Here is a 72,089-nt window from a genome sequence, read left to right as displayed (position 1 = left end):
TTTGGTTGGGATATTGTTAATTTTCTTCATAGTAGCTAGTATGGGGCTATGCTTTGGATTTGTACTGGAAGCATGTCAAGCTTCCTGCCTCTTATCACAGTCCAGGTGTCGCAAAGGAGTAATTTAAGGGTTCTGCTTACTGTAGAACAATGTTTAGATTTCTCAAAGAGAAGTGCAACTTAAAAGAGTTCGGTGGCAGATTCACTCTATTATTTACTGCATGGGGGAAATATGCCAAGCCAAATGCTGCTTACCTTCTCTCCAGGTGCCTGTACTTGTTCACAAAGCAAACTTTCAGGTATCTTCCCTCCCTGATAACCGTTCACTCCAGAGCCTGTGTCTTGGAGCTCTGGAGGCAAACTTTCAAGCAAGACCTGTATCTGTCATGGTGCAAACTTTCAGGATTCTTCCCTCCCTGATAACCGTTCACTCCAGAGCCTGTGTCTTGGAGCTCCGGAGGCAAACTTTCAAGCAAGACCTGTATCTGTCACGGTGCAAACTTTCAGGATTCTTCTCTCCCTGATAACCATTCGCTCTGGAGTCTATATTTTAGAACTCCAGAGGCAAACTTTCAGTGAAACCTGATAATCGTATGCAGATCAGACTTTCAGGAAACAAAATTCTCAGAAAAAAAAAATAATAATGGAGTAGAATAGCAGGAGGGCTGGTTCAATCTGGATACCTGCGCAGAGGTCCAACCCGACCATAGAAAACCAGACCTTTATATCTCTCCAGACCATTCATACCATGATTCAGTCCAATAGCAATATTTTACTTTGGGGTCTTCTTGCTTCTCATTGGACCCTTTTCACTGATCTCACATGTGCCTTTGTCTTGTTTAGCTGTAGATATTGTTTATAATCCATAGCCTTGTAGGTGCTGTTAGGTACCATAGCCTGTTCAAATGTTCTAAATTTCACCAGTATCCCTGTAGTCACTCAGGGCATATCTCTGAGGACTCTAAAGAATGCAAAAAAAAAGCCAATAGGAAATACAAAGCACTAGGTTTATGCTGAATTTAAGTTGTCTGTTGTCAAGGAGGTACCCCGAGGTTAGTTTAAGGGACAAGAGGGTCCAAAACAACTTTTATTAAACCAGTGAGAAATACGGTTTAAGCACTCCAAAAGTGACTTAAATACAGGTTCGGATATCAGTTGAGGAAAATTATTAAGGGGCAGCAACTAATACAACAGGAGGTCCACAGTTTCCATAGACATGGCTTCACCAAAAACAATGCCGGAGCCACCCCTGAGTCCGAGAAGAGTACACACTTGCCTGAACACGGTGTGGGATTATTTTAAAGGGATACACATACTCGTATTGAGTACAGGAAGCGTACACTCGCGATTCTGCAAGGAGAAATTTTTAGTACACTCGCAATCCTGCGAGGAGAAATACACGTGCAAATGTGCACAGAATATTACACGTGCTTATGTGGAAGCACAAGAGGAAAATACACTCACGATTCTGCGAGGATTAATTTATACACGTGCTCATATTGAGCACGGAAAGTATGCGTGCAAATGTGCATGGAAAGTATAAATACACATGCAAATGTGCACGGAAAGTAGATACACTCGCAATCCTGCGAGGGTTAATTTTACTCACACATGTGGGGACAAGGCAAGCAGAGTTACCGATCCTGGGGGGGGGGGGGCGTGGCTCCTGGAGGCAGTGGCTAAGCTTGTAACTCAGAGAGATCCTGCGCAAAAACCGCATGTCTCGACGAGAGCCCCGTTTTTTATAGTCTGATCAGATCTGACTGTGGGCATTCCAGAAGCTTCTCTTCACCGCCATCCTGGCTGTGGGGTGCCCCTGAAGCCTCCAAACATCCCCCACACTGGCCATGGGCGCCCAGTGGCTCCCCGGTGCCTTGGCACTCCCTTCTCCTAATGGCCCTGGCCAGGGTGCTCTGGGGCCAAACAAAAGAAGCCGTTAGCCTCAAACAGCAGAGAGGGAGGGAGATGTGTCTACTCCTTCCATACTGAAGGAGGGAGGGGGAGAGAGGGGGGTTTGCATTCTGCCACATCTGTAGATGGCTTGGTGTGACTCGAGTGCTGCTGCAGGACTTTGTCTTGTCCAGTTACAAGTGCCAGGGCTTGGAGTCCATAATGCAATCCTGAATATGATTCACTGGCCTGGAGTTGTATTTGGTGAGTAATAACATAAATTCCAGAACCTTACTATGTTTTATTAGCATGTGAGGTGATTCACATTGCCACAGAAAACCCTTGCTTGCATATGAATGTTATTATGCTATCAACTACTTCTGTACCTCACAGATTTTTTTCTGTTTTCTCTCTCCTAATCTATTTTTTTTCAGGCCAACAATCCTGCTTCAATGCCAGCATCTGCCTTTTTAATAATGTAACTATTTACTGCATCAATGTGCTCTACTCTCATGTTGTCACTTTCTTCACAACAATTTTCAAATAAGAAAATTGTCAAAACCCTCAGCGAGCAATGTTTACCAGAGGGAAAATGAGAAACACAAATGGTGCAGACTGGTTACTATGAAAAGGCATGGAGACTGAAGTCACACTGTGCCTCTTTAGTGTCATCTCCTTCTGGACTCAGGCTGAGACACTCAGACCGCATATGCTAGAAAAGCTGATGCTTATTTTATCTCACTATGTGTTTTTTCCATATAGATACTGAAGTTTGCTCCAAATCCCTCTGGACAACTCTGCACTGTTTCCATCATCTTTTGTTTCTTTCAGTCTACAGAGTTCACTACTTTCTTCAGCCACAAATGTCCTAGACTGGGTGAGTTAAGACTGGAGTTAATTTCCACACTGCCAGGACATTCAGGTATTCGATACCATGTAAGGTCATGCTCAAATATAAAGGCAAGTAGCCAGGGGAGTGGTCTCTCTCACTGGCAGCCTGTGTCGATTCACTCTTGATCACGTGGTTTGGTGTTTTTGAGTCGCGGCTTGGGGCGGGGGGGGGAGTGGTTTCAGTGCAAGCTGTGGTTGGGGCGACAGGAGCCCGCTTACCGCTCTGGGGTGGGGAATTTCACGACGGGGCTGCCACATGGTGGGACTGCCACATGGTGGGACTCCCATGTGTATCGGGTTGCACTGTGTGCTCATCGCTTGTTGGTAGTTAGGGTCTGGCGGTCGGAAGATCTCGCGCTGTACGGAAAGATAGTAGCCCCTCCCTTGATAGGTGTAGTGTTTCATGTGTTATCTAAGCAGACGGAAGTGACGTTGTAAAACTCAAGGTATATATTGCTTTGTTACCTATCAATAAATGCCATTTGCTGTCCACCACATTGGTGTCTGCGAGCTGATGGACTGAGCGGCCTGGGGGTGGTCGCCGTGCCGTTCCTGAACCTTGTGGCTGCAACAATTTGGTGCCGAAACCCGGGAAGGTCTCCTGGATTCAGGTGAAGCGGCGGTCGAGGTGGCTGGACCAGCCCAGTGGGGGAGGACGCTCCTGGAGCCACTAGGAGGATGGAAGCCCTAGTGAAGGTCGTATCTCAATTACATAAGCAGTGGGGAATTGATTGTAGGCCTAAAGATTTTACTCTTGCAGTTGCGAGGCTTTTGGAAATTGGGGTAATTGAACAGCCGGTGGATATCCTCCACCCGGAGGGGTGGGACAAATGTACTAAAGCACTGACCTAGGTGACAATGTCCTCGGGTTGTGGGAAAAACCTTAAGTCATGGGCGAAAGTCGTACAGGCCCTGCAAAAGGCTATGCAAGCACAGGAGACTTGGAAAGCGGCTAAGGCTTGTTTAATGGCCACCCCACAACTGGGAGTCAGGGCTACCACGCAGACCCTGCACCCCTCAGATAGTGACGATCCTATTGAGTCCAAAGATTTGCGAGAGGGAGACCCCTCTCCTCCATCCCTGAACCCTGACCCGCTCCCGGAGGTGCAGGAGCGAGCTGAGTCCAAAGATCTGCGGGAGGGCGACCCCTCCCCTTACTCCTCGAACCCTGATTCATTCGCGGAAGCGCAGGAATGAGCTAAAGCTTTTTGGGGCGGGTTAGCAGAGGCGACCCAGGGCGCCACTGGGAAACCAGGGTCCAAGGGAGTCTGGGCGTGACCCCCCCCATATGCGCTCCAAGATGGCCCCCAGGGTGAAGGCGAGGGGCGGGGGGAAGATGCCTTTGGCGGGAACGGGGAGATAGTGATGGATCAGGAGAACAATAGAGCGGGGGACTGGGGGGGTGGTGGAGGCGTGGGCAAGGGGCGGAGAGCTGATGTGGGCATCCATCTGGGGAGGTGCTGTTGTGGGGGAGACTCCTCCCCCAGCAGGAGGCAGGGCGAACCAAGACGGAGGGAACGGCCCGTCTGCAAGGGTAGTGGGCGGGGCCGGAACTCACAGTATCACAGTATCACAGTATCACAGTATGTTTGGGATTGGAAGGGACCTCAAAAGATCATCTAGTCCAATCCCTCTGCTGGAGCAGGAACGCCTAGGTGAGGTCGCACAGGAATGTGTCCAGGCGGGCTTTGAATGTCTCCAGGGAAGGAGACTCCACAACCTCCCTGGGTAGCCTGTTCCAGTGCTCTGTTACCCTCACTGAGAAGAAGTTCTTTCTCAAATTTAAGTGGAACCTCTTGTGTTCCAGCTTGATCCCATTGCCCCTTGTCCTATCATTGTTTGCCACTGAGAAGAGCCTGACTCCATCCTCGTGGCACTCACCCTTTATATATTTATAAACATTAATAAGGTCACCCCTCAGTCTCCTCTTCTCCAAACTAAAGAGCCCCAGCTCCCTCAGCCTTTCTTCATGAGGGAGGTGCTCCACTCCCTTAATCATCTTTGTTGCCCTACGCTGGACCCTCTCCAGCAGTTCCCTGTCCTTCTTGAACTGAGGGGCCCAGAACTGGACACAATATTCCAGATGGGGTCTCACCAGGGCGGAGTAGAGGGGAAGGAGGACCTCTCTCGATCTACTGACCACCCCCCTTGTAATACACCCAAGGATGCCATTAGCCTTCCTGGCCACAAGGGCACAGTGCTGGCTCATGATCATCCTGTTGTCCACCAGGACCCCCAGGTCCCTTTCCCCTACACTGCTCTCTAATAGGTCATGCCCCAACTATACTGGAACTTGGGATTGTTCCTGCCCAGATGCAGGACTCTACACTTTCCCTTGTTAAATTCCATCAGGTTATCCCCCGCCCAACTCTCCAGCCTGTCCAGGTCCCGCTGGATGGCAGCACAGCCTTCTGGCGTGTCAGCCACTCCTCCCAGCTTAGTGTCATCAGCAAACTTGCCGATAGTACACTCAATTCCCTCGTCTAAATCATTAATGAATATATTGAATAATATTGGCCCCAGTACTGACCCCTGAGGCACTCCACTAGATACTGGTCTCCAACTGGACTCCGCACCATTGACCACCACTCTCTGGCTTCTCTCTTTAAGCCAGTTTATGCTAATGCCAGTTTATGCTAATGCACAAAAAAAAAGGTATTGTGTCTTCTTTGTTTTAAAAGTGGTTATTAACTTCTATTAATTAGTCAGTGCCATAATTCCAAAGTCACCTTTACCTTCTCTCCTTTGTTCCTCTCCCCATCTCCAAATTAAAGGTACAATAGTCATGTATGGGAGGGTCATGATTTATAAATCACCATAATTAATTCTCTGCATTTAGTAATTTCTGTATTCCATCTCTTCTCTAAGCAGGATAAATTACTGGAGAACAAGGTAAACAAGACAATTCAACCAATGGGTCCTGTTCAGACGTTGTTGCCTATGAACTCTATGATACCGGAAGGGCAACCTTGCGCCGTCCTTGATATTAAAGACTGTTTTTTCTCGATACCTCTACATGATGAAGACAAGGAGCAGTTTGCTTTTTCCGTTGTATTTCCAAATAGCCAACGTCCCAACTTACGCTTCCAGTGGAAAGTGCTGCCTCAAGGAATGATCAACTTGCCTATCATCTGCCAGATCACGGTGGATCGGGCGCTGGCACCAGTTCGGCGCAGTGACCCAACCGCGACTATCATTCAATACATGGACGACATCCTGATCGCCTCACCGTCAGGTAGTCAGGTGGACCAGCTAGCGTCAACGGTCTCGGAAACTCTGAGAACAAATGGATTCGAAATCGCGAGTGCTAAAGTTAAAAAAGGACCCTGTGTAAGTTTCTTGGGAGTGGGGATCACAGGTTCTTACATAACCCCCCCTCAGATAAAGATCCATCGGGACATCAAAACACTCCATGATGTGCAACAACTAGTGGGATCCTTACAACGGCTCCGCAATATCGTCCTCATTCCTCCCGAGATCATGACTCCCCTGCACGACCTTTTAAAAGGAAAAAACCCATGGGAGCAGAAGACTCTGTCGACAGAAGCAATGAACTTTCTCGATTTTATCGAGCAACAAGTGTCATCAAACACACTAGCCAGGTAGAACTCAAAAGAACCACTTGATCTGTACGTATACTTCACTGAAGGAGGGGGAGTAGGGGCACTAGCCCAGGGCCCCCAAGATAAAGCTCAGCCAATACAGTGGATAGTCCTGGGGAAACCGTCACGTGCATTCTCTCCAGGAGTTGAGTGCCTTGGTAACCTCACCATGAAAGGCCGAAAACTTGCTTTAAGATACCTAGGTATGGAACCCGCTACGATATACCTACCCTTTCGCAAACAGCTGCTAACGCAATCAGTAGCGATGTCAGAATCTCTGGCTATAGCCCTTGCCGGATTTCGCGGAAAAGTCCAGTACGCTATTAAGCCCCCTTGGGCTCAAATGCTGAAAATTGTCAACATTGACCTCCCACGGAAGATTTTGGACCAACCCCAGCAGGGAACAACGGTCTTCACAAACACATCCTCAACGACCTTGACCGCAGCAGCGGTGTGGCAATCGGGAGGAGAGTGGCACTGCGTTAAAATGACCGATTGTGCGCTTTCAGTCCAGCAATTAGAAGCAACGGCCGTGGTACTGGCGTGTGGACTGTTCCCAATGGAACACCTCAATATAGTGACCGATTCATTGTTTGTAGCTAAACTTTGCTTGGCGATGACGGGGCCCGGCGTGTCAACAACCACGGCTGCCCTAATGCTAGAAGAAGCACTTTTCTCCCAGAAAGGCACCATATCGGTCATCCACGTCAACAGCCACGACTCAGTCAAAGGGTTTTACCAAATCAGTAACGATAAAGCAGATGCCGCTGCAAAAGGGATATGGACACTGAGAGATGCCCGTCAGCTACACGAATCCCTCCACATTGGAGCTAAAGCGCTAGTTAAGAGATGTGGGGTTTCAACCGCCAACGCAAAACACATAGTAGCTACGTGTCCCCATTGTCAAAAAGCACCGCTGTGGTCCAGTGGAGTCAACCCCAGAGGTCTTAAAGCTTCCGAGGTGTGGCAGACGGACTTTACGCTCTGTCAGTTGCTGAGACCTCGAGCGTGGCTAGTGATAACCGTAGACATATATAGCGGGGTAATTGTAGCCACACAAGACTCTAAGACCGACTCCAAAGCAACCATCCAACACTGGCTGACAGCCATGGCATGGCTTGGCGTCCCTAATCAGATCAAAACGGATAATGGTCCGAGTTTTGTGTCCAAATCAACCCAGGCATTCGTTCGGAAATGGGGTATTACTCTAATACATGGTATCCCATATAATAGTACAGGTCAAGCTATAGTCGAGCGAGCAAATCAAACTCTGAAATCCAAGCTAGAAGTCCTAGCGAAAACAGAAGGTTTTACCTCCACCATTCCCTCAGGAGACCAGGCACGCTTGCTAGCGAATGCCTTGCTAGCACTGAATCAGTTCCCCAGGGGAGAGGAGGTGAATAGTTCTGTCCAAAAACATTGGGCCACTCGACCACTAGAAGAGGGCCCGCCAGGTGTAGTTAGAAATGAGCTGGGAGACTGGGAACAAGGGTGGAAACTGGTTCTGACAGGACGAGGGTATGCGGCGGTCAAAAAAGATGGCAGGGTCAAATGGTGTCCTCTTAAGTCCATTAAACCAGAGCTTCAGAATAAAACTAATGAAAACTGTGAGTTTTTGTTTGCAGGAACGGATCATTGGTCGCTCTTGTAGCCCCTATGCCCCGGTGACGGACGACGTCAACAAGTCGGCAAGCGTCCTGTCTAAGCCTGAGAATTCTGCACTGGAAGAGTCCAGACAACAGCAAAACGGCCTCCGTGGTGGGAAGCTGTGATACTTTTGTTTGATCTTGATTCTGGGGTTTGTTACTACAGGTAAAACAGAATCAGATTACAGCCACCATCAGCCATTCAAGTGGATCCTACGGAACGTTGCGAGCAATCGAGTGATAAGGGAAATCACAACAATGGGTGCTCCGACTTTTTCAATTAAAATGAGTGACTTATTTCCCACAACTCATTCATTATGGGGAACATATTGGTGCCCTAGTTTGAACCCAGGAAAAAGCTACTGTCACTATCCAGGATATTTGTTTTCTGGATATTGGGGGTGTGAAACCATTGTTACAAGCAATAGGTGGAGTCCAGAAAAAGAGGATGAATTTTTGCGAGTAGATTGGGGACCAAGAGGGTGTATCCCTCCAATATTTGCGTTCAATGAAATGCTGGATCGGAGAGGTGATTGTGTCGGTCTAGACGTAGAGATCCGAAACCCGACCAATGCGGGTTGGTTTTTAGGGAAAACGTGGTCAATATTTCTTCGTAAGATCTTAAAGGACCCAGGAACATTAATACAAATCACCAAGGTCAGGCTACAAACACCCCAGACACTTGGGTCTAACCGGGTTCTTAGCCCACAGACATCTAAACCTGTGGTAGATAATACCAAGAACAATGCCAGGGTTGCAGCTCCCAATAACGCCAAGACACTTGATACTTTCAAAATTGAAATACCTCCCCTATGGAGGTTGTTGAACTCGTCATACCAGCTATTGAATTCTATCAATCCAAATATCACAGCAGACTGCTGGCTTTGCTTCGATGTAAGGCCACCCTTTTATGAAGCAGTAGGTGTACCCTCTAAACCAGAACTAATAGATGGGCCTAACCCATTGCAATGCCTTTGGAACACCACAAACATCCCAGGAATTACAATGCAATACATATCAGGGCAAGGCTCTTGTGTCGGTAAGGTACCCCCTGGGGAAAAGGTGTTATGCACAAATGAGATCAGGCTAGAAAAAGAATTGAAAGCCAAATGGTTAGTTCCTGCTAGCAATACCAAATGGATATGTTCAAAAACTGGAGTCACACCGTGCGTATCCCTTAACGTATTTGATCAGAACAATGAATTTTGTATACAAGCAATGGTTGTTCCTAGGATTATATACCATCCAGAAGAATACATATATGAACATCTATCCCCTTCAACTTTTAATCACATACAAAAACGAGAACCCATTACCGCTCTGACCATAGCTACCCTGCTAACCGTAGGTGCTGCGGGGGCTGGAACAGGAATAGCCTCGTTAGTTGGACAAAACCAAAGATTTCATTCCCTCAGAGTAGCAGTAGATGAAGATTTGGTTCGAATTGAACAATCGATCACCGCCTTAGAAAAGTCATTGAGATCATTGTCCGAAGTTGTTTTACAGAATCGTAGAGGACTAGATCTCTTGTTCTTACAACGAGGCGGACTTTGTGCGGCTTTAGGAGAAGAATGTTGTGTATATGCAGATAACACAGGGGTTGTCAGAGACACAATGGCCAAACTTAGGGAAGGTCTAGAAAAGAGAAGAAGAGATAGAGAAGCCCAACAAGGATGGTTTGATTCATGACTTAACCACTCACCATGGTTAACCGCCCGGATATCCACCCTAGCAGGGCCGATCATAATGATCATTCTAACACTGATTTTCGGACCCTACATACTAAATAGGTTGATGTAGTTTGTTAGAAGCTGGCTAGAGCAAGTTAATATCCTTTTGCTTGAACGCCAGCAACTACTTTAAGAAAAGCATTTACTAATTTTATCCCTAGTTATCCCTACTAACACCCCATTATTAATAACTATCTCATAGTTGTCACCTGTTCACTGTGCCTTATCTTTTATGTTATGAAGTCTACCTCTAAAGATTTTTTACAAAGTTATTACACTAAGCAGCATATATCTTTTTTAAGACTTTTATATTTTAGCTAATTTAGTTGTGCATAGGGAGGGGGAAATGTTGGTAGTTAGGGTCTGGCAACCGGAAGATCTCGCCCTGTACGGAAAGATAGTAGCCCCTCGCTTGATAGGTGTAGTGTTTCATGTGTTATCTAAACAGACGGAAGTGATGTTGTAAAACTCAAGGTATATATTGTTTTGTTACCTATCAATAAACGCCATTTGCCGTCCACCACATTGGTGTCTGCGAGCTGATGGACCGAGCGGTCTGGGGGTGGTCGCCGTGCCGTTCCTGAACCAGGTCGCTGCTGCCACCTTGTGGTTGCAACATCGCTTTTGTAGGTTCTTTCATTATTGTTGTTGTTACTGCTTGTTAATTTTTTTTTTCGCTGTTCCATTAAACTTCTTATCCCAACCCATGAGTTTTGCCTTTGTTTTCTGATTCTCCTCACCATCTGCTGGCTTTGGGGGGACTGGAGCTAAACTACTACATGTCCATGCAGTGATGATCAGTTAATGATTTTTAACACAGGAATCACTTGCATCGAGTTATATCTCCATGACTGAGATAGCCTGACTTAGGCTAAATGGCTTTAACTGGATCAAATGCACTAGATAAAGGAAAAGCAAAAATAACTATGTAATTGGGGTGCTTGTTAGCAGCAAGAGCCAAATGTTTCCCTGAGCTCAGTCCCCAAACAACTCTACCTACAGCTGCTCACAGTTGCTTAGTTATTGTTAAGGTGGTCCTGTGGAATAAAGAGGTTAAATTTGCAGTGCCTTCAGAGCTCTCCTGCTGTGTGGCCTCTGCAGGCTGTGGCAACCCAGGACATGCTACAGCCATCACACTCAGGGAAGGGAAGAAAAGGAGTTTTAGGAAGATTGGTATGTTTAGGTAATCAAGTGTTTGGTGCAGCCTGGCTATAAGAGAGCTGACCTCTAGGTCATACTCTTTCCCAATTTCCATCCCACATGCCTCAGAACTTCACCAAAATTATCCCTGAATCAGGCAGTGGCTGCCCAGCTGCTCAGCCACCCTGGAACAGAGAGGCACACCTGGCACTGACATGTTCCTGCCTCCCCCAGCAGCAGCATGTAGCTCAATTTCCATGAGCTGACTCCAGTTGAAATGGATGCATTTGGTGTTAGCCTGGTCCATTCGCACCCAAGAGGTCATAAACACTCCTCTTTGGGTGTTACACCAGGGTTGTTCACTGCACAGATGGAGATTAACAAACTGCTGCAGAAGATGCCACCACAGAAGGGAGCAGCTCAACCATTGCTGGTTGACACTAGCATCTGCTCCTCCATGTGCCAGTAGTACACAGACCATGTCTTCTGCAATCTGGGGAACAAGAAATCTCCAAAATAAAATCCACAAGTCTGCTTTTGTTGAGGGTTAAGATTGCAGGGTGACAATCAAACCCTGGCAGATGTATTGTTAACCTCCTCTCCCCCCCACTTCCCCTTTTTGCCCCTCCCTCTCCCCCCTTCCCACTCAGGACAGGCGATCGGGAGGGAAAGAAGGACAGAGAGAAGAGAGTTGGAAAAATTAAAGATGTTTTACTAATGCTACCAGTAAGAATAGAGAAAATAATACAAAATATACAAAACCAATCTTGAAAGTCTCAGCAACTGCAGAGCCAGCACCCAAAGTCCTGGATTAGACTCTGTAGCCAATCGGAGCTGGATTCAGTCTCTCCCTAGGCCTCAGTTCACAGGGACAGCCAGCAAGGTCCTCTCCTAATGTCAGTCATGAGGAAAAAGGAAAAGGGAAAGAGGAACGAGATCCTCGTGATCTCCCACTTTTATATGAAGTATTCACGTGAATGGAATGTTATACACCGTTGGTCAGTCTCTTGGTCACCAGTTTCTCCTTGCCCCTCTCGCGAGATGTCCATCTGTACTTATCAATAAGTTTGCATTCCATTGCTAGGTTTACCAAAACATGTGTCTGGTTCTCCAGGAAAATGCAGCTAATATGAAGGCTTTAGCTGACAGGCAAAATTCGCTAAAAGAGAAACTTGTTTTTTTTAACCAAACCAGGACAGCTTTGTAACAAAACAATTTAAGAGCGACCCAGACAAAATATCTAGTGGAAAGTAAACCCAACAGAGCCAATTGCTTTCTGCATTCTGAGAAATAACTGCCACATCAGGCCCCAGACACTTGCTGAACCCATGCAGAGTTGGCAGTCAGACTCCAGGAACATTTGTTTTACAAAATTTATCATTTCATCAGGAAGACGCAAATCTACTTGAAGAAAAAAATAAAGAATGAACCCGCGAGGTTCCCTAACACTGTTGTGCTTTTTCATGTGCGAATGACATGAGCCTAACTCCAGCAAAAATTATCAGGGTCTATCTCAACGGGCTGGATGATGAGGAAAAAAAAAATCACTTTTGTTGTTCCTTATACAGGAGATTTTGTAATTCTGAACACCTCACCTCCAGTGTGAGTACCACACTGTTTCAAAAGGCAGTTCAACCCCCACAAAGTACTGCAAATTAATAATATGCTCTCCAAATATCTTGTGGTTTTAAAAATATATATCTAATAAATCTGAAAATTATCTGTTTAAAGGGATGTAAAATGTCTGTCTCTCAAAAGTTGGGCTGTTAACCTAAGGACACCATTGGAGGGAAGAAAAAAATATTACTAGCATTAGTGATGTGAAATTACATTAGATAAATATAATCATTAGTTTCAGTCTCACCCTAGTTAATTTATATGTGGAAATGTGTAACCCATTATTCATTAGGTAATTTTTTCACACATTGACTAGAAAACCATGTCAAATTGTAATCCAGCATGTTGGGGTTTGCTTATCTCACAGTGAACTATATCGCTTACAACAGTGGAAATGGGGGACAAATTCTTTATCTTGGGCTGATTTTTGCCAATAAAGTAAATCAATAGCCAGTGAAGCGTGAATGACATTTCTCTGCTGTATAATATGGTTTTGGGGGCAATTTGACATGCTACAATGGGAAGCAAGGGTCTTGAAATGAAAGGTAATAAAAGCAAATAATGCTGGTAACTGTTACTGAAGTACTGCATTTTTCTCTACATGGGTAACTTTAAGATGAGAAAAATAATGCACATAACATAAAAACAGAGACACTCCCCAGCTTTGTAAACATCAGGGATAAAATCCAGATGTGATCAAGGGAGGGACAGGTCTCAGGGAAATCGATGTGCCCACAAATGCTGGCTCTGCATTTAGACAGGACCCTGAACTGAGCTGGAAGTGCCAGTGCTTCACCGACAGCACTCACCTCTGGTGATTTCTTCCCTCTGGTACCTTCCTTTCTAGGGTGTTAAATTCTGAGGCTATAAATAGTTTTGCATCAAATTGCAGAAGCACTATTCCTATATCCCCATTGTCACAAAAGCAGGGTTCTTTACCTGGTATGCAATTGAGCCAAATTTAACACATAGAGATGAGACATTGTTTATTACAGAGTTTACTGCAGGGCAACAATAAACTGTGTCAGATGCTCCCTGTTAACCCCCCGCCCTCCCCACTAAGGAAAGAGAATAGGAGGAAAAGGAAGAGAGACTTGCCAGTTAGAAAAAAGTTAAAAATACTTTACTAATGCTGCTAATAAATAGAGAAAATAGTACAAAATATACAAAAACACTCTTAAATTTCCCAGGGTAGCGCAGTGCTGTTGCACCGAACTGGCGTGGCTCCAGCATCTGCAGGTCAGGCACCCTGAAGTCCTGGGCTGGACTCCGCTGTGGGAGATTTGAGGGATTTTCTTCAAGTTAATGTGTGGATGGGTTTCTATCAGATGGAGATTTGTTACTGAACTAACCAGGCCCAAAGGAATTTCAAGGCCACCTCAGAAAGCTGAAAACAGGACCTGCTGTGGGAGTGAGGCAGTTCTACAATAACAGGGCCTCAACAAGACGTAAATCAACAGACCTATTAGCAGTGAGACTCCAGTACGTAGACAGCTTGTGAACATAGACAATATCCAATCAGCTAATGCATGCTTGGAGCGTGGACATGTGATCAGGAAATAACTGCATATATAAGGAGGTTTGTTTCTGTAATAAATGGCTTCGCTTGAATTCATATTGGATTGTGTGGAGTCCATGAGTTTTCGCCCTCGCACTCCACAGCAAACCGGAACTGGATTCAGGGATGCAGAATCTGGAACCAGGCCTCAGGTCACAGGCATGACAGGCAGGGTCCTCTTCAGATGCCAATCATGGTCGAAGAGAGCAAGACTCTCATGATCTCCCACTTTTATAGTGTGTATGATGGATATGAGACGGAATAGTCAGTTGGTCAGTTTTAATCCCTTGTTCTGTCTGTCCCTCCTTGCAAATATGCCCCTCTCACTTACAGGATACGCAAAATTTATCAGTAACCTTGCTACCGTAGCAATAAGTCTAAACCTGGGCCTCTTCGGCATACCATTGCTAGCATTATCAGCTCCAGAGCAGACAGTATCTGAAAAACATGCAGTCAAATTCAGAGAAGTGCAGTTACTTAGAAGAACTTAGCTGAAAGGGAAATTCACTAAAAGAGAACTGGTCTTGTTTTTAACCAAGCCAGGACATTCCACCCCTTATTACATACCATTTAAGTCATACCCAAATCCCTATTGCTTTTTGCCTGTCTTCAAATGCATATATACACACATAAATACATATATAACTAGTTCATGACTGCGAGTCTCTGTCTATCACAGCAGTCTCTCTCTAGGCAGGAGAGATGATGTGTAATCTCGTGCAGTTCGTGCATCCAAACTGCAGGTCAGAGATGTCAGTCTCAGGGAAGTTACTGGACACCACTCGATGAGACTAGTTCAGGGTTCATCACCACTACTGCATCGATTGATTGATCCCCTGGTGTTAACTAACCAGGTGGTTTGTGCCAGATGCTTATCCCAGTTTTTAAAAGTTCCACCTCACATTGTCTTCAGGGTAGTTTTTAACAAGCCATTGTATCACTCAATTTTCCCAGAGGGTGGCACATGTTAGGAAATATGATATACTCATTCAATGTCATGTTCTTTGGCCCAGTTGGTTATGAGACTGTTTTTAAAATGAGTGTCATTGTCTGACTTAATTCTTTCTGGAGTGCCGTGTTGCCACAGGACTTGCTTTTCAAGGCCCATAATAGTGTTCTGGGCAGTGGTATGAGACCCAGGATATGTTTCTAGCCATCTGGTGGTTGCTTCCACCATTGTAAGCACATAGCCCTTGCCTTGGCGTGTTCTAGGGAGTATAATATAGTCAATCTACCAGGCCTCCCCATATTTATGTTTCAACCACCACCCCCCATACAACACAGACTTTAACCTTTTGACCTGCTTGATTGCAGCATATGTATCACAATCATGGATAACCTGCGAAATAATGTACATGGTTAAGTCCACCCCTCGGTCACAAGCCCATCTATATGTTGCATCCTTAATGGCCCGAAGCATCATGGGCCCACCGAGCTAGGAAAAGTTCACCTTTATGTTGCCAGTCCAAATCCACCTCAGTTACTTTAATCTTAGCAGCCTGATCTGCTTGCTGATTGTCTTGATGTTCCTCAATGGCTTGACTTTTAGGCACGTGGGCATCTACATGACGTAATTTTACAGTCAGGTTCTCTAGCCAAGCAGCAATGTCCTGCCACAATGGGGCAGCCCAAATAGGTTTGCCTCTGCACTGCCAGTTATTTTGCTTCCACTGCTTTAACCACTGCCACAAGGGATTTGCCACCATCCATGAGTCAGTATAGAGAGAAAGTACTGACCACTTGGTTGCAATTAATGTTGTTTTTAAAGCAAGAAAAGCAGGACAAAAATAAATCCCTACAAGAGATCATTAAATCATTTCAGACAGTTTTACAGGTGGAATAGTTTGAACTTCAACAAGCTGAAGGAGAATTAACTGATAACACACAGGTCACAGAAAACTTGCAGAAGTCTGCAAGATGCTTTCCTTATTAATCTGTTTTCTTTGTAGATATCTCTTTAAGCATATTACAGTTTAATAAGTCTTTGCCTGTTATATGGTACAGTAAGTTCACAGACTGTTAAATCATGAGAATCCATGGACTCAAAATGTACATTTTGTGATAATAGAGAAGACCATGAGTAATTTAGTTCTTTACTGTGTGAATTTGATAAGATTTTGTGTGTGACAGTTGTCACTTTTCTTTCTAGCATGCTAGCTTTATTCCAGCATTCAGACTTGCACAACTCTGTGATAGGCTGTGTCTCATCTCGGTGTACTAAATCTGGCTCTTTTGTATGTACACCAGGTAAGGAATCCTGGTTTTGGGATAATAGCTGTAGCACCCTAGATGAGACACTAATAAAAGCCTTGCCCAGTCCAGCTTGCTAGAACAGCAGGGGGGCAGGTGCCAATTGGGCTCCAGCGCGCACTGACCTATTTTGTCGGGGAGACTCAGCAGTACCTCTACCTGGCTAAACAGTAAGCGGTTCAAAGGTGCAATGCTAAAATCGAGATTTGTCTTGAATAAGTGTAATTGTGATCCATTTGCATATTTAAATTTGGTATTTGGTTTGCATATCTGAGCTTAGTATTTTAATTTGCATATTTATATTTGGTACCAAAAGAATTTTGTTTGGGGAACTGGTTCCACTACTAAAGCACCACTTTGCTCCCCCTTAGGATGCATCCTTACACATTAGAGTAACTTTGTGGGGAAATATTCTGATAAAACTTGAAATGATATTGTACTCAAATGCGGCTTGAATATGGAATTCTGGGTTTTAGTGCAGTATTGCAATTAATGTTGTTCTGCAGAAATTTGGAAAAAATGGGATGAAGTACAGTACTGTAAATAATTTGCTCTTATCGTTATCTAATAATTTTGAGACCAAAAATCATTTAAGTTGTTAAACTCTGATTTGCATTGAATTTATGTGCTAGTTGGACGTATGGGAAAGAAAACTAAATGCTATGATGGATGTGAACTTGGGAGAGGTTGTATTTAAAAGTTGCTAGAATAGGAACTGATTTGGATCTAAGAAAATTAATGGATTGATGATTAATATGCTTTTTATTGACATATGTAAGAAATTGCAACAGGTAAATGGGGCTGAAGAATGTAATTATTGCTCAGCTAATTGGAATTGCATATAAAATGTATTATTGCCAGAATGAAATGGGAAAATAAAACAGTGAAATATCCCAAGCCTGTGCTGTACAGCTTGAACATATATTTCAGGCCTGTGTCAAGCTACAAGATAAATTCTGCTGGCAGCTCCCACTTAGCACCAGCAATTACACCACCTGCGTGGTCTTTCCTGTATTTAAACTGGAGCAAGAAAAGCCTAAGGGGCGAAAGAGGGGTTTTCTCTCCCCCCCCACTGCAGCAATCTTGCCCCGGAGAACTGTAACACTGAATGGAGTAGAAAGGTGAAATTTAAAGGCAAGTCCAGTGGATCCATAGTCCTAATGAAGCTGGGAAATTAAACCACAAACTTCTTGTAATAGACTTATTCTGTGGTAACTAGTTGTAAGAGACTTCTTAGTAAATTCACTTTGCTAGTTTTTGAGGTCATGGGAAATAAAGAAAGGCCATTTTTTGAAACCAATGGAATGTCAAATTTGGAACAAAGTTTTAACAGATGAATTATTGTATTTACCTCTCTTGGGTCAAGATTTGTTAAATAAATTATAAGCTCAAATACCGCTTCCTGAGAATTCTATTTAGTTACATGTCCCATAAGAAGGTGCAGATCTGCTTGCTGCAAGCAGGAAATATCCAAGGAAATTTTGGATGCTGTACTTCCACTAGTATGGGCAGCCAAAGTATTGGTAAAGCCAACACTACACTGATAGAATTGAAACAGGACTTCAATCTGGTAAGGAAAAGCAATATCCAATGAATATGAAAGCCAAAATGGGGTTAGAGACTTTGATGAACTAATTTATGACAACCTTACAGGCTGACTGCATCTGATTGGACTTGCAGATGTGTCTGTTTATAGTTACAACACAAAAACAACCTGCGGCTATTGTAGGACAATATGATGCGAAAGCTAACAGTTCTTTCCATAAAGCTATTACTCAGCTTATAGAATTGATTGTTACTCTGATGAAAAAACATAGAGAGTGGATTCAGGTCTTAATAGACCATGACCCATCTGTCATACATGTACCATCTGTGAAATTTGATTTTTTTTTTTATTTGCCATCCTTTTCAGGAAAGACAGGCCAGCCAGGCGTGGTGGTGGAGTTGCTCTCTATGTGAGCCTCAGCTCTCTATGTGAGAGAGCAACTACAATGTACTAAATTCTGCCCAGGAGCAGACGAGGAGCGAGTTGAAAGTGTACGGGTTAGGATCAAGGGGCAGGCTGGCAGGGGTGATACTGTTGTAGATGTCTATTACAGGCCACCAGATCAGGCTGAGGAAGTTGATGAGGCCTTCTATGCGCAGCTGAGAGTGGCCTCACAGTCACAGGCCCTGGTTGTTGTGGGTGATTTTAACTTCCCTGATGTTTGCTGGAAGGACCATTCAGCCAGCCAGCCACAGTCCAGGAGATTCCTCCAGTGCATTGATGATAACTTCCTCATGCAGATGGTGGAGGAGGCGACTAGGAGAGGTGCACTGCTGGATTTCATCCTCACTAACAAGGAGGGTCTGGTCGAAGCAGTAAAGGTTGAGGGCTGCCTGGGTTGCAGTGACCACGAGATGGTGGAGTTCAGCATCTCGTGTGGCAGGAACAGAATAGCAAACCCGGATTTTAGCAGGGCTAACTTCGACCTTTTCAAGCAATTGCTAGGGGAAATCCCATGGGCAAGACTACTTGAAGGAAAAGGAGCCCAAGACAGCTGGATTGCATTCAGAGATGGCTTCTTCCATGCTCAGGATCAGAGAATCCCCACACGTAGGAAGTCGAGGAAGGGAGCCAGGAGGCCTGTGTGGTTGAATAGGGATCTGTTGGGTATGCTCAAGCAGAAGAGGAGAGTTTACAGGTCATGGAAGCAGGGGCTGGCCACTTGGGAGGAATATAAGGCTGCTGTTCGAGGATGTAGGAAGGCAGCTAGGATAGCCAAGGCCTCCTTAGAATTACAGCTGGCGAGAGGGGTTAAGGACAGCAAAAAGAACTTTTTCAAATACATAGCAGATAAAACTAATACCAGAGGCAATGTAGGCCCACTGATGAATGGGGTGGGTGCCCCGGTGGCAGAAGATACAGAGAAGGCAGAATTACTGAATGCCTTCTCTGTCTACTCTGCTGGAAGCTGTCCTGGGGAGCCCTGTACCCCTGAGACCCCAGATGAAGCCAGGTCAATGGAGGAGTTTGCTTTAGTCGATGAGGACTGGGTTAGGGAGCAATTAAATAGTCTGGACATCCATAAATCCATGGGTCCAGATGGGATGCACCCGCGGGTGCTGAGGGAGCTGGCTGAAGTCATTGCTAGACTGCTCTCCATCATATTTGCCAAGCTGTGGGAAGCAGGAGAGGTGCCTGAGGACTGGAGGAAAGCAAATGTCACTCCAGTCTTCAAAAAGGGCAAGAAGGAGAACCTGGGTAACTATAGACCGGTCAGCCTCAGCTCTGTCCCTGGGAAAGTAATGGAACAGCTTCTCCTTGGTGCCATCTCAAGGCATATCAAGGATAAGAGGGTTATTAGGGACAGTCAGCATGGCTTTACTAAGGGTAAGTCATGCTTGACCAACCTCATAGCCTTTTATGAGAATGTAACAAGGTGAATGGATGATGGCAGAGCAGTGGATGTGGTCTACCTTGACTTCAGTAAAGCCTTTGACACAGTCTCCCACAGCATCCTCACAGCTAAGTTGAGGAGGTGTGGTCTAGACAATAGAGTAGTGAGGTGGGTTGCAAACTGGCTTAAGGAGAGAAGCCAAAGAGTGGCAGTCAATGGTGCGGAGTCTAGTTGGAGGCCAGTATCTAGTGGAGTGCCTCAGGGGTCAGTACTGGGGCCAATATTATTCAATATATTCTTTAACGATTTGGACGAGGGAATTGAGCGTACTATCAGCAAGTTTGCTGATGACACTAAGCTGGGAGGAGTGGCTGACATGCGAGAAGGCTGTGCTGCCATCTAGCGGGATCTGGACAGGCTGGAGAGTTGGGCAGGAAATAACCTGATGAAATTTAACAAGGGAAAGTGCAGAGTCCTGCATCTGGGCAGGGACAACCCCAGGTTCCAGTATAGGTTGGGAAATTACATATTAGAGAGCAGTGTAGGGGAAAGGGACCTGGGGGTCCTGGTGGACAACAGGATGACCATGAGCCAGCACTGTGCCCTTGTGGCCAGGAAGGTCAATGGCATCCTCGGGTGTATTACAAGGGGGGTGGTTAGTAGATCGAGAGAGGTCCTCCTTCCCCTCTACTCCGCCCTGGTGAGACCCCATCTAGAATATTGTGTCCAGTTCTGGGCCCCTCAGTTCAAGGACAGGGAACTGCTGGAGAGGGTCCAGCGTAGGGCAACAAAGATGATTAAGGGAGTGGAGCACCTCCCTCATGAAGAAAGGCTGAGGGAGCTGGGTCTCTTTAGTTTGGAGAAGAGAAGACTGAGGGGTGACATTATTAATGTTTATAAATATATAAAGGATGAGTGTCACGAGGATGGCGCCAGGCTCTTCTCAGTGGCAAACAATGATAGGACAAGGGGTAATGGGATCAAGCTGGAACACAAGAGGTTCCACTTAAATTTGAGAAGAAACTTCTTCTCAGTGAGGGTGACAGAACACTGGAACAGGCTGCCCAGGGAGGTTGTGGAGTCTCCTTCCCTGGAGACATTCAAAACCCGCCTGGACATGTTCCTGTGCGACCTCACCTAGGCGTTCCTGCTCCAGCAGGGGGATTGGACTAGATAATCTTTTGAGGTCCCTTCCAACCCCAAACATTCTGTGATACTGTGATCTGTGTCCCTGCAAATTGCACTAGCTGATTTTCTTAACAGCATAGCTTTTGGCATGCCTAAATGTAAATTGATGCAGAATCTGCATGTCTTTTATATCAGGCTACAGACCATATTTGTATTTGGTCCGATCCCTCCTGCTCGCACAATTTTGTTGATGGTTCTGGGAAGTCTCATAAAGCTGAAGTGGTCTGGCGTGAAGATAATGATTGGCATCATTCTGTAAAAATTACTGAAGGTTCAACCCAATTAGCAGAACTTGGCGCAGCTTTACATTACTTAGAGCTTTTTAAGGAGGAACTTCTACATTTGACTTGTGATTCTGAGTACGTAGTCAAGGTCGTACAGCACATACCCTACAGCTTTCTTGACGAAATCTCACAACAGCAGCTCTTTGAATGTTCCCATCATTGCAAACTGTATTACAGCATTGCAGACACCCACTTTTTGTTACTCATATATGCTCTCATACCGCTTTACCAAGTCCCATAACAGAAGGAAATGCAGTTGCGGACTCTTATACTGTAGCTACAGCCCACGACCAGTCTGCCAGGGCTTCACATGCTTTCTTCCATCAAAATGCTGCTGCTTTAAAAAAAGATGTTTTATCTGACACTCAAACAAGCGAAAGACATAGTTCACTCTTTCCTGGAATGTCAATGCCTTATTACAAATTTATGCTCCCTTGGAGTTAACCCTCACAGGCTCACAACTAATGCCATTTAGCAGACAGATGTTACATCTATCTCATCTTTTGGTCATTTGAAATATATACACATTTCTATAGATACTTTTTCAGATATGCTTTGTTCATCTGCTTATGCTAGTGAGAAAAGCAAGGATGTTCAGTGCCACCAGACCCACTGCTTTGCTATGCTGCGTGTGCCACAACAGATTAAAACTGACAACGGTCCTGGCTAAACTGCTAGATCCATGCAATATTTTTTATAGCAATGGTGTGTGTCACATGTCACAGGTATTCCACATTCTCCCACTGGATAGGCTATTATTGAACAGGCACATTCCACACTGAAAGAAACATATTAAAACAAAAAAGGGGGAATAGGATGCCTCAAAAACAAATAGACAATGTAATATATACTTCAAACTTCTTGAATCATGCTATGCCTCCCTCCTCTGTCACAGCAGTGGAAAAACACTTTTGTGTTCCACATTAACTGTCTCAGAGACCAAAGGTTTTTTTATCAGGATCCCCTGCACAACAGTCAATAGCAAGGGCCTGTAATCACCTGGGGAAGGGGATATGTGTGTGTTCTTCTTTCAACAGGACTGAAGTGGCTTCCCATCGAAGACAGCCTTTGAGTGGTCTTCTCAGAGCTGTGGATCTGTGAACTGGAGCCCTTTCCTTAGACAGGAACACTGTCTAAGGAGACTTCCTGGGATTGAGAGCACCTCACCTCCTCATTTGAGTGGTTATTTACCAGATATATCCTTGAATGAGTCTTTGCCTAGCCCAGGCGAGTGATTATTTATTGTGAGTACCCTGAAGCGAGAGGCCTCTAGTTTTGCTTCTTGTGAGTGACTACATGCACGTTGTGGATCTGCATTGTTCTTATGTTGTTGTAACCCAATAATCTCCTCAAATGATACCTGAACCTGTATTTTCTGTTGCTGGAGTGCTAAATTACTGTATAAACACTGCTTCTAGTCAGTTTACTGGCTACACATTTCCAGATAGAATTAAGTCTATTTTGGAACTTGCCGTCCACCTAAAACTGACTTTCAAGTGCCACAGATAAAGGAGTCAAACTTCTTTCTGTAAAGACAGTTTCTGCTGAGACTGGATAGCAGTCATCTAAGAGGAAGAATAAAACTCAACAACTCTTCAAATCTCTGCAATAAATATATGTGAAGCAGCCCTGTTGTGGATAGGAGACCAAAAGAACACTTTGGTTACCAGAATAAAACTACATTGTGATTGGGAATATACTCAAAAGGATATATGTGTAACACCATTAAAATGGAATCATAGCATTCATGAGTGGACTCAAGTGAAACAATATCTCCAGAGAACATTTCCAGCTAATGTGCAAGGCCCGGTTCAGAATTTAGCTAGTGCCCTGCAAAAACAATTGCATGATTTGCAAGAATTAACACTGCAAGACAATAGCTAACATGATCTAACAACATAAAGTGATTAGACCCAAAAATCATGGTTTTTAGGCCCCAATCTGCATATACAGGTTTTTGTACAAATTGGATGTGCTCATGTAATACTTCTCCTTGTAGTTCTCCTAATCATCTGAAGAATGATATTGAATATAAATAAGAATGAAGCCAGGGTCTTTACTGTTCTCACTGTGAACCAGATGTTCAAAAACAAAAAAGAGGAGACGTATAAATTGGTCCTCATCACTACAGCATACTGCTTTTCAGTCTCTGGTAATTCATTATATGGTGGGGCTTCTTCAGCATGCATCACTTGCTCTTCTGAAGAAGACACTCCAAAATCTATACCTTCCAGCCAGTCTGTGATCATCTCTAAGATCCCTGGGTGATTAGGTTTCCCCATTCAAGCCCGTTGTGATTACTGCAATCCACTTACTCCACGTAGCATCAGTTGCATGATGAGTGGAAGAAACCTTACCCTTGAACATCCAGCCTAGTACTGGTAATCAGAGCGCCAGGAGGAGCTGCACTTCAGTAACAATTGCTTCTGAAGCAGTTCGAACTCCTTCCTATGCTGCCAATATATCTTCTTCAGTTGGAGTATAGTTGGCCTCTGAGCCTTTATATCCTCTACTCAAAAACCCTAGAGGTCAATCTCAAGTCTCACCTGGTGCCTTTTGCCAAAGGCTCCAGGTAGGACCATTGTCCCCAGCTGCAGTATAGAGCACATTCTTAATACCTTGTCCTGTTCAGACCGGTCCAAGAGCTACTGCATGTACAGTCTCTTGTTTAATTTGTTCAAAGGCTTGTCGTTGCTCAGGACCCCATTGAAAATCATATTTCTTTCAAGTCACTTGATAAAGAGGGTGCATAATCTGGCTGTAATCTGGAATATGCATTTTAGGGAAACCCACAGCACCTAAGAAGGCTTGTGTTTCCTTTTTGCTAGTTGATGGGGACATAGCTGTTATTTAGTTAATCACCTCTACTGGGATCTGGCGACACCCATCTTGCCATTTAATTCCCAGAAACTGGATCTCTCTTGGGCAGGTCCCTTGACCTTACCTCTCTTTATGGCAAAACCAGCTTACAAAAGAATTTGAATTATTCTCTCACCTTTCTTGAAGACTTCTGCTGCTGTATCACCCCATATGATGATGTCATCAATGTATTGCAGGTGTTGTGGAGCTTTATCTTGTTCCAGTGTGATCTGGTTCAGTCCATGGCAGATGGTAGGGCTGTGTTTCCACCCCTGGGGCAGTCAGTTCCAGGTGTACTGGATACCCCTCCAGGTAAAAGCAAACTGTGGCCTGCATCCTGCTGCCAACAGAATAGAGAAAAAAGCATTAGCAATGTCAATTGTGGCATACCACTTGGCTGCCTTTGACTCCAGTTCAAATTGCAGTTCTAACATGTCCGGAACAGCAGCACTTAATGGTGGTGTAACTTCATTTAGGCCACAATAATCTACAGTCAGTCTCCATTCTCCATTAGGCTTTGGCACAGGCCATATAGGACTACTGAAAGGTGAGCATGTCTTACTGATCACTCCTTGACTCTCTAGCTGTCGGACCAGTTTATGAATGTGGACCAGGGAATCTCGATTGTTGCGATATTGTTGTCTGTGCACCATCGTGGCAGCAATTGGCACCTGTTGCTCTTCGACCTTAAGCAGTCCTAAAACAGCAGAGTCATCTGAGAGACCAGGCGAAGTAGACAGCTGTTTAATGTCCTCAGTCTCTACAGCTGCTATGCCAACAGCCCACTGATAACCTATTGAGTCCTTAGAGAATCACAGAATCAACCGGGTTGGGAAAGACCTCAGAGATCATCAAGTCCAACCCTTGGTCCAACTCCAGTTCGTTTACTAGATCATGGCACTAAGTGCCATGTCCAATCTCAGTTTAAAAACCTCCAGGGATGGCAAGTTCACCTCCCTGGGCAGGCCATTCCAATGCCTGACCACTCTCTCTGTAAATAATTTCTAATATCCAGCCTAAATTCCCCCTGGCAGAGTTTAAGCCCATGCCCCCTTGTCCTATTGCTAACTGCCTGGGAGAAGAGACCAATCCCCACCTGGCTATAACTTCCCTTCAGGTAGTTCTAGAGAGTGATGAGGTCACCTCTAAGCCTCCTCTTCTCCAGACTAAACAACCCCAGCTCCCTCAGCCTCTCCCCATAGGTCTTGTGTTCAAGTCCATTCACCAGTCTTGTTGCTCTTCTCTGGACCCATTCCAGCACTTCAATCTCTTTCCTGAACTGAGGGGCCCAGAACTGAACACAATACTCCAGGTGTGGCCTCACCAATGCAGAGTACAGGGGAAGGATCACTTCCCTTGTCCTGCTGCCCATGTTATTTTTGATACAGGATGGGATACCATTGGCCTTCTTGGCCACCTGGGCACACTATTGGCTCATGTTGAGCTTCCTGTCCATTAGGACCCCTAGGTCCCTTTCTGCTTGACTGCTCTCCAGCCACTCTGTGCCTAGCCTGTAGCACTGCAGGGGGTTGTTGTGGCCAAAGTGCAGGACCGGGCACTTGGCCTTGTTGAACTTCATCCCATTGGAATCAGCCCATTTTTCCAGTCTATCCAGATCCCTTTGCAGAGCCCTCCTGCCTTCCAGCAGGCCGACACTCCCTCCCAACTTGGTGTCATCAGCAAATTTGCTGATGATGGTCTCAATCCCCTCATCTAAATCATCAATGAAGATGTTAAACAGGACTGGACCCAACACTGACCCCTGGGGGACACCACTAGTGTCTGGCTGCCAGCTAGATGCAGCCCCATTCACCAGCACATTCTGGGCCCAGCCCTCCAGACAGTTCTTAACCCAGCAGAGAGTGCACTTGTCCAAGCCATGGGCTACCAGCTTTTGAAAGAGTATATTTATGGGAGACAGTGTCAAAGGCTTTTCTGAAGTCTAGATAGATCACATCTACAGCTTTCCTCTCATCCACCAGGTGGGTCACCTGATCATTAAAGGAGATCAGGTTGGTCAGACAGGACCTGCCCCTCCTAAACTCATGCTGGCTGGGTCTGATCCCTTGTCCATCCTGAAAGTGCTGTGTGATTGCATTCAGGATGATCTGCTCCATAACTCTGCCAGGCACCGAGGTCAGGCTGACAGGCCTGTAGTTGCCAGGGTCAGCTTTGCAGCCCTTTTTGTGGATTGGGGTAACATTCACCAATTTCAAATCGTATGGGACATCCCCAGTGAGCCAGGACTGTTGGAAGATGGAGAGCAGCTTGGTAAGCTCTTCTGCTAGCTCCCTCATCACCCTAGGATGGATCCCGTCTGGTCCCATAGACTTGTGAGGATACAGATGGCTCAGTAAGTCACCAACTATTTCCTCCTGGAATACAAGGGGACTATTTGGCTTCCTATCTCTGTCAACCACCTCCAGAGGCCAGTTGTCCTGAGGGTCACCTGTCTCACTGGTAAAAACTGAGGCAAAATAGGTATTAAGTACCTCAGCTTTCTCCTCATCTTTGTTAACTCTGTTTCCCTCAAAGTCCAACAGAGAATGGAGGTTTTCCTTGCCCTTCTTTGTTATTAACATATTTAAAGAAGGACATTTTATTATCCCTAACAGAATTGGCCAAATTAACTTCAAATTGCACTTTTGTTTCCCTGATGTTTTTTCTGCACGATCTAGCTATTTTCATAAATTCTTCATAAGTAGCCAGCCCTTTTTTCCCCACAATCAGTAAACTCTATTTCTGATTTCCTTCAAAATCTCCCTGTTTAGCCAAGCTGGTTGTCTTCCCCACCAACTAGCCTTTCGGCACACTGGTATAGCCTGTTCCTGTGCACTCAAAACCTCAAAACCTTGAAGTATGTCCAACCTTCTTGGGCCCCCCTTGTTTTTAAGCATTGTTTCCCAGGGTATGCACTGAACTAGACTTCTGAATAGGCAAAAATCTACCCTCCAGAAGTCCAGTGTAGAGGTTTTATTAATGGCTCTCCTTGCATCTCTGAGTATTGAAAATTCTATTATTTCATGGTCGCTATGTCCCAGGTGGCCTCCAACCACTACATCTCCCACCAGCCCTTCTCTGTTTGTAAGCAGTAGGTCTAGTGAGGCCTTACCCCTGGTAGGCTCATTTACCAGCTGATGAAGGAAATTGTCCTCTATACACTCTAGGAAATTCCTAGACTGCCTCTTCTGTGCAGTATTGAGCTCCCAGCAGATATCCAGCAGGTTAAAGTCACCCACAAGAACAAGGGCTGTCGATTTTGAGATATCTGCCAGCTGCTTGTAGAATAATTCATCTCCATCATCCTGGTTGGGCGATCTGTAACAGACACCCACGAGGATGTCAGCCTTGGACTTCCCCCTGATTCTGGTCCACAGGCACTCAACCTTGTCACTGCTGACCTCAAGTTTAACAGTCAAGAGACTCTCTAACATATAAAGCCACCCCTCCACCTCCCCTACCCTGCCTGTCTTTTCTGAAGATCTTGTAGCCACACATAGCAGCACTCCAGTCATATGAGTCATCCCACCATCTTTCTGTGATGGCAACTATGTCATAGCTTTCCTGCTGCACGATGGCTTCCAGTTCCTCTTGTTTGTTGCCCATACTGTGTCCATTAGTGTACATGCACTTCAAGTGGGCTGCTGATTTCAGTCTTAATTCAGGCTTTCCATTCTTAGGCTGATCTTCGGAGAGCCCAGTTTCAATCCCTTCCCCCTTCAAACCTAGTTTAAAACCCTCCTGATCAGCCCCGCCAACTTATGGGCTATAGTCCTCTTGCTCTTCCTAGAAGGATGAAGCCCATCTGATTTGAGGAGACTAGGTACCATGGAGTTTGCCCTATGGTCAAAAAAACCCCAAAATTTTGATGGTGACACCAATCCTTTAGCCACCTGTTAATGAGATGGGCTTTTCTACTCCTCTCTTTATTTAGCTCCTCATCCATCCCAGATAGCACAGGAACTGAGGCAAATATCACCTGTGCTCCTGTCCCACGAACTGAGCAACCCAGTGCTTTAAAGTATTTTTTAATTATCTTGGCACTTCTTCTATTAATGTAATCGCTGCCAGCTTGGACTACTAACAGGGGATAATAGTCTGAGGGCTGAATTAGCTCCCGAAGTCTTCTACTAAAGTCCCTCACCCTGGCCCCAGGAAGGCAGCAGACCTCCCTGTGGGATGGGTCTGGGTGACATACAGGGCCCTCTGTTCCCCTCAGAAGGGAGTCACCAACTACAACCACCCTTCTTTTTTTCTTTCTTATAGCTGCAGTTGTAATCCATTTTGTAGATGAGGTCCATCCAGGAGGCTCTCCAGGCAGACCTTCTTGGCTGTTCTCTGCCTGATTTTCTGGGTCCAGGGCCTCATATCTATTTGTTAAGGGCACAAAGGGTGGTGATGGGGTTTGAGAGAGGGTTCTTTTATCTCTCCAATCAGGGACCTGTTTCCATTCCCCCCCATCAATTAGGTCTGCTCTATCTGCCTTATGGCAGGAGGGACAGGGCTTCACCATCTCCTGTTGCACACCCTTACGAGTAAAGAGGGTTTGACTCCACCAGTCAATTTCCTCCTCACTCTCCCTAATGCACCTCAGTCTCTCCACCTCTTCCTTAAGCTCTGCCACTAGGCACAATAAGTCACTGACCTGGTCACATCGTACACAGGTGCCTCCCATACCATTCTCTGGTACCAACGCCAGGCACAGACACTCTGCACAGCCAGAAACCTGGGTGGCTGCATCTTTCTTGGAGGGTAGTGTCTGTGTAGACACATTTGTAGCAACAGCTTTCCTTTTTCTAGAAACCATTACTGCCTTTAGTTAAATTGGGGAGAAAAAAAAAAAAACACAACCCAAAAAAAAGCAAGAAAAAAACAAAACAAAAACCAAAACCACACCCAAACAAACCCCCCCAAGAAACTCACCTACAAGAGCTGGTTGTGTCCTGTCTGCTTGCCCTGCCACGCCCCAGTCTGTGACACCACCAACAGGTGAGAGATCTAACAACAAGGAGGGACAGAACCTCTGCACCCTACTGCACAAGCTACCACAGTCACTGCTGCAGCACAATGTGGATAGTGCTCATCTGCCTCACAAGCTGGTTCACCTCCCAGTGCCTGGTAGGCAGCAACACATCACTGTCCTCCCGGAGACTTTTTCAAGGCAAAGAGGAGGGGGTGTGTGTGGGGGACTACGATGGGTCCGTGGATTCCCTGACAGAAGGCATGACAGCAAAATTAGCCAATGAGATGTTACTGCTGTAACTTGTAACCAATAGTGAAGAGACACATGAATTGGTAAAACTGTATAAAAATGCACTTGTGGCAATAAATGGCATCTACTACTTTCATCCTGGAAGAACTTGGTCCATGTCATTTGTCCGTCTCAACCACGACATATGGTGACCCCGACGTGATCCTGCCTGAAGAGGATCTCGCATGAAGAGGAGACAGCGTGAAGCTGTGACAGCCAAAGAAGAGCTGTGGAGACGGAGCCCGGTACAGCTGATAGAGCAGCCGAGGAGAGCTGCCGAAGATCCAGATCGTTGAAAAGACACCACACTAAGAGTTGGTGAGCTACCGGGAACGGAGGGGGTGGAACTTATCTAAAGAAGAGGGTATTATATTATCTACATGGAAGTTGCTTCTGAAGAAGCAGGGTATTAGCCCTCTGGAACTGACTTTACGAAGGAAGGACTGTGTTACTATGGGGCAAAGCACTAGTGAAAGATGCAAAGAAACAACTGAACTGTTAACAACATGTCACTTGTTGCTAGAGACTTTGAGAGGATTAAAAGAGCAACGGGAACATGCAGAGACAGCGGGGAGGGATGGTCTTCCTGGCTCTCCTGGGCCAGATTCGGAGGAAAAGGTGAGATTAAGTACTACTCCGACCTCGCCTGTTACTAAAGATTCGTCAACACCGCCCAAGTCCATATTACCTGATACGGATAAGGATCCGCGACACTTTCTTGGAAAGTTAAAAGGAATAGAGGAGGAGCGTACATGCAGCTCCGAGATCAGACAAAAATTATGAAAGAGTCGTATACATATGTGTGGCCCCGAGATCAGATAAAAGCTAGGAAAGACTCACATAAAAAAAACAGCGTTGGGTTATATACGATCTCGGGAGGGGCCCCCGGAGCACCGGTCAGAGCAGTGCGTTCAACCGACTGCTCCGCTGTCATCAATCACGGCTCAAACGTCTGCTCCACCATCATCAATCACGGTTCCGACGTCTGCGTCACCGCCATTAATCACAGTTCAACCTTCTGCCCTGCTGCTATCAGTCGCAGAAGGAAAAAGTGGACTTTTTTTTTTTTTTCCTATCCACCCTTGCCTGGAGATTTAGGTGGGGAGGATCCTCCCGTGGTGAGCCAGACTGAGCCAAATAACGTAATTTCTGTAAATTTGGGTCCCCCCAGCCTGCCCCCGCCCCCCTCCCATGCTGCTGCAGAGCAAATTCCTGAGGGTGGGGGTAGAGTTTCAGAGCATAAACCGAACTTACCAAAAAGCTGGGATTTACCCCCCAACTCATGGAAGAGACACTAACTGACATACCACAATTACAGGCACGATAAATTCCTGAAATCCTGAGGCAGTCAACAGACCTCGCATATCAAACTATGATAAAGGTGCCTGAAACCAACAAAGCAGCCAAATCATTTGCAACTATTAATCAAGGTCCCAATGAGAATTGCATGCAATTTATTGACCATCATCAAGAGGCCATCAATAAGCAGGTTGAAAACTTAGAAGCTAAGGAAGCACTAGTGTTGAAATTAGCAGTAGAGAATGCTAATGTTTGCTATCAAAATGTTATCTGCGAGTTTTACAGTACATATTATGTGTTTCTGTGTGTTGCCTCTGAAAATCAAGCAGCTTGTCAGGAATGTGAGTTAATTGTTTTACTGGTCGTTGTTAGAATTGTTTCTTTGTGGTATAAGTGCGCCGTAAAACCTTCTCCTCACTTTTCCCACTTGCGCTGCAAGCAGCCCTGTGCTTTCCCCCCCTCCCTCCCTCTTCTCGTAGTTTCTACTTACAAGATGGGGTCAGGAATGACTGTTTTCAGTCGTGTTCATAAGAAATCGGTATTGGGAGGTGTTTTAGAACATAGGAAAGCACTTGGAAATATGAGGAAGGAAGATCTTGTGAAATATTGTAATTAATGGTGGCTGCTGTGTAAGTTTAATGACTGGGAAAAGTGTCCGGAGAATAGAACCTTGAAGTATAACTCTTTGTTGTTTCTAAAGTGAGAAGAGGAGGACAAAAATAAAACTCTACAAGAGATCATTGAATCATTTCAGACAGTTTTACAGCTGGAACGGTTTGAACTTCAACAAGCTGAGAGAAAGTTAACTGATAACACACAGGTCACAGTAAACTTGCTGAAGTCTGCAAGATGCTTTCTTCATTAACCTGTTTTCTTTGTGGGTATTTGTTTAAGCAAGTTGCAGTTTTAGTAGGCCTTTGTTGTGTGGTCCAGTGATTTCACAGACTGTTAAATAATGAGAATGAGACTCAAAATGTGTGTTTTGTGATAATACAGAAGATCATGAGTAATTTCGTTCTTTACTGCGTGAATGTGATGGTAAAATTTTGTGTGTAGTAGCTGTTATTTTTCTTTCTAGCATGCTAGCTTTATTCCGGCATTCAGACTTGCACAACTTTGTGATGGGATGTATTTCATTACTGTGTACTAAATTTGGCTCTTGTGTATGCACACCAATTAAAGAACCCTGTTTTGGGATAACAACTGTAGCGCACCAGATGAGACACTGATAAAAGCCTTGCCCGGTCCAGCTTGCTGCAGCGGTGGGGGGGCGGGTGCCGATGGGGCTCCAGCGCGCACTGACTTGTTTTGTCAGGGAGACCCAACAGCACCGCTACCTGGCTGAGCAGTAAGTGGTTCAAAGGTGCAATGCTAAAATCGAGATATTGTCTTGAATAAGTGTAACTCTGATCTGTCTGCATATTTGAACTTGGTATTTGGTTTTCATATCTGAGCTCAGTATTTTAATTTGCATATTTATATTTGGTACCAAAAGAATTTTGTTTGGGGAGATAATTACAAAATGGGAACCGGTTCCACTGCTAAAATTCCACCTTGCTCCCCCTTAGGATGCATCCTTCCACATTAGAGTAATTGCTTATATTGTTAAACTCTGCTTTGCATTGAAAAAAAAAAAAAAAAGACAAACACTTAAATGGTATGATGGTATTGTATGAAGTTGTATTTAAAAGTTGCTAGAATATGAACTGATTTGGATGTAAGAAAACGGAATAATGGATTGATGTCTAATATGCTGTTTTTTTGACATCTGTAACTTGTGAAAGGTAAATGGGGCTGAGGAATGTAACTATTACTGAGCTACTTGGAATTGCATATGAAGTGTATTATGATTGGAATGAAATGGGAAAACAAAAAAGCGTAATATCCCAGGCCTGTGTCGAGCTGCGAGGAGTTTGCCAGAGCCTCCTACTTTATATCAGCGATTACGCCAGCTGCGTGGCCTTGGTACATCTGAACTGCAGCAAAAAAAAAAAAAAAAAAAAAAAAAAAGGAAAAACCTGTTTTCCCGCTGCTAAGCGGAGAAAGGGGGGCTTTACTCCCTCCTCTCTGTCTTTTATTTTCCGTGAAGTATTGTCACCCATCCTTGTTGTGGCGCTGTGTTGTTTCTTGGCTTTGAATCAGGGGTTGTTGGTGTTGTTTCTTTTTGCTTCTGTCTTGTTTCCTAGGTTTTGGCACATCTGAGGAAAGAGCTCATCATTTTACCTCCTTGCTGAAGTCAGTCTTTTCACACTGGTCAGCTTTTGGGGGTCAGAGCACTCAGTGCTTCTCTGGGTCAGACTGGCACTGATTTGGGTGTGGAGTGGAGCCAGGCTGGTTTGATGTGGAGTTCGAACTGATTTGTTTTCATGCTGAGCTGGACGTCTTGCCATCTCACATGGGGGTGAGAGGGAGGTTTTATTCCCCCCCACGCCCCTCCCCTAGGCAATGTTACTGCTAGAGACCTGTAATACTGCATGAAGGAGTCTGAGGGTGAAATTTAAAGGCATCACCAGTGGATCCATAGTTCTAATGGAGCTGGGAAATTAAACAAAATATTTTATATATATATATATATATGTATATATAGACTCATTCTGTGATAACTGGTTGTAAGAGACTTCTTAGTAAATTCACTGTGCTAGTTTTTGAGGTCATGGGAGAAAACGAAAGGAAAGCTGTTTTTTGAGACTAATAGAATGCCAAATTTGGAACAAAGTTTTAATACATGAATTCTTGTATTTGCCAGAAAGCCCTGTACCTCTTTTGGGTCAAGATTTGTTAAGTAAATTGTAAGCTGAAATAACGTTTTCTGAGAATTCTGTTTAGTTGCATGTCCTACAAGAAGCTGCTTAGATGGTTCAGATCTACTTGTGTAAGTGAGAAATCTCCAAGGAAATTTCGAATGCTGTATTTCCACTAATATTAAGAGCCAATGTTTCGATAAAGCAAACACTGCACTGATAGATCTGAAACAGGACTTCGATCCGGTAAGGGAAAACAATATCCAATAAATATGACAGCCAAAATGGAGTTAGAGATTTTGAGGAATAAATTTATGACAACCTTACAGGCTGATTGCATTCGATTGGACTTGCAGATTTGTCTGTTTATAGCTACAACATAGAAAAAACCTGTGGCTCTTGTGGGACAGTATGATGAGATTGCTAACAGACTGATATACTGATTGTTACTCTGATCAAGAAAAGCAGGGAATGAATTTAAGTCTCAATAGACCATGATCTTTTTGTCATACATGTACCATTTGTGAAGATTAATTTTGATTTTTTTTTATTTGTAATCTATGTCTTTGTAAATTGCACTACCTGGTTTTCTTAACAGCACAGCTTTTGGCATGCATAAATGTAAAATGTAAATTGCTGCAGAACTTGCAATTCTTTAATATCAGGTCATAGGCCATACTTGTATCTGGTATGATCCTACATACTTGCACAGTTTTTTGTTGATGGTTCTGGGAAGTCTCATAAAACTGTAGTGGTTTGGTGTGAAGATAACAGTTGGCATCATTCTGTAAAAATTATTGAAGGTTCAACCCAATTAGTAGAACTTGGCGCAGCTTTACTTTACTTAGAGCTTTTTAAGGAGGAACCTCTAAATTTCATTTGTGATTCTGAGTACGTAGTCAAGGTCCAATGTACATATCTGATTCTGAACTGTGTTTTTGTTTTTTTCTTTTTTTAAACAAACGGGGGGAGAAGTAGGGAAAACACCACAAAATCAATTGTCAAAAGCATTGTATGTGATGAAACACTTTGCAAGTATGACCCAAAAACATGCTAAATCAGAAAGAACCTACATTAGTTGTGGTCAAATCACTAGTTAATGGTCAATGGAAAAGGCCACATCAATTGATAACCTGGGGGAGAGGCTATGCTTGTGTCCTTACAGATCAAGGGCCGCAATGGTTGCCAGCATGAAATGTGAAATCTGTGTTATCTTCCTGACAATGATTGCTGCATCTGCTGCGCTTTGGATGCCTGCACAGACTAACATGTGGATTACTTTAGCCAATATGATTGGCCAGGACTCTATATGTCTAACTATGGCATCTCCGGAAAACCTGTTCTACACATGCTTGGTTGGCATCCCCCTTGATGACTACAGCAGCATCACACAACTGTTTCAAAATAGTGGTTGGTGCAAAGGCATTGCAACGAACTGTAGTAATACCAACATGGCACTTTGGATTAATTGCCTCCTGGAAGCAGATATTGAACCACAGGAACTGGAATTGCTGGCATCTATGCCCATGGACGCTTGTATCAACCTGGTTTGTGAAAAGTGTCAGAACAATATACGAGAACATGAATGGATAAACTGCAAAATGTTAATGCTACCCTTGGTGACTATAGAAATGAAACTCGATGGTGTAATGCCTCACAGAAGAATCCAAGGGGTGTCACTGATAATGTGGGACAGTGACCCCAAAAACCTCCTGTATGGTGTATTCTTGATCTGTGGAGATAGAGCCTGGCCAGGAATTCCTTCTAATGCTGTTGGAGGACCATGTAGTTTGGGATGATTAACTCTCTTAACACCCAATGTTTCTATGATAATAGACCACAGAAGAGCAAGACGAGAAAAATACTTTTTGCATGTATATGAGTCAAATGTGATGATAATGTAGACTTTTGGGGATCAGGGTTAAGGGTTTTAGAACCTCGTGTATCTGGTGTTGGCACAGCTAAAGCTTTAAATACTTTAGAAAAATTAGGATGCTGGTTAGTTAAGCAAACTAACAGAACTTCTAAGGCTTTAAGTGGACTTTTGTTAGATGTAGATTCTGTAAGACATGCCACATGGCAGAGTAGAGCCGCGATAGACTTTTTGTTATTAGCATTGCTTAGTGGTTGGGGGTTTTTAGGATGGTTACTATCAGTAGTGAAAACGGGACTGATTGTTTTGATGATTGCTGTGGTTGTGTTACTAATGTTGCCATGCATGATTTCTCTGCTGCAAAGGGCCCTGCAGTGGACAATGAAGGCAATTTTTTTTAGCACAAAAACAAAAAGGGGGAATTGTGGGGGACTACGGTGAGTCCGTGGATTCCCTGACGGAGGGCATGGGAACAGAAATTAGCCTTGAAGATATGAAGGCCTACCCATGAGAAAGATGGGAGTAAAGGAGTATCCGGACATGTTAAGGATGTACCCGTGAGAGAGAAGGGAGTGGAAGAGTAACACTGATGATAGCAAAATTAGCCAATGAGATGTTACTGCTGTAACTTGTAACCAATAGTGAAGAGACACATGAATTGGTAAAACTGTATAAAAATGCACTTGTGGCAATAAATGGCATCTACTACTTTCATCCTGGAAGAACTTGGTCCATGTCGTTTGTCCGTCTCAACCACGACAGGTGTGATCACCGGCACCATGGTAACGGCCACGCAACGTCAGCCGCCTCCGCAAGGGCTGCCGGGGACTTCCGGGTAGCGAAATCGAAAACGCGACCAGAAACCCTTCTCTTTACCTTCTCTTACCTCTGTAGCTTCGAGATTTCACTCACGGCTCTGATCGAGCTGGCTTCAGTCAGCTGACCCCAGGAACTGGCTGATCCCTCTCCTTAGGTAGTTTATACCAAGGATGCACGGAGCATCTGGACCAGTCAAAATAGGATGCCTTTCCCACTCATTTCACAGTATCACAGTATGTTTGGGATTGGAAGGGACCTCAAAAGATTATCTAGTCCAATCCCCCTGCTGGAGCAGGAACGCCTAGGTGAGGTCGCACAGGAACATGTCCAGGCGGGTTTCGAATGTCTCCAGGGAAGGAGACTCCACAACCTCCCTGGGCAGCCTGTTCCAGTGTTCTGTCACCCTCACTGAGAAGAAGTTTCTTCTCAAATTTAAGTGGAACCTCTTGTGTTCCAGCTTGATCCCATTACCCCTTGTCCTATCATTGTTTGCCACTGAGAAGAGCCTGGCTCCATCCTCATTACACTCACCCTTTATATATTTATAAACATTAATAAGGTCACCCCTCAGTCTCCTGTTCTCCAAACTAAAGAGACCCAGCTCCCTCAGCCTTTCTTCATAAGGGAGGTGCTCCACTCCCTTAATCATCTTTGTTGCCCTACGCTGGACCCTCTCCAGCAGTTCCATGTCCTTCTTGAACTGAGGGGCCCAGAACTGGACACAATATTCTAGATGGGGTCTCACCAGGGCGGAGTAGAGGGGAAGGAGGACCTCTCTCGATCTACTAACCACCCCCCTTGTAATACATCCGAGGATGCCATTGACCTTCCTGGCCACAAGGGCACAGTGCTGGCTCATGGTCATCCTGTTGTCCACCAGGACCCCCAGATCCCTTTCCCCTTTCCCCTTTCCAGTTAGGCTCACTTCAGCCTCTAATACAGTCAATTTCTTGGAGCCCCCAGTCACTCCTTCAATACTTATGGATTCTGACCCTTTATGATTTGATGGCATCAATGTACACTGTGCACCAGTGTCTACCAGGGCTTTATACTCACGTGGTTCTGAGGTACCAGGTCATCGAATCCACATAGTCTAATAAACTCGGTTGTCATTGTCCCTCTCCTCCACCTGGCTGGAGGTATGGCCCCCCTGATTGTCTTTACTTGACTCTGGTAGGGAGACACAAGAATGCCTCCTACTCTGGTTGGAAAGCCTCCTACTGGAAACTGGAGCAGTTTTTCTCTTGGGAACTATCTTTTTCAACTTACCTCTAGGTCAACAGTGGGTTTTCTATGCCAAGTACTCATATTTTCCCCCTGGTTACGCAGGAAAAAGCATAATTCACCTTGTGACGTGGTCCATTTCTCTTGACCTGATCCTGCAGGAGGGTGTCTTCTCTTAATAGCTGTGACTCAGGCCTGTGAAGGTGACGAGTAGGATCTATCCTCCTTCTTGGATAGTTTGTCATGCAGTTTCTTCACAGCTGTCACACAGGCTTGTAGGGGAGAAGAAAGAGTGTCTTCATACGGCTGCAACATGTTGCTACTTCACCCACAGTTGCTGGCTGGTCTCCCACTGGTGTGGGTATAAGTCAGTGGTGTACTCTGCACAAACTTCCGCATTATACCTAAGGTACATAGCACTTCTTCAGGATCTCTAATTGTCTGTGGGTCACTGCAAATTATCTCTCGCACAGCCAGTTCTTTCATATATCTAATATCTTTCTCCATGGTAGTCCATTTGGTTGGGCGGCATCATCTTTTAAAGCATACCTGATTTTTACTGCTGACAAGATTCTCCTCCAGAGGCTTTGATTTTCTTTCTTCTTTGCAATTACTTTATCAATACCACCATCTCTGACCAGGGATCCTAATTGACAGGCTTCAATGCCATCTAATTCCAAAGAATTGGCCCTGCCATCGCAGCGTCGAATCCGCCAAGTGAAAATTGGTTCACATTCATGTGGGAGATTTGAGGAATTTTCCTGAGGCTGAGTTGTGGAGGGGTTGCTGTTAGATGGAGATTTGTTACTGAACCAGCCAGGAATTTCAAGGTTGGGAACAGGACCTGCCGCGGCAGAGAAGCAACTCCGAAATAACAAGGCCCCAGCGTGGTGTAAATTAACAAGACCTATTAGCAGTGAGACTCGGGTGCGTGGACAGCCCGTGAACATGGACAATATCCAATCAGCTAAAGCATGCTTGGAGCATGGACGCATGATCAGGAAATAACTGCATATATAAGGAGGCTTGTCTCTAATAAATGGCTTCGCTTGAATTCATATTGGATTGTGCGGAGTCCATGATTTTTCACCCTTGCAAGTGGTGATTCTGACATGATCCATAAGGAGAATTTACGGAAATCGGATGACTGCTGCGGGGAACGAGCCTCATCTGGAACGGCTCGGCTGGACCGTGACTGGGATGCAGTCTGCGGGCTGCGTGACTCCTGATTGATCGCTACAGAAGTGACAGAGGAGGGATAAAGGATCCGATATCGTTGCAACGGACACCCAAAGAGGTGAGCAGCTGGGGGCGAGAGGAGATGCGGCAGAATATTTTTAAAGAAGAAGAAGAAATACTGCGGCTCCTCCTGCATATTCTCTCTAAGAGAGGGGTGAAGTATGAGGAGAGTAACCTCAAAAGACTATTAATTTGGTGCAGAGGCAATGGGTTTCCTGCTGACCTGTTAGGAGCTTTTCAAATAGAGACTTGGGAAAAAGTGGGAACTGTGTTGTGGAAGGCAATTAGTCACAGTGAAAAATATATTCTAGGCCTTGTAACCACCTGGCAACTGATAATTACTACAGTGAAGCAATTAAAACCTTAAAAGACTGTTATGAGCATTAGTGGCTCAAAACTTAAACTTGAACTTTGGGACGATATAGGGCAGAAATTATGGGATAAAGTCAGCAATGGAGATAAAGAAGCTAAATCATTAGTAACTACATGGAAGCTTATAATCACTACCTTAAAAGATCTTAAGGCTGAACGGTCTGCTGCTGCCAGAATTTTTGCAGCGTTGCAGCCTGATAAGTATTCTGAAAATCGCTGTGAAGTTTACCCAGTTCATGTCTCTGATACCCTTCCTATTCCATCCCCTGCTGTGCTTTTGGTACCCCCGATAGTTCAGCAGTCCGGGATGGGGGGAGGAAAAATGCCGAGCGGGTGGCCTCCTGTACCGTTGCCCAGCCCTGGTGAGAACAGCAAGTCCAGAGGACTGGAGTCAGACAACTTGCCCAAAGAACCTGTGAAAGCTGAAAATGCTAAAGTCGTAAACAAGCGTACTATCAGTCCTTTTACCAATTTGTATCTGCCTTTACCCCCTTTTAACCCTCCAACTTCCATGAGAGAGCAGAAGGAGTCACTGGATAAGAACTGGACAACAGAAGTGTGTGACAGATTAGATCAGCTAATAGCAAGTGAATCCAACGGTCGGCAATGCAGTCATGATGATCGCAACAGGAAAGGGGGTGCTCCTGGGGACTCAGGTAATATGAATAATTGTGATGCTAGAAAGTATCGGTGAGACTGTGCACTGTTCCGAACCCCCCTGTTATTAATGATTCTCCAGCACCGTTCAAGTCCACGTTATCTGATGACTCGGATGAGGATGGGGATTTGCAGCATTTTCTTCAAAAGTTAACAGGAAAAAGAGTATGTGTACATGTTGCCCCGAGATCAGATAAAAACTATGAAAGACTCAAGCAAAATTAGACCTATGCAATGTAACAGCTATAGATCATTTAGGATGGAACAATGGGGACTCGTTGAAAGGGGCAGGTATCCCAGCTCTTGGGACAGACACTAATTGACACACCACAATTACAGGCACTATTAGTTTCTGAAATCCTGAGGCAGTCAACAGACCTTGCATATCAAGCTATAGTAGAGGTGTCTGAAACCAACAAAGCAGTCAAATCTTTTATAAATGCTATCAGGGTCTCAGTGAGAATTGCATGCAATTTATTGACCATCTTCAAGAGGCTATCAATAAGTAAGTTGAAAACTTGGAAGTTAAGGAAGCACTGGTGTTGAAATTAGCAGTAGAGAATGCTAATGTTTGCTATCAACGTGTTATCTGTGGGTTTTACAGTACATATTACGTGTTTCTTTGTATTGCCTTTCTGAAAATCAAGCAGTTTGAGCGGCGGAGGAACACACAGGTCTACTCAATGTGAGTGATAAAGCATAGTTCGATTTATTAGCCGAAGAGCATATACTTATACAGTTCATGATAATTATGCATACCTGTCACCTACTAATTGGCTTAAGCTCTAATAGTCACATTTGCATGGTCCTCCTACTTGCAGTTACTAGCTATGCTTATTCTACATTCTTGTGCTCTTGAAAGCCATTCGTGAAACTCTGCCAAGGTCGCAGTGACCTTGCTGATTTTACTGAAACAGTCAGTGGTTCCTACCGTGGCCTAACCTTACTACTTATGCTAAAGTCTTCAGAACAGGTTCTGCTCGTACAACTGCTCTGCAGACCCATGTCCCTTATTTTTAAGCCATTCCTCAACAATTCCCCCTTTTTCTTTTTGCATGAGTAGAGCCTGATTTGCTATTTGTTCAAACATTCTTTTAAAGCAAGAGAGAGCACAGCTTAAACACAATAACCCTATAGCTACTATAAATAAGATAAGCAACACACTTTGTAAAAAGCTCTTAAACCACCCTTCTAACCCTAGCCAATTTGTTAACCCCTCCAAGCCGAAAAGCCCTATATCTTCTTTAATCTTCTGGGTGTGGTCCATAAGTTGTTGAATTTCCTTATGGATTGATTTCAATTTATCTTCTAGGTCCATACAACAGAGACCATCAAACTCCTCACACCCATGCCCGTGGACTAAGAGCAAAAAATCAATGGCCATTCGATTTTGCAGCACAGCATGCTGCACTGTGGTCGTGCTGTCTGCTAAATCTGATAACACCCTGCTGGTGAGATTGGCCTCTTTTACAATCCAACAAGAAAGTGTTTCTAGATTTCGATGGGCTCGAGCTGCAGCAACATCTGGGACAAAAAGGGATGAAAAAATTGCTTCCAATTTATTCCAAAGTTGAACATTGTCATCACAGGTGTTGGCAAGGGTTTGAGTTAAATCTCTCTTCCATCTCACTGGTTTGATTTGTTTGGATGATGATGTGGCAAAGCAAGGCTAAGTTGGCCAATCGTACAAGGCCCCCCTATTGCTTTGGCCGGGATACCATTCCAAGCACGATTGCCACAAATAAGAAACCACCCCACAGGTAAGCGTTTAGGGAAATGGGAGATGCCGGCTGGATGAGTTCTATTGTGCGGAATCTCCCGACACCACTGGCTTTCCCATTGCATCTCATTACCTATCGGGGAAACTGGAGTTGACATGAGATTGCAGTGCCAATTTCCACCTACTGTACATTTGGTTTTTGAGCTGTTAAGGTAAATGCAGTAAGAGGTGTTTAAAGAATCTACTAATTCCATTTCCTGCGGTTCAGGACCCTCAGGGAGCTTTTCCCAGCCTGAAGGTTGACTGAGAAAGTCTCTGAACTCAGACTTTCCCAGGCTGGGACAGTTCCATTTTTGCTGATGCTCAGAGAGTGATTGTTTAAACTGACCGTATGAACTGTCATTTAGTGGTACACCGACTAAGCAGGTAACAAAAGGTGCGCTCGGCATCGCCAAGCTTGCACAGAAGGTAGTGGTATTTGCAGCTCTCCCAAGAGTTACCCATACATTTTCCCAAGGGTCAAAAAGCGATCTTGATATAAAACCTCTAGCTACACAAATACATATGGTTACAATAACAACTCGGCAACCCATTGTCCACTTATCTCTCAGTAGCTGCTAAAAATGTCTCATCTAAGCCCTTTTATGTCCAGACGCGGTTGAAGAAGAGTTGTCTACAGCTGCTTTGGTCCATCGAGCGGGAATCCACTGTGGTCTATTCCTCTGGTTTCTTCTGTTGAAATATTGAACTGCTTCCTTAGTCCCTTAGCATTCTGATGAAAAATACTATGTGCTTCTTGCGCTTTAACAAAGTCATTTAGCGGCATCGTGAACACTACTAGTTGATCAGCTCTGTGATTCCCTTCACCTAAGCCCTCCGACCACATATGGCTCCTTATGTCGATGACTGCATATGGATGCCGTCTCTGTCGGAGTGCAGATTGTAGTTGACGAAAGAGTTCGTAAAGGCGAGGATTCCTAACTTCCTTGAGTCTGGCATCTTCTATTCTTTGGAGAATTCCAGCGACGTAAAGTGAATCAGTTACAACGTTGAGGTCCTGATCATGCCACCAAAGGACAGTCCGTACCACCGCAGCTAGTTCCAACGTTTGCAGTGAGTCTCCCGGCACAGCTGAAAGGATGTGGTGGTGCCACACCCCCCCACTCAGCCAGGTGACAGTTGCACGTCATGACCTTCTTCCCACATCCGTGAATGCCGTGATCACATTAGGTAGGGGCGTTTCACTTCTTTTGGATGGCATGATCCAGCTATTTTGGCTAATCCACTGAAGTGTTGATGACTTAACAGAATCTACTACAATGTCATTTGCTGTTGATAGCAAGCTGATTTGAAGTTCCTCTGATTGTCGAATACACCATTCTAACATTTCTCTTTTTATGGGCAACCTAATAATTCCTGGTTCAGATCCTGTAATTTGTAAAATGCGTGTTCTGCCTTTCCTGACCAATTCAGCTAAATTTTCCATCTTTTGTTGTAGCGTTTTCTGTGGTTGCAGCTTTGTATACAACCATTCTAAAACTTGAACCTTTTCCCCCTTTTTCTTTTTGCACTGTGTCAGTGCATCTATGAGTTGAGAGGGTCCATTGAGAATGGTCAGATCCACAGTTGAGTGATTTGTTCTGTAATGCGTTGAAGGGTCTCTCTTTGTTGCGAGGACAGAAATACAGGTTTAGCTGGATCAGCCCCCTGCAATAGAGGCCGTAAAACATCAAGGTCATCAGTAGAAATTCCTACTACTGGTCTTAGCCATTGCAGGTCGCCCATCAGTTTTTGGGCATCATGTAGCGTACGGATGTCAGTCTTTATTTCCAGTTTCTGAGGCCGAATTTGTGAATCTGATATTTGCCAGCCTAGATACTTCCATGGGGCTGTTGTTTGAATCTTTTCTGGAGCAATTACCAGTCCCTCCTGTTCTAAAACCTGCGATAAAAAGTACCGTTGTTGTTCAGTAAAGGGACCTTCTTGACCTACTAGTATATCGTCCATATAATGGTACATCACTGCTTTGGGCCATGCAACCTGGACTGAACGCAATGCATTATCTACAAAAAGTTGACATAACGTAGGACTATTTTTCATTCCTTGTGGGAGCACTGTCCATTCAAATCGTTGAGCGGGCGACTCCTTGTTAATTGACGGCAGAGTGAATGCAAATGGCTGAGTATCATCTGGGTGTAGGCATATAGTAAAGAAACAGTCCTTTAAATCCACTATTAATAAGTGCCAGTGTTCAGGTATCATCGCAGGATTGGGCAAACCAGAACTGGATTCAGTCTGTCACTAGGCCTCAGTTCGCAGGGACGACTAGCAAGGTCCTCTCCTAATGTCGGCCATAAGGAAAAATGGACGAGATCCTCGTGATCTCCCATTTTTATATGAAGTATGATGTGAATGGGATGGAATATTTCAGTTGGTCAGGTTTTGGTCACCTGTTTCTCGTTGCCCCTCTCGCGAGATATACATCCATCCTTTCTTATCAATGCCCTCGCATTCCATTGCTATGTCTACCAAAACATATATCTGGTTTTCCAGGAAAATACAGCTAATATGAAATCTTTAGCTGACAGGCAAATTCACCAAAAGAGAAACTTGTTTTTAACAATATCAGGACACAGTTGCCAACAGGATTAATTCTTTTATGTGGTAATGATTATACCCTGAGAACACTGCAACACAGATGCAGCTTATTTTAAGTGGAATTTGCTACCAGTGTAAACCAATGTCACTTCGTCAGCTTTGGTTTGTTACACAAGTTTGCACCAGCAAAGAATCTGACCATTACTCAGCTTTCATATTTTGCCTTTGCTAATTGCAGATGAGTAAAAGAGGAAAGGAGAGAAATACACATTCACAGCTGGTGCTGTTACACCTTGCTCAAATTATTCTTCCCAGAAAACAGTTTGGGTAATGTAGGTAAACAATCAGTGGTTTTACCCAAGCATAAGTTGTGGGGTACCTTGTTTCAACCACAATGCTTCTCAACTCAGCTAAATTAAAATGGTATTTTTGTTGTTGTGGGCACTGCTATAGAATGGGAGGGAATTTACAGTACTGCTCAAGCCAGCCTGCAGTGAAATCTCAGAAATTAGTCTCAGATATCGCCATAGCTGGCATCAGGACAAAAATAAAAAACCAAAACAAAACAAGAGGAGCTTAAATATCGCAAACATAGGGAAAATAGCTCCTTTAGCAAATTGCCACATCTCCAAAGCACTCTGCAGTTGCATTGCCTACAGTGCTCCTCACAAACCATTTGCAGTGGTCCAGATAAGGTAAAATACAACAATAAACTCGGTATGGAGGAAAAGCAGAGCCCCCGCCAGGAATCTTTCTCACCCCTTGTAGGAAACTATCATCTTGCTAATATAATAGGACCAGGCAGGATCTCTCAGCAAAGCATATTTTATGAACAATTTTGCAGCACCAGGTGTCCTTGTCACGGAGGCACCTCAAGGTTAGTTTAAGGGACAACAGGGTCCAAAACAACTTTTATTAAACTGGTGAGAAACAGGGTTTTAGCACTCCAAAAGTGACTTAAATACAGGTTTGGATATCAGTTGAGGAAAATTATGAAGGGGCAGCAACTAATACAACAGGTGGTCCACAGAGTGCATGCACGTGGCTTCACCAAAAACAATGCCAGAGCCATCCCTGAGTCCTGGAGGAGTACACACTTGCCTGAACACAGTGCGGGATTATTCTTAAAGAGATACACGTACTCGTAGTGAGTACAGAAAGTTAGTACACTTGCGATTCTGCGAGGGTAAATTTACTTACACGTGCAAATGTGCACGGAATATTACATGTGCTTATGTAGAAGCACGGGAGGAAAATACACTCATGATTGTGCGAGGAAATAATTTATACACGTGCTCGTATTGAGCATGGAAAGTTACACGTGCAAATGTGCACGGAAAGTACACGTGCTTGTATTAAGCACGGAAAGTACGTGTGCAAATGTGCACAGAAAGTTACACGTGCTTATGTGGAAGCATAGGATAAAAATACACCCACGATTATGTGAGGATTAATTTTACACGTGCTCATACTGAGCACGGAAAGTTACACGTGCATATGTGCACGGAAAGGATAAATGTACTCGCAATCCTGCGAGAAGTTTTACTCACACACGTGGCGGCAAGGCAAGCGGAGTCTCCATCCCGGGGAGAGGGGCTCTCGGCGGCAACACTTGCTTGTGCTCCGAGAGACCCGCAACAATGGGTGGAGTCTCGACGAGAATCCCATTTTTATACTGGCTGATCAGACCTGACTGTAGGCATTCCAGAAGCTTCTCTGCACCCCCACACCGGCTGTGGGGTGCCCCTGAAGCCTCCAAACATCCCCCACACTGGCTGCAGGCACCCAGCGGCTCACTGGCGCTTCAGCACTCCCTTCTCCTAATGGCCCTGGCCAGGGTGCTCTGAGGCCAAACAAAAGAAACCGTTAGCCTCAAACAGCCTACTCCTTCAATACTGAAGGAGGGAGGGGGAGAGAGGGGGGTTTGCATCCTGTCACAGTCCTACCTAAGGTTAAGCACACAGAATAGGGCAAAAACCCCTTGCTTATATCTACTCCCAATCCTGGCTGCAAATTCACTCACCTCTTCCCCATTGGTTCGGTACTGCAGGGTTTGCAGACTACCCAACCCCTGACTGTGGTAGATGCACTTGACACCCCCACCCCAGACAAACCAGAAGCAGTTTGGTCCAGGCTTCAGTAGCCACAGCCAGGTCAAGAACTCCTTCCAGCAGTCACACAAGGAAGCAGAACAGCACACTGAACGCTGGTGGTTTGTGGGTGCAGAGAGTCTCATGCATACTTTCCTACTGTATGCAATTTGACTACGAGTCAACCACTTCATTCTATAAATATGACAGCCTGGAGACCTGTTAATAAAAGAGGGCTCAGTTCTACCTGGCTCTGCTCTTGCTGCTAACAAGAACTCTGTGCCTGTGTGTCTCTGTCTGCATCTGTATGAATCGTTCCTCATCGCCGCAGTCCTGCTTGCATTTACCAAGGGCAAATACAGACTACACTAAATGCTTGCAAGATAAAGTCTACCTTGCATTTTGCTGGGAAAAATGGAACTGACTTGGAAAACAGTGCAGAGACACTACAGATATCAGCAAAGCAGGACCTATTTTGCACTTCGCTGAGAACAAAAGGATTTATCCAGACAAAATGGCACCTGCAAGGATATGGACCAAAAACAATGTCTACAGCTGAAGAAAACAAAGCTCCACATGGAGTCAGAGAAAAAGGGTCTAATGGGGAGCAAAGGACCTGCTGGTGAAATATTTCTATTGGACTGAATCATGGTATGAATGGCCTGTAAAGATAAAAAAGCTTGTATTTTTCTATGCTCGGTGGACCTCTGCGCAGGTACCCAGCTTGAGCCAGCCCTTCTGCTATTCTACTCCATTACATTTTTTATTTTCTGAGAATTTTGTCTCCTGAAAGTCTGCTCTGCATATGGTAAGTAGCATTTGGCTTGGCGTATTTCCCCTATGCAGTAAATAATAGAGTGAACCCACCACCAAACTCTTTTAAGTCACACTTCTCTTTAAGAAATAAAAACATTGTTCTGCAGTAAGCAGAACCCTAAATTGCTCCCTCGCGACTATTTGGTGTTAGAAGTGGGATGACGGGCATTGTTACTAATTATTTACGGAGGCATGGTGTGATTCTGGGTCCTAAATTTGCAGAGGAATGGGCTCGTGTTAATTGGTGTGATTGGAAAGCTGTGGGAGAACAGATAATGGCAACAAAGAACCAGATAAAGGATGGAAAGGGAATTATCTGCAAAGTGTTATGTACTTGCTTAGAAACCGCTTGTGAGGAGTGGAAAACCTTGAATAAGGAAAAAGAAGATCTGAGGGACGTAACAGAAAGTAAAAAGGCTGCTGATTTGTTATTGTCCTTGAAAATCAAGCAGCTGCAGAAACAGCTACAGGAAGAAAGGGAGAAGAAAAAAAAAGTTAGAGGAAAATGTTGAAATGATGCTTATGCGGGCTCCTCACCCCCCTGATATTCTACAGATTAAGAAACTAATTGTGTCCCCTGAAGAATGGGACGGAAATTTATGGGGTGAACTTGATGATGGTGATCTAAGGGAGGATGATTCCTTGTCTTTCTCAGATACCCCTGAATATGAAGCCAGACCTACTGTTAAAACAGAAACATCCACTGGGCTTTGGAGTGGTGCTTCATGATTTCATGTACGAGTTACTCCCTGGGACAATTGGCAAATTTACAGGAAAAGTACAGCAGGAAACCAGGTGAAATTGAAACAGAGTATTTGTGGCGAGTCTGTCTAACTGGTGGTGACCGGATAATACTTCATGGTGCAGCAATGAGGAACGATGCATACAGACGCAGACAGAGATGCACAGACACAGAGTTCTTGTTAGCAGTGAGAGCGGTGCCAGGCAGAGATGAGCTAAGTTTTATTAACAGGTCTCAATTTATAGGTTTACAGATACGGGCCTGGACCAAGAGGTTACACAGGATGTTTTTTCAAAAAATCAAACAATCAAACAATCAATTCTAGAAGCTGAGTAATAGTTTTACAGAAAGAATCGGGCAAAAAAAATCCATTCCAAATATATTCATCTGTTTGCTTTCTCATCATATTGTCCTGCAATAGACACTGTTTTTGTGTTGTAACCATAACCAGACAAATCTGCAAGTCCAGTCAAATGCGGTCAGCCTGTAAGTTTGTAATTTTGTGTGCTACTAGCTCTAATTCTCTCTGTGCTTGTGGAGTTAAAGTGCGAGGAGATGTTAAATCTGAATCTCCTTTTAGCAAATTAAACAGATGCTGAAGTTCATGGTTAGAAATTCCAAGCATGGTTCATACCCAGTTAATTGTACCCATCAATTTCTGTAAATCATTCAGTGTCTTAATGTTATTATTAATTGTCAAAGGCTGGGGTCTGATTGTAGTTTCTGTTAAAATCCAGCCTAAATATTTCCAAGGAGGCACAGTCTGCACTTTTTCCTGTGCAACTTGTAAGCCATGAAGTTTCAGAGCTTGAAGTAAGTGTGTTACCGCACCTTGGAGATAATAACTTGTAGAAAGTGCTATGTGTCCTGGTTGCAGCTGTTCTTGAACTAGTAAATGAGCCTGGAGCAATTTTTTCCCTTTCAAGGGCCACTGGTCGATCCAAACAGGCCTGGCTAAACAGCCAAGTAAGTTTGAGCAGGGGCTTTAGATCAGCAGCCCTTAAGATAAATTTGTGCCTGCAGTGGTTAAAGTAATGTGCCATTGCAAATTCCTACCCCATTTAGGTTTTAATGTTTATTGGACATTGTTTTCCCTTACCCGCTCGAAGTCCTGTTTCAGATCTATCAGTGTAGTGTTTGCTTTACCAGATACTTCAGCTGCCTGTACTAGTGGAAATATAGCATCCAAAATTTTCTTGGAGATTTCTTCCTTGTAGCAAGCAGATCTGCACCTTCCAAGCACCTTCTTATGGGACATGCAACTACACAGAATTCTCAGAAAATGTTATTTGAGCTTACAATTTATTTAACAAATCTTGATCCAAGAGAGGTATAGGGCTTTCTGGCAACTACAAGAATTCATCTGTTAAAGCTTTGTTCCAAATTTGGCATTCCATTGGTTTCAAAAAACGGCCTTTCTTTCTTTCCCATGACCTCAAAAACTAGCATGGTGAATTTACTAAGAAGTCTCTTACAACTAATTAGCACAGAATAAGTCTATTAAAAGGTTTTTGGTTTAATTTTCCAGCTTCATTAGAACTACAGATCCACTGGGGATGCCTTTAAATTTCACCCTCAGACTCCTTCATTCAGTATTACAGTTCTACAGCAGCAACATTGCTGCAGTAGGGGAGAATAAAGCCCCCTTTTGCTGCTTTAGCAGTGGGCAGTCAGGTTTTTTTGTTCTTTGGTTTTGTTTTGTTTTTTTTCTTCTCGCTGCAGTTTAGATACAGGTAAGGCCACCCAGATGGTGTAATCGCTGGTACCAAGTGGAAGCTGCCAGGCCCTGGCAGACTCCTCGGTTACAATGAGCTGAGTTTATCGTGCAGCTTGACACAGGCCTGAAATTTATGTTTAAGTTGTACAGCACAGGCCTGGGATATTTAGCTTTTTTATTTTCCCATTTCATTCCAGCCATAATACACTTTATATGCAATTCCAGTTAGCTCAGCAATAAATACATACCTTAGCCCCATTTACCTTTTGCACTTTCTTACAGATATCACAAAACAGCATATTAACCATCAATCCATTATTTCCATTTTCCTAGATCCAAATTACTTCATATTCTAGCAACTTTTAAATACAACCTCTCCCAAGTTCACATCCATCACAGCATTTAGTTTTCTTTCCCATGCATCCAACTAGCACATAAATTCAATGTGAATCAGAGTTTAACAACTGAAATTCTTTTCTGGTCTCAAAATTCTTAGAGAACAATAAGAGCAAATTAACTTATAGTACTGTACTTCATCCCATTTTTTCCCAAAGTTCTGCAGAACAACAGCAACTGCAATACAGCACTATAACATAGAATCCCACATTCAAGCCACAAGTGAATACAATATCGTTTCAAACTATTTTATCAGAGGATTCCCCCACAAAGTTATTCTAATGTGTAAGGATGCATTCTAAGAGGGAGCAAGGTGGTACTTCAGTAGCGGAAACAGTTCCCATTTTGTAATTACCTCCCCAAACAAAATTCTTTTGGTACCAAACATAAATATGCAAACTAAAATACTGAGCTCAGATATGAAAACCAAATACCAAGTTCAAATATGCAGATGATTCACAGTTACACTTATTCAAGACAATATCTTGATTGTTGCATTGCACCTTTGAACCACTTCCTGCTCAGCCAGGTGGAGGTACCGCTGGGTCTCCCTGACAAAATAGGTCAGTGTGTGCTGGAGCCCAATTGGCACCTGGCCCCCTGCTGTGTTTTAATAAGCTGGACTGGGCAAGGCTGTTATTAGCGTCTCCTCTGGGGTACTACAACTGTTATCCTGAAAATTGGATTCTTTACTTGGTGTGCATACAAAAGAGCCAAATTTAGTATACCGAGATGAGACACAGCCTATCACAGAGTTGCGCAAGTCTGGATGCTGGAATAAAGCTAGCATGTTAGAAAGAAAAGGAACAACTATCACACACACAATCGTATCACATTCACACAGTACAGAACTAAATTACTCATGGTCTTCTGTATCATCACAAAATGTACATTTTGAGTCTGTGGATTCTCACAATTTAGCAGTCTGTGAACTTACTGTACCATATAACAGGCAGAGACTTATGAAACTGTAATGTGCTTAAACAGATATCTACAAAGAAAACAGATTAATAATGAAAAGCATTTTGCAGAGTGTTCTGCAAGTTTCCTATGACTCGTTTGTTATCAGCTAATTCTCTCTCAGGTTGTTGAAGTTCAAACCGTTCTACCTGTAAAACTGTCTGCAATGATTTAATGATCTCTTGTAGAGGTTTCTTTTTGTCTTGCTCTTCTCAACAACATTAAGTGCAACAAAGTATTATACTTCAAGGTTCTATTCTCTGGACACTTTTCCCAATCATCTAACTTACACAGCAGCTACCATTGATTTCAATATTTCACAAGATCGTTCTTCCTCATATTTCCAAGTGCTTTCCTATGTTTTAAAACACCTCCCAGTACTGATTTCTTGGGAACACAACTGAAAACAGTCATTCCCAACCCCATCTCATAAGTAAAACCATGAGAAGATGTGGGGAGGAGGGGGAAGCACAGAGCGGCTTGCAGCCCAAGTGGGAGAAGCAGGGAGAAGGCTTACAGTGCACTTACACAAACAATACCACAAAGAAACAGCTGTAACAACAACCAATTAAACAATTCGCTTTCCTGACAAGCTGCTTGATTTTCAGAAAGGCAATACACAGAAGCACGTAATATGTACTGTAAAACTCGCAGATATAGCTTATGTACAGGGGAAGCAGCTTGTCCTATTACTAACGCAATCCTGCAGCTCACTCGTTCAACAAGGACTGCTTGTCCCTGTTACACCCAGGGATTGTGTGGCCAGAAAAATTTACTCACCCGTCAGATTGCGTGGTCGCTACCACACACACTCTGCTCGATGAAGAACCTCACAGGGGTCAGACACTCACACCGGGCACCATTTGCGGTGATGAGGAATGACGTATACAAACACAGACAGAGACGCACAGACACAGAGTTCTTGTTAGCCGCGAGAGCAGAGCCAGGCAGAGCCAAGCTGAGCTGAGTTTTATTAACAGGTTTCAATATATAGGTTTACAGATACGGGCCTGGACCAAGACGTTAGACAGGATGTTTTTTCAAAAAATGTTATTCCAAACACACCACACTCATGTTGTGTCTGTTTTCAGTCACGTTCCCATGCATATCTTGTGGGCGGCATTCGACCCACACATTCACACATCCAGTACCAAATTTCACACATCATACATATGGGGGCAGTTTTCCAACCCGAGATATCATTCTCACTGGCCTGGGATATCACTCCTTACACTCATAAAAAACATACTTCTGTATAGCCTGTCCAAGGTCTGTTTTCTGGAACCACACATCCTGCCATTCTCATAAATGGAAGTGAATCTAATGGCTTCTGGGTTCCAGGAGTTTTCTTGAATATGGGACCTGACCTGGTTAATGAGGGTCACTCTATTACCAGCCAAGTAGCTTATTGGGCTGGGGGAATAGATGTTATGGAACAAGGTGTACCCTCCATGATCCTCATAAAATCTATTGATGATATCTGGGTAGCTATTAAAAAAGCTGTCTGCATACAAGTGATGTATGAGTGGAGAGTACATGAAACACCGATATCTGCCATAATTGATTATGCAAGGCTAAAACCACTGATAAGAGGGGCCCCGGTGATTCTTAAACCCCGCCTGACTGAAAAAAAAAAAGATGAAAAAGATGAAAAAAATATGAAATCAGGAGAGACATGCTCCACAATAATGGATTAGGCCCCAATGTAGCCCAGCTTCCAATCCCCACATGGGCAGAATTAATGCATGACATTGTAACTTATGCCTGTGAGATGGGGTGGGATGCCTTGGGAGCGGAGAGATCAGAACAAAGATCTGCTCGAGTAAGACCAATGAAACAAACAAACCCACAGGAGACAGAAACTGAATTAAGGGAAAAGACACTTAAAGAGTTTCAAGCAGTGTCTTGGGAACTGAGAAATAAGCTGCGAAAAAAGGCATTGGCACTAGGCATTCCTAAAGCCACAATTCAGAAACAGCCTCCCAGTGTTATCTTAGGTCTCATTGAAGCATTCCTGAAGTGAGATAGTAGTGAGAAGAAGGAACACATTTGGACTGCTCAGGTGCCTGCTCAGAGGAGTGTTAACCCTTTCCTCCCTCTGAGGGAAGGACCACAGGGCACGAATACAACAAACAAGTAAGGTCTGGATGGCAACTGGGTCTGCCTGTCTGGAAAGTAGAAGTTTATCAATATATAAATGATGATGACCCATGCATTTTAATTACAGATGTCCCCCGAGGACAATTGCTGAAATTTTTAATAGACATAGGGGCACAAATTTTAATACTGACACAAGAAGAAACTGAAGAGGCTGCTGGATTTCTGGAAGTGCATTTGCAGGACCAAAGCTGGACAATTAATCTGACTAAAATGCAGGGTCCTAGTGCTACTGTACTATTTTTAGGAATAGTTTGTCATAAACAGCTTAGGGAAATACCAGATAAGGTACAGCACACAGTCCAGGAGTTTTCTGTACCACCTGAGCTAAAACAATTACATGCTTTTTTTGGATTTTTAGGGCATTGGAGAACTTTTATCCCCACATCTTCTGTGGAGGAGGATTCCCCTTGTGAAGAGTTAATAGAAGAGTACAATAATGTTGATATACTTGAATCCCAAAACAACAGGCAAGCAGATAATATGACCTCTGCTGAGATCCATGCTCAAGCTCTAAATATTCATATAGCTTGTGGACATGGATCAGCTTATGTTGCACATGCATGGGACATTGCCCACATTTAAACCCCTTTGCTGTTATATACTTGTAAAACATGCTCACATCATTGTGCTACTTGCACACAGTTACATTTAAAGGCATTATGTAGGCCATGGGGAAAGATAAAACATGGTCAGTATGCCTTGAATATGTCAGGTTAATTGTGTGGGCCCTCCGCCCTGGTCTAGGGGGTGGCAGTATGCATACACTGCTGTGGATACAGTGTCAGGACTAACTACAGGGGAAATGGAATTATTCACAACAATGGTTTGCGAAGTGAGACTGCAGCCTCTTGATCTAGATGTAAAAATCCATGTAATAACTTCAGAGAATGCAATATGGCTTTGTACCCTTTCTTCTCCTCTTATTTTACATCCTTTGCTAATGTCAGATTCTCGAGTTCTTGTGTTTCAGGTATCTTCAATAAATACCTGTACTTTATCTAGAGGAAACAGCATTGGAATAGTTTTATTGGTGTCAAGGATGCAACACTGCATTGAAGTTCTCTCTGAAAAGGTGCAAACCAGAGTTCTCCAACCTGTGCGGGCAATTATCTCACATCAGGTTATCAGACCCAGAGTAACATCAACTTCAGGAGCTGGAGCAACATGTGTGCATTACTGGAAGGTGATGACATTCCTGTTTTTCTTCCCTGTCACAGGTTGGCTTGTCATACTTTGCAATCTTGTACTACAAGCATATGCCCTGGATATGTGTCCACAAGACCAATATGTAAATACTTAGATTTGGTTTGCCTCTACTGTAACTAACTCATCTGCTTTTTGTATTAAGGGAAGACCAACAGCTGCAGATCTTTTGACAACATGATGTCTTACCAGCATGACAACCCTGGTAGCTGTATTACAGAATTATGCTATGCTAAGGGATTTTGCTATTCATGTTTTTTGTTATTGTTTTCCCCAAGCAGGTAATGACTGTAAAAGCTGCTTCAGTTTTGAAAACTTCTGTTGCTTCAACATAACTGGTGAATCAGTCAACATGAAAGACAACATTTAACATCTCCGAGACTTTATGCATCAAATGAAGGAGTTTCTTGAGTGAGGGGGGTGGAATGTATGGGAATGGTGCAAGAATGGCAAGGAGGAGCATTGTAAGTATGCTCAAGCGACTGTAGTTGGGGTGTAAAAAAGCACATAAACCACAAGTAGAAGCTCTGTGTTTAGATAATAGGCTTGTGAATAATCGTAAAGGCACCTTACCATATACCCTTGAGATTCTTACAGACAAAGATCAAAGCAATGGTGCAAAACACAGGATTAGTGCACAATGGATTCTCCCTTATTTCTAATGGGATAATCTGTCCGGTAAACACTACCGAGACCAGTCCATTTTACCCTTTTGTTTTACAGCCTCTTCTAAGAAGAAGGTATAATGAATCATCTTGTTGCTGCTGAAGATGCACTGTGCACTAGTGGAACTGAAGGGGGGTGGAAAATACCATCTGTGGGAGACCCTATGTGGATGATCACCGACCACAACAGGAACTTTGAATGTGATGCTTCATCCAGTCGTAATACTGTTAATTATAACTTTATTGTGCTTGTTACTTGCAATCGTTTTATGTATAAAAGCCCAGTACACATCTAAGCAAAGGATCTCTGTTTGTTGTGAGAAATTCCCCAATAATACAATTTATAGTGATGTTTTATGTTACCGAAGCTATTTGCTTAGACATAAGTTCACATGCATGTTAACACTGTTTATAGATGATATTAGCATTTAAACCAAGCAGTTTATCAAACAATTGGACTCTTACCACTGAACTACAATATGCCACATTTTTATGACATAGAGGCAAGAGGCACTACCACTCTATGAGAGAATAAAGTGGGTTGACTGTAGTCAAGGGGGTGGAGTGTGGTGGATGCACTCGACCTCCCCCCCCCGCCAAACCAGCAGCAGTTTGGTCCAGGCTCCAGAGGAGGTAAAGGCCTAAGTCACAACCAGTCCAAGAACTCCTTCCAGGAGACCCAAAGAGAAGCAGAACGGCACACTGAACATTGGTGGCTTGTGGGCACAGGGGCTCTCATGCATACTTTTCCTACTGTATGCAATTTGACTATGAGTCGACCAATTCATTCTATAAATATGACAGCCTGGATGAGCCCATTTTGAGCTCTCCCTGCTAAATAAGTGAGCTGTATGGCAATGGTTTTACTACTCACAGGTCAGTGGATGAGATCAATTCAAGTTCAATATTAATCATTTAGCTTAAGTAGATGCACACCAAATATGGTGGATTATTTAGAGATATAAGGTTGTATGATTTTTAATATACTCTTTGATTCATGTTACTTGGTAGATTAGATTTGCTAAAATTTTAAGCTGTAAAGTCCTACTCGCATTTACCAAGGGCTACTGCAGACTATACTAAACACTTGCAAGATCAAGTCTAGCTTGCATTTTGCTGGGTAAAATGGAACTGACTGGGAAAACAACAATCCAAGTCTAATGCAGAGACACTACAGATATCTGCAAAGTGAGGCCTATTTTGCACTTCACTGAGAAGAAAGGATTTATCCAGACAAAATGGCACCTGCAAGGATATGGACCAAAAACATTGTCTAGAACTGAACAAAACAAAGCTCCACATGGAGTCAGAGAAAAAGGGTCTAATGGGGAGCAAAGGACCTGCTGGTGAAATATTTCTATTGGACTGAATCATTATATGAATGGCCTGTAAAGATAAAAAAGATTGTAGTTTTCTATGCTCAGGGGACCTCTGCACAGGTACCCAGCTTGGCAGCCCTTCTGCTATTCTACTCCATTACATTTTTTATTTTCTGAGAATTTTGTCTCCTGAAAGTCTGCTCTGCATATGATTATCAGGCCTCACCTGAAAGTTTGCTGCTGGACTTCTAAAATATAGACTCTGGAATGAATGGTTATCGGGGTGGCGGGGGGGGGGGAAGATACGTGAAAGTTTGCTTCGTGAATGGATACAGGCACCTGGAGAGAAGGTAAGTAGCATTTGGCTTGGCATATTTCCCCCATGCAGTAAATAATAGAGTGAACCCGTCACTGAACTCTTTTAAATCGTACTTCTCTTTAAGAAATGTAAACATTGTTCTGCAGAAAGCAGAACCCTAAATTACTCCCTCGTGACACTGACTCAGTTTACATATCTCATTCATCTGATTCTAACAACCCCTCCCCTTACTGATTTTTTTAAAATATGGATTCCTGGATCTTTGTCTACCCTTCCCCCAGCTTAACTTTTAAAATACAGGAATCAGTATGTATTCTAGGATTAGTTGAAAGAGACTTTGTCTGACATTAAAGATTCATAGTCAGATGTCTCTCAGTCCTCTTCTCCCACTCCCCCGCTGGGGTCAAGTGACAAGTCCCCAGTTTGTAAAAACAACATTCCTCCTTTAATGGCTCTTTACATCCTGTGCCCACAGCTCTTGGTGGGTCTTGGCTTCCTCTTACTGAGACTGTTAGCAATCAGGACACATAACCACGGGCGTAGTTATATGTGGTGCTTTATTTCAGCGCTGGGAAACCAGGGGTTTGCACCCAAAGCTGGCTTCGAACAGCTGATTCAGACTACACCTTATTATATAAGTTAGTTACATACATATTCATTACAACCCCTGACAACCATTAGCATATTCCACACCTATTCTAACACAAACTTCCTATCTAAAAGATGCTCTGTTTATCAGGCAGGTTGTTTAAGCAGCAGGCTGCAGGAGGGAGGCAGATTGCTCTGAGAAAACCCTCAGAGTCAGGAAGTAGGCAATCCCATTATCCTTGGGGTGCTGGCAGTAATTCACACATGGCATGGTCCCTCTGAAGATTTTTGCACCAGCATCTGCCCACGACAGAGGGGGCAGTAGAAGGATGTTCATGAGGAATAATGATACTTCAATCAAATCACAGACTCTACCTGCTGAAATTAGAAAGAACTTAATTTCTAATGTATTTTTAAATCAAAATAGATAATTGACGTAATAAAAATACATCAACACATCTTAACATAATTTGAAATTGACTATTAATACTGCATTTGTAGTTTTCCCAGAAATGAAATTAAATTATCATCTGAAACAGTTGTTACCTGAATGTCTGCCAAAACAAACAACCCCACAAAAATCGTGTCTAGGAGTCTCTTCAAACACTAAAGGAATAAGAGCAATATATATCTGTTGATTTATAACATGAGCCTACCTGGCATTTTAAGCTTCATATGTTTTCTTTAAAATACAGATTAAAACAACTTGTGTTTTTACACATAATACAGACTGTATTAAGGCAATGTCCTGGTTTTGTTAAAAACAAGTTTCTCTTTCAGTGAATTTGCCTGTCAGCTAAAGCTTTCATATTAGCTGCATTTTCCTGGAGAACCTTCTCTCTGTCCTTCTTTCTCTCCTGATCATCTGTCCTTAGTGGGAAGGGGGGAGAGGGAGGGGCTGAAGGGGGAAGGGGGGAAGAGGGGGTTTGTTGGAACGATAAAGGACTCAGCATTCCAATTCAATGTGAATCACGCAAAGCCATTTATTACAGAAACAAGCCTCCTTATATATGCAACTATTCTCTGATCACGTGTCCACGCTGCAAGCATGCATTCGCTAATTGGATATCATCTATGTTCACGAGCTGTCCACGCGCTGAAGTCTCACTTCTGATAGGTCCATTGATTTACACTATGTTGGGGCCTTGTTATTTCGGAGATGCTTCTCTCCCACGGCAAGTGCTGTTCCCAGCCTTGAAATTCCTGGCTGGTTCAGTAACAAATCTCCATCTAACAGCAACCCCTCCACGGGGGTTAACAATACATCTGCCATGGTTTTGTTGTCACCCTGCAATCAAACCCTCGACAGACAATTGGTGCCCAATGTGGGGCAGAGAAAGGGTTAAAATTTGGCACTAAAAAGGGGTAAATTTGGAGACTTTTGGCTTTCCTACTGCTCTAATGTACCTTTCAATTTTCTTGGCACGGTGCCAACTTATAGAGTTTTTATACTCACGAGTCTGTTTACTTCAGACATTATCTAGTGGTATTAAGGCAGAGTGAATTACATTGGTTTAAAGATACTGTGGCATAAGTTGTATCAGCTATTTTCTACATTGTGTTCGGCAATCCCATATCTGTGTTGGGCATTCTTTGTGAATCGAAGTATTCATTATATAACAACAAGAAACTGGACAATGGTTATGATTATACTATGTGGTTTGGCACTGGTTTATTTCATTATACTGCAGCCGCTAATGAATTTCTACTTGTTTCTGCTTTACCTTGAAAAATCTCTGGGAGAGATAAAAGACCAATATGGCTATGTGTTTGCTAATTGGTCAAGCGAATCTTTAGAAAGGCTGACTAACAATACTTTTCCTTTCTCGCTAGGACAGTTTACAAATATTTTAGAGAGTTTTGAATATCCTTGGAGCTTTGATAGAACTATGATGGTGCTACATGGTTTGCTGAATGTGTGTTAGTTTGTGTTACTGTTAAGAGAAATGAGGTTGAATAGGAGGTTTGCATCTCTTTTTAGTCCTGAGATTTGCAGTGTGTCTTCAGAAACTTTAACAAAAAGCACTCCTAGCAGTCCGAGAAAAAGCAAGACCGCAAAAGCAGAAGCCACTGCCCCCCCAATCACGGCTTCACAGGCTGAAACTCCAGTTCCTCCGCATAGCCCGACTGCCGAGGTCGCTGTACATAATGTTACTTCTCCAGCCTCAAAGGCTAACAAGGCAGACCCTCCTTCCTCACACACTGGGCACTGTTGCTGTTGTAACCATAAGAACCACTGTGATTCTGCCAATGCCAGTGCCAGTCATTCAGAATCTGGAAATGAATCAAAAGATGGTGAGCACATATCAGCATCAGTTGCCGGTTGTAAGAAAGTCACTAGAAGGACTACTTGTGCAGCAGGTGATGGTACAGGGGCCACAGGGCCAACATCAACCCAAGGGGCATCATCGGTGCAGGGAGGAGATGAAGTGACCACCACTCGGTCCTTTTCTCCAGGTGAGTTGAGAGATCTGCGAAAAGACTTCAGTCGTCATGAAGGTGAGAATATTGTAACCTGGCTGCTCCAATGCTGGGATAATGGGGCAGAAACAATCGAATTGGAAGGTGGCGAAGCCAGGTAGCTGGGATCTCTGTCAAAAGATTCCACCATTGATAGGGCAATTTCAAGAGAGCCTAACGCCACTACCCTCTGGACCCGACTCCTGACAGCTATGAGAGCAAGATTTCCCTACAAGGAAGATTATATATGCACATTAGAGAAACGGAATACTGTGGAGAGAGGTATCCAGTTCCTGAGAGAATTAGCTGTGTGAGAGATCATCTGTTTTGGACCAAACAACCCACAGGGGACAGACCCAAATAGAATCAACTGTACACGACCTCTGTGGCGCAGATTTGTACAAAGTGCACCACCTGCATATGCTAAGTCATTGGCATCAATGATCTGGACACCAGGAGTACAAACCATTTCTATCACAACTGAACAGCTTCGGGAATTTGAGGACAGCCTTGCTGTTTCTCTATGGGCTTGTGTCTCTGCCGTGGAGAAACTGTGTGAAAAATCTGATGACCGGTTTGAAAAGCTGTTGCAAGAAATCAAAGAACTCAGAGAAGACATGTACCATTCACAACCTGTATGAACCTATGTTTCAGCTATTAGGAAAAGGCGTTTCCAATCTCAAGAGAGATGACAGAGGCAGCCCACAAAAAGAGGTTCACTGTGGTTCTTCCTACATGAGCAGGGAGAAAACATGAATAAGTGGCATAGAAGGCCTACCTCAGAACTTCAAGAACGAGTACGTGAGATAAAAGGAAAAACTCCTAGGAAGGTGGCTGCTCCAGTTTACAAAAGGAATAGAAGAGATTCTTTTGCTCTTGAAGGAACCTCTAATTCACACCCAGAGATCGTGCAAAACAGAAATTAGAGGGGCCCTGCCTCCAACCAGGTGGAGGAAAGGGATAACAGAGTTTATTGGACTGTACAAATACGATGGCCTGTGTCCTGGTTTTGTTAAAAAACAAGTTTCTCTTTTAGTGAATTTGCCTGTCAGCTAAAGCCTTCATATTAGCTGCATTTTCCTGGAGAACCAGATACATGTTTTGGTAAACATAGCAATGGAATGCAAAGTTATTGATAATGAATGGATACAGCTCTCACGAGAGGGGCAACAAGAAACAGGTGACCAAGAAACTGACCAACAGAGTATAATGTCCCATTCACGTGAATACCCACTGAAAGTGGGAGATAATGAGGATCTCGTCCCTTTTTTCTTATGGTCGACATTAGGAGAGTACCTTGCTAGTCGTCCCTGCGAACTGAGGCCTAGTGACAGACTGAATCCAGCTCCGGTTGGCTGCAGAGTCCAGTCCAGGACTTCAGGTGATGGCCCTGCAGTTGCTTGGATTTTCAAGATTGGTTTTGTATATTTTGTATTATTTTCTTTTATTTTATCAGTAGCATTAGTAAAACATCTTTAATTTTTCCGACTCTCTTCTCTCTGTTCTTCTTTACCTCCTGATCACCTGTCTTTAGTGGGAAGGGGGGAGAGGGAGGGGCTGAAGGGGGAAGGGGGAGGAGAGGGGGTTAACAATACATCTGCCATGGTTTTGTTGTCACCCCGCAATCAAACCTCAACAGTACCTCAAAGGGATTTGATTTCAGGTGAGAACATTCAATATTTAACTGCCTGATGTTAATTGCTACATAATGCTATATGCCATACTGAAAGTGTTCAATAAGTGTCTTTCAGATCAACACAGTGGTAATGAAAGCAGAACTGCCTTCAACAAGTGGCACCTGACAACTTCTTAGAAGTTGATGTCTTTAACCCAGAAACTGTGGACATGAGATGCCCTAGATATACCATTTTTTCCTGCCCTGGGAGACTGTTGTGATAAATGAAGCTTAAAGTAATTAGCTAAATGAACATAAGCTTGTGAGGAATTGCCATGAGTATCTTTTATTTCTATTTCATATATATATTTGCCAGTAGTGTATTAGTATTTTGTTATTGTATTAAACTGTGTTTGTGTCAATCCGAGCTTTTCCCTTCCCTTTTGATTCTCTCCCCGATTGGGGAGGGTGGGGGAGAGTGAGCAGCTATTGTGGTTGTATTGCTAGCTCGGGTTAAACCACAACAATGTCTAAAGGATTAAATATCCACAATCAGTCCTTCATGTCACTTAACTAAGATTACAAAATTTCAGTGTGCTTATTCCCAATTCACTTACTGAGTATCTGATGCGATAAGGATCCTCTCAGCCTTGAGGAGTAACCTTAAGAGGTGTCCCTACTCAAGGGGAGATCCCCTGCTTGTGCCTGTGGGGCTCACCCCAAGAGAAGCCAGAAGGCTGGATCCTGACACCTGGACTACTGAGCTGGTTTTCACAACGGGGCTCTTGCAGAAGGGCTGTATGGTTTCTCTCTCCGGTTCCTTGCTGCAGATTTGGATGGGCAGTTACCCACCTGTTTGCCATTTATATATTGCAGGACTGCTAATCTGGGAGTGGGTGGCACATCGGTGTGAGTGTCTGCACTGGTTTAAATCAAGCAATACACTCATTTGGCAAAGCTTTCCATCTCAGCTTTAGAACCTGCCTTGTCCCCTTTCTTGACGATGTGCTCAGAGGGTGGTGGTGTGAAACGGCACTAACGCATGCTGCTGTGTGGTGCCGAACCCACTCAACGCCAGCTTTTCTTCCAGCTCACTGTTAAGGAAGTCCCTGTTACATGGCTAAAGCCCTGGCATGCCCCAAATTTGGGCTCCACTCCCAGCATTCACCCTTTTGAGTCACCGAGTAAAGGCTACTTCTGTGGCTACAAGCTCTTCAGGATGGGGTGCAAAAGTTGGCCAACAAAGTAGGGACCACAGACCTCCCTTTACATGTGTAGTAAGATTTTATATAACTATTATATATGACATTTAAATTGCCATGTCAGTTCAACTGATGGAGAATTAAGTGTTGCAATAAATCTGGAGACATTGATGCAATAATTCTACCAGTTTCTACCATATTTCTCTCTTATTTTAAAAGATAGCATAAGTGAGAGTGCTGAATATAAATGGCTGAAGTCAGTGAAGCATGTTTTGAATTCCATGAAAGCACTGGGTGTCTGAGAGGCACATTATATACTTTTCTCATAAATAAAACCCACAAACAATATTCAATATGTTTAATGCTAATTATAAAATAATACTGTGTACAATGAGTTTACAAAGCCAGAGCTAATTGTGAGTGCTTAATAATATGATCTTATGGTGTCATGTTTAGTGGATGTTATGCCTATATGCCAGCAATGTATAAATTATTTCTCTGACTATATGTTAGCAAACATTTGATTATGATTTATTTGAGGTTCTCTGAAAGATGAAGTTCTTTAATATTAGCATTACTAATGATTTTAATGAGACATTAAAATGTTGTAGTATTGTAGGAACATTTTTCTTTTTAAATATTATTTCATTAATAGTTTACATGAATGTTAATTTTAAATTGATTATGACACCTGAAAGAGTAATCCACAAAATGCCATTAACACAGTGAAAGAACCCACCAAAGGCAGGGATCTGGAAAGAGCTAGTAAGATATCTCTGTACCACATAATACTGAGGCAGATTTTTCTAAAATTAAGACTGAAAATTAGGTTTTAATATCTTTCATTTTGGGACTCTCCAGCCTTTTCAGGGACTGAATGTTTGGCTTCATGCATGCAGAAAGCCAGCTCAGACCCCGGGCCCAAAGACTCCCACAGAAGTCTTACGTATAGCTGGTCTAAGTTAGAAACTTAAAAAAAGCCAATTGCAAAAAAGATTAATAAAAGGTCTTTCTTGGGATGTGAAGACTGCATTACCCATCTATCAACACCTCTGCAGAGTGCATCAGCCACAAGGAGTTATGGTTCACATCCAGTAAGAACTGTACGTACTGCTCTTCAATTGAACAAGAAAGAGCGTGATGAGCACTTCCAGTAAATGTCGCTAAGCAAGTTATTAGCTAATGAATGCTCTTTTTTCTCACCCCAGAGGGCAGGTATGTTTAGAGGAACATGGGGAAATATGCTGCATTAGAAAACCTAAATAGCAGTAGGGGACAAGGAGAGCTGGAAAAGGATCTGACACACATTTGTGAGTTTCTCCACCGATTCACAAATTTGGGAGACAGGAATGTTTCAAGAGGCTTGTCTCACAGCAGCTCTGACTTAAGCCACCAGCACTTATGCAGCAGATTAACCAAGGTCTTACTGATCTTGGCAGCTTTACAGGGAAAAATTTAATGTAAAGATGAAGTGTTTTCAAAGAATTTAATCTATGTGTTAGGTTAAATCCACACTCTCATGTGCTGTCTATATATGTCTTCAATTTCCAGTGATAGTTTTATTGTGGCTGGGGCAAATAAAATTTATCTCTGTATCTGATTTCTTCTTACATTATAAGAAGATATTAAGAGGTGAACTGGGTCATTTTATGGTTCTCCCCAATGGAGTTCTATGCTATGGAATAGATAAGAGTGTCCAGGGATGCTAATTTGTGTATGAGCATTATGTTCACACCAGAGTAAAAGGTATGTCTTTTAAGTATGCCCATCAATAAGCATGCCCGCCTGCAGTCTCCCAACAGCTGCTATGATATTCCACATCAAGTCTTGACTACTGATGTCCAAGCCTTTCTCACAGCATTTATTTCTCTGTCTACTCCGCTGGAGGCTGTCCTGGGGAACCCTGTACCCCTGAGACCCCGGATGAAGCCAGGTCAATGGAGGAGTTTGCTTTAGTCGATGAGGACTGGGTTAGGGAACAATTAAATAGTCTGGACATCCATAAATCCATGGGTCCAGATGGGATGCATCCGCGGGTGCTGAGGGAGCTGACGGAAGTCATGGGTAGACCGCTCTCCATCATTTTTGCCAAGTCTTGGGAAACGGGAGAGGTGCCCGAGGATTGGAGGAAAGCAAATGTCACTCCAGTCTTTAAAAAGGGCAAGAAGGAGGACCCGGGTAATTATAGACCGATCAGCCTCACCTCTGTCCCTGGGAAAGTAATGGAACAGCTTATCCTTGGTGTCATCTCAAGGCATATCAGGGATAAGAGGGTCATAAGGGGCAGTCAGCATGGCTTTACCAAGGGTAAGTCATGCTTGACCAACCTCATAGCCTTTTATGAGAATGTAACAAGGTGGATGGATGATGGCAGAGCGGTGGATGTGGTCTACCTTGACTTCAGTAAAGCCTTTGACACAGTCTCTCACAGCATCCTCACAGCTAAATTGAGGAGGTGTGGTCTAGACAATAGAGTAGTGAGGTGGGTTGCAAACTGGCTTAAAGAGAGAAGCCAGAGAGTGGTGGTCAATGGTGCGGAGTCCAGTTGGAGGCCAGTATCTAGTGGAGTGCCTCAGGGGTCAGTACTGGGGCCAATATTATTCAATATATTCATTAACGATTTAGACGAGGGAATTGAGTGTACTATCAGCAAGTTTGCTGATGACACTAAGCTGGGAGGAGTGGCTGACACGCCAGAAGGCTGTGCTACCATCCAGCGGGACCTGGACAGGCTGGAGAGTTGGGTGGGGAATAACCTGATGGAATTTAACAAGGGAAAGTGTAGAGTCCTGCATCTGGGCAGGAACAACCCCAGGTTCCAGTATAGGTTGGGGAATGACCTATTAGAGAGTAGTGTACGGGAAAGGGACCTGGGGGTCCTGGTGGACCAGCACTGTGCCCTTGTGGTCAGGAAGGCCAATGGCATCCTCAGGTGTATTACAAGGGGGGTGGTCAGTAGATCGAGAGAGGTCCTCCTTCCCCTCTACTCCGCCCTGGTGAGACCCCATCTGGAATATTGTGTCCAGTTCTGGGCCCCTCAGTTCAAGAAGGACAGGGAACTGCTGGAGAGGGTCCAGCGTAGGGCAACAAAGATGATTAAGGGAGTGGAGCACCTCCCTTATGAAGAAAGGCTGAGGGAGCTGGGGCTCTTTAGTTTGGAGAAGAGGAGACTGAGGGGTGACCTTATTAATGTTTATAAATATATAAAGGGTGAGTGCCACGAGGATGGAGTCAGGCTCTTCTCAGTGGCAAACCATGATAGGACAAGGGGTAGTGGGATCAAGCTGGAACACAAGAGGTTCCACTTAAATTTGAGAAAGAACTTCTGCTCAGTGAGGGTAACAGAGCACTGGAACAGGTTACCCAGGGAGATTGTGGAGTCTCCTTCCCTGGAGATATTCAAAGCCCACCTGGACACATTCCTGTGCGACCTCACCTAGGCGTTCCTGCTCCAGCAGGGGGATTGGACTAGATGATCTTTTGAGGTCCCTTCCAATCCCAAACATACTGTGATACTGTGTGATACTGTGATCCCAATTTCACCACCAGGACCAGCCTCCTCTTAGTACCTTTCAAAGAGGCATAGCCAGAGGTTTGGATCTCTGCGGATCCTGGGCCCATGGGGAGTGGGGACATTCCCAGGACAAGGTGTCAAGGGAGGGGAGGTGGCCCTCATATCTTCAGCCTGAAGCGTATTGGAAGTGTGGGCCCAGCAGAGCACCCTTTGTTTACTTGAACTGCATCCTAAAAACACTAAGCTTTCACATCACAGAAGCCAAAATGGTGAGCTGTTGAACTTTTTGTGGTGTCTAAGTTCAAGTGGAGAGGAGGAATTCAGCACAGAGCTAAATGAGGGGAAAATAGAAGTACAGGGAGATTAAGAGATTTAAGTAAGGCAGTCAAGCTAGTCTACTTGCCTGAGAAATGAGATGAAGAAATAATGAAACAGCAGAATACAAACAGACAAAGCTGTGTGCCTTCTTTCAACCAGGCTGCAGGAGGGGAACCAGGTGTTTGGCAGTGTTGTGTACGAACTCCCACACCGGTATGCGACTGATCTTCTCACTGAGGTTTGCACAGGAGGTGCTCATGTCATACATAGCTCTCCATCCTTCCTCCAAAGAAAGCAATGTCAAAAACCATTTCCTTCTACAGGACTTCACAGGGTCAAGAGGACAGAGAAGGAAGAACAGTGATGGAGGTGTAAAAATGAATACTTCCCCTGTGGCCACCAGTGGCTGATCTCCCTGCCCAGCCCTGGAAGCTGGAGCTCAGTGTCTCCTCTCCTCCAATGAGAACTTGACTGCTGGGGCGGTGGGTTGACTCACAGTGGACCTGAGCACACAGGTTTCTGTTTGGGATGCCTAGGCCTTCTGCAAGTTTCCCCTCGGTTCACAGAGAGCTTAGGGAAATTTGGAGGTTTGGGAGTTAAATCCCAGCATCATTCCACTGATTTAGTCCCTTCTCTTTGGAAAAATTTCGGAGCAAACTCCCTAAGTGAACTCCAGAGAAAAATGCCTTCCCTTTTCCAGGTCCCATCCCTCAGGTTTTGCTCAAGGGGAAACATTCTCATTCCTTCAGGATGAACTATGTGCTCTGATGGATGGAGTCTTTATTTCCCCAGCTCTACAGTAACTTATGCTCTGCAACTAAAAAGAAAAAAAACAAACAAACCAAAAAACAAATGATGGTGCACACAAGCTTTGCAATTTAAGATAGCAAAGGAAGGGAAACCATCCTGCCCTCCCACACACCCTGTATGTCACACACACAGACATGCAGGCAGAATAAAATAACCAGACCAGGAAGGGTAGAACTGCTTCTCCTTGGAGATCTCCACCTCCTGCTTTGCAAATTTCTTTTAGAAATGTAAAATACCTAAAAGAAAAGGGTGTGAATGGGTAGTATAGAAATAACGCTTATGTAATCTACATGAGCAGATGTATTGCAGTATCAAAGATTATTTTAGCTATGGCATTTTCAGCCTTTGACAGACTAATTGGTTGCATTGCTAATTACACAGAAAGTTAATTTAAATAAGACACATAACAATGCACTGAGTCAGGCTACAGGTTCATCAGTGCCCAGCAGTGGAAACATTTCTTAAGAAAAGAGTGTAAGAAGCAGGGCACATATAGAAGTAATCCCTCCCATAGCGTACTTCTGTGGCTCAGCAAGATGTTGAACCATCATGTTTAAAAAACACCAATGGACCTACCTTTCATAATACTGCCTATTCCTTTCCTGAAACTATTTCAATGTACTTTCCTAAATAAAGATGAAAGACCTGCCAGCATGTTTTTGGGAAAGGTTTCTCTTACAGAATATTCGTAAACATGAATAGTATGTTTACATTACATTGCTGTTCTAAGTGCTCATTTTGAGATTAAAAACTATGCTCATACATGTGGTTGATTAATATATATTTTTATGCATTATATACATCTTATTATTGTGTCAAAATGTGTTATATATATAAACTATATATTTGCACACACAAACACACAATAGCTGTGAAACCTATAGTAGAGACAGGGCTATTCTGACTATCAGGTGTCAACTAAAGGCAGCGTATTTGAAAACCGGTGCTTTGAGGCCATTGTGAATAGAGGGAAACCCAACCGAGTTTCCCGCCAGCCCGAGAAGTTCCCTGGGGATTGCGGAAAAACCCCAAAATGTGCCAGGAAAATGTGCGTTGTGAGCAGCTGCCACCTGGTGGCACCGGGGTACGAGCCCAAAGGGGGGACAAGACTCTCGCTCCTGGGGCAGGTTTTTCCTCCTTTCAGCTAAGACTCAGGGTGAGGATTATTGTCTTTACTGTGCCAGTTTTCCATAAAACTGTGCGCATCTTCGAACGGCATTCTTTGATTTAAATTCTCCTTAATAGCAGTTTCATAGACTATCAAGTGATGGTGGTGCTTGAAAAGGAGCCAGCATGAAGTGTCCTTTCCTCTTTCCTTTTTCTTTTTCATGTTAGTTAATAAAGTTTTTGATTTCATCATTCATCGGGAGTCAGCCTGGGAGCGTGTTCTGTTTAAACACTCTGGTTTTTCACTCAGTCCATCCTATCTGTTTCTGAAATAAATCGCAATAATTAGTATTTAATGCTAATAAATGTATTACTAAATATGCAAATTCTATTAAAAGATGTGGTTTGAAAAAACTTCCATTTGTAAATATTGCAGCTTAAACCAAGAAGCATATCTAAAAATCATTTAGATACAGTAGCCTAACTCTAACATGGCTGATTTACAAAGCAGCTTGCAAATTGATCTTTCTCCCACAAGGGGTTATGTAAAACTGTTGTATATCAGATTTTGTTATCATCTGATGGATTACTGCAGCGATTAGGGACGACGCATACCAGGACGCAGACAGAGATTCACACAGAGACAGAGATCTTGTTCAGGAAGGAGAGTAGAGCCTGGCCAAGCAGAGCGCTGACCTAGGCTTAGGCTGCCTTCTTTATTCACCATTGACAATTTATAGGATTTACAGGTACAGGCCTGGACCAAGATGTTTACAAAAGGTGTTTTTCCGCTAATTGTTATTAAAAACACACTAAACTCATGCAATGTTTGTCTCACTTGTTTTTCCACTCATTCACAGACCAGGCCCAAGGACATTCACACATCCCATGCACTTGGGGGCGGTTATCCAGCCTGAGATACCATTCTCACGAGTCTGGGCTATAACTTTTTACAATTATGAGAAACGTACTTCAAAGTAATCTGTCCAAGGTCCTTTATATATTATTATGTTAGTATTATGTCTTTGACCGTCCAGATGGTCATGTTAGTATTGATCTTCCTTTATCATCCAGGTGGCTGGAACCTCACATCTTGGTTTCCCACATTTTACTTTCCAACAGATTACAGTATAAAAGCCTAATATTCACAACTGTGTCTCTTATTTTAATTAAAGCAATCTTATTCCAGCTTTCTAATTTTTATGCTCAACCTAACATATGAATTTTCATGAGGAGTTTATGAATTACAATGAAAGCAATTTGAATAAGCTTTTCAATCAGTGCTACATCTTAGTGTCTGATTTAGATAATTAATTGTCTAAAGGGTTCTTCTGGACTCTGTCTCTCCTTCTTGGAAGGGGCACTCTATCGATCTGGCTGTCCCTGATGGTGCAGCCATAGTCTCTCCACTCCAGCATATCAGTTTGCAGAGGGTCCTATGCAGGGCTCTTAGGACACTGCTCCCATTACCAAGTTAGCCCCGCTCCCCAGCCCCCAGAGGCCCTACAGTGTTGCTTGTGCTGCCATGTTAGACATGTAGGACAGGGTCATTTGCCCTCATTTACTTTCCACAAGGCAGTGGTGTTATATGTCATGGAAGTGAATGTGTACAAACTTTACAGGCAGGTCATGACCCCCATGCCTGACCTCATGGACCTGAACACAGGAATGGACACACCGATGGGGAGTGGTGGAGAGGAGATCTAGCTGAGAAGATGAATGCTGAGATGTTCTGCAAATAGAGGTGACCCTTCATGGTCTTGGGCCAAGGTTAGCTATTGCCTTTCTTGTCTCTTTTTGCCTTGTTTTCTTGTTCACATTCCTGCTACCCTCACTGGACAGACTGATTGATGAAACCATCTCTTCTCCATAGTGGAGCAGCCCTACCTGGAAACCCTGGGTACTGCAGGCAAAGGCAGATAAGAGAGGGAGCTGCGACCACTGCAGCAGTTTCTCACAAGGGGAGGAAGGTTATGAGGTGCTTATCTCCATGGCTAGGGCTGCCTGTGTGAGAACAGCCACCACAAGTGGTTCCTTCCCTGAAAATGGAAACTATCTTTTGATAGTTTTGTATTTTTCCCTGAGCTGGCAGTGTTTGCTCAGTTTGACAACACACTTTTTTTTCCTCATGCTGTGTTATAGATGTTTCAGGATGTAAGTCAAACTCTAAACACAGTTATTTTAAAGGCAGCTTACTCCCCTACCCTGGAAGAAGGTCAAGTCATAACTTCAAGGGAGGTAGTTTCTGGTTTTTTGTTTGTTTGTTTGTTTGTTTTTTGGTTTTTGTTGTTGTTGTTGTTGTTTGTTTTGGTTGGTTTTTTTTTTTTTTCCCTCCTTTTGCAGCTTCCTATGAAGCAATCAGTGAAATTTACTGAGAGGCCCCAGAGAAGGACCAGGAAACCAATTTATCATAAACTCACCTATGCTCTATGGGCATCTCTTGGGTCCTCACATATTTGCTGTAGTTTCCACACCCTTAGGAAATGTGGCACCATTTTGAATGGATTTGGGACTAAGGAGCAAATCTGGGTCAGTTTTCACAGGACCTCTTTCAGATGACCATTTGATGACATAATATTAAATGTTTGATGGTTTTGCCATAGTTTCCATCAGAAATTGAGCACAGATGACTTAGCAGTTAAGTTTTGCTCCAACTTTTTTGATGTCCTGAAACTCAGACCTGGTCTTGTCTATATATGTGAGCAAACCTCCCAGGAGCTAAAAGTGGGATCAAGGTTAGCACAAACCCTGTGAACCAAAACTGTCGTGTTCCACATGGCTCTATTTGTGAAACCAGTGCTATAGCTCAATATCCCTGGAACACCACATATCATGCAGAGAGTATTACGGGAAATGAAAAGCGGAGAAGTAAATAAAAACTCCTACTTTCTTTTGGAGAAGAAACAAGAGGGTCAAGCATACAAATAAGATTTCATGAGGAAAGGGCTGAAGGGTATACTTGCCCAAATGGCATGGAACTCAGAAGGAAGGTTAAAACTGATGACCTAGTTATGATTCCCCTGTTGGTTCCTTGTGTGTTGCATTTAGGGGATCGATAACACAAGTCTAGGCCCACCCAAGGGTACTCTGGGCAGGGTGACACAACCCCCCATCCCTCTTGGTGGGAAGAAGCCATGAGTGAGCTTCTCCCACGAGGCAGTTTTCACTGCCATGTGACTGTAAGCTGAGTGTCCACTCCTGGGTCCAAAGTAGCAGCTTAGTTTGACTCCTCCTTTGCAAAGCACCACTCTTCCTTTCCCTCACATCATGAAGCCTGAGCTTTGCCTTCAACCCTCTGGGGATTTTGGTGATGGCACTGTGTTTGATGACTGAGATTGCTCTTGAAGATTTTTATCTCATCAAATTGAAAAAGCTAAACTAAAACCTAGGTTTGAAACAAAGATTGCTATTCATAGAGGATTTATTGACAGTGCATTTGAAAGTTCTGTTTAATATGCAAGGTAAAAAAATTAAAAATCCCAGCTTGTGCATTCAAAAATTAGAGATGACCTCCTGCCTGCCCCAAGAGTGCTAATGATGTAAAAGCTGAGAGAAGCTGAAATGTCTCCAGAAAAGAGAGTGGATCAGAAGGGCTTTTGTTGAATGTACCAATTTGTCTTTGACAGGTTCTTTGTCTAACTTAGGAGATGACAAGAGAAGCTGAGCCATCCAGCAAAGATGGGGACGTCTGTCTACACAGAGCTGCAAGCTTTATGTATTTGTTATTTTTTATTTGCTTAACTTTTGGTACCTCTTGGCTACCTGAGAAAACACTCCCCATTGCCTGCAGCTATGGGGAGAGAGAAGCAGCAGCCTGGATGAGTATCAAAAAGTGATACAAGAAAGGTCTTAAATCACAAATCCAGTAACTCTGTCTTGCTTCACAGCTATTTTCATCACAGAGGTTGTCTCTTATCCAGAGTTGAGAAAGCAAAAAGGTCATCCAGTAAACTGTGCATCCAAATCTCATTCAAAGGCTGTCATGATGAGGAGCAGAGTGCAAGTGATGGTAGCATTGGTATCACCTGCAGGAATGCATTGATGTGGTCTGAAGGCTGAGCTGGGTGCCTTGATGCTGCTAAGGACCACATATAGGAGCCAAACTTCTCTCCAACACAGACTGACCCTTGGCCTGTAAACCACACTGCTACTCAGGAAAGGCTATTCTATATATGTTTGGGGTTTTTGTTTTGGTTTGGTTTTTGGTTTTTGTTTTTTTTTATTTGCTCAGCTGGGCTGGTTTTGGGCTTATGCATATCCA

Source organism: Patagioenas fasciata, chromosome W (assembly GCF_037038585.1).
Source record: "Patagioenas fasciata isolate bPatFas1 chromosome W, bPatFas1.hap1, whole genome shotgun sequence".
NCBI classification, from domain to species: domain Eukaryota; kingdom Metazoa; phylum Chordata; class Aves; order Columbiformes; family Columbidae; genus Patagioenas; species Patagioenas fasciata.
This window is presented reverse-complemented; position numbering follows the sequence as displayed.